Source organism: Micropterus salmoides, unplaced genomic scaffold (genome assembly GCF_014851395.1).
Source record: "Micropterus salmoides isolate LMB-PRFRI ecotype aquatic unplaced genomic scaffold, ASM1485139v1 Ms_hic_scaffold_12, whole genome shotgun sequence".
NCBI lineage: Eukaryota > Metazoa > Chordata > Actinopteri > Centrarchiformes > Centrarchidae > Micropterus > Micropterus salmoides.
This window is the reverse complement of record NW_024040263.1, coordinates 23,790,383-23,843,157: the sequence shown is the minus strand read 5'-3', so window position 1 is coordinate 23,843,157 and position 52,775 is coordinate 23,790,383. Positions and strand designations below refer to the sequence as shown.

Below are 52,775 nucleotides of genomic sequence, written 5' to 3'. Positions count from 1 at the left end.
AAAGGGCACATATGAGAGCTTCCAGTGTTTGTATGTGTTCATCAGTGGGAATGAGGTTGGAAACAACCATAAAACGTGGGTTAGCTCAGACTAATGGGAACCCAGTTGCTGTTGGATTTTTTTTTTTAGATACATTTGAAATCTGCTGAGGGAAGCAATGGAGTCTACATGCTGCTGGGATCAAACTTTCAAACTGCCTGATCAGCTATCAAGGAGTAACTTGTCATTTTGTCTGCGCCCAGGACAGTTAAAATCAAGGGAAACTGGACTTGGTTTCATTTAGTTATTTATCTTTTATAATAAGATTATAACAGTATGAAAAATATTATCCATCTAGTCAGATCAATAAGGGAATCTCTTTCAGCAAGTTAGCAGATTCCACAAACGTTCTGCAGAAACTTTAACATTAACTTTTACCTTTGAACTACGTTAGAAAACTCTGCAGTCAAATAACCATGCCTCAAATAACCATACAGTTTGTCAATTTGACATTTATTCTTTAACTACCATTATGAAGTACTGTTAAAGGCGCAATACTGTGGTACAAAACCAGATCTCATCTGATGTTTATGATGTTAAACAGGTATAAAACAAACAAATTGAAATACTTATCATAATAAAATTAACAAAACAAAACACAGCCACACAGGGACAAGATTCAACTCAAAAGTACATTAAAATTCTGCATAAATTCTGCATAAATTAGACCTAAAGCACAATATTCCAGAGAGGTAATATAAAACTGTACATGACAATACATTTGCAATACATTACAATATTTATTCAAATATGGCAAAATAGCACCATGAAGTAAAAAATTCTCATCCAAAACCCACACAGTTGTAACAGGAAATACTGCATTCGTAATATGAAAGCACGGGAAGCATTTACAGAGTGTTGTAGACAGTCTGTTACCTGGGTTGATCTTATCTGGACGGCAGCCTGATGATGTACTGTGAAAGAAAGGTTGTTCTTATGCGGCTTCATGTCATTACTCTCTTAACTGTGGTTATGTTTTGATCAAGGTAATTAAATTTGTTGCAAAATTCAAGACAAATCTTTAAAATTGTAAACTACTCTGTTTTATCATGGTGACATGATGCTTGTGACGGCCTCCTTTTAGCTCTTTGACTTTCTAACAGGAACAGTCATTGCTGATGACAGATCAGTCACAGGATTCTAATTAGTCATTTTTTGCATGAAGTCCCTCCCATAGTCCCACCCTCCTCTCTCTGACCCTCATCTTTCTGTTTACTGGCATGTCATTGTCATTCATCCTCCTTCCCCTGACATGTTGAGGTGTTGTGAGGAGTTGTACAGTTTTTCTGTCCTAATCTGCGTGTTCCTTAATTCACAGGAAGTTGTTGGAGATCTGACGTTGGTGGTCAAACAAGTCCTCAACCTCGGCACTGTAAGCATCACCTGAAGAAAACAGACAGAGAGTGAAGACGAATACATGGCAACATATAGGGGAAGTGCTGAGGATTTGTGTGCACTGAAAAAGTCCCTGTACCTGCATGGCATCCAAACATGTAAACTCGGGCTCCATCGTATTTGCACCGGCAGCGCATAACGTTGTTCTGGAAATCAGACTCAGCCATGTCTAAGGAAGGGTTGACCTCCACCTGTAAATATAAAATAGATGAGATATAAGATGCTGCAGTCAGTCATTCTCCTCACAGTTGAGTACAGTTTTCAGTTCAGATTTATTAACGTGAAACTTGGTATTTTTCAACCTGCACCCTATTTTCCTATGTTTTTGTGTCTAAATGACTAATGGGGACAACTATTTTTGAAATTGGTCCAGTATTGAGCGAGACCACTGCAGTCGACAGCAGCAAAACAGGGCTGTTATTCTTCTGCACTCTCAATGTCCATCCAGTAAAGGTGCTTGTTTTTGCTACTGACAGGCTGACATTATAAGTGTCTGACAGCATTGTGGAAAAGGACCCTTTATAAGACCTTTTTATTAAAGAGTAAGATCATTTTTGTTTAACTGGAAATAGTCTTTAAATACACCAGAATATAACCTCCCTGCTGCCTCTCTCACGCCCGACCCTCCTCTCACTCGTCTCCCGATATTTTTACATCTAATTCTGTGAATTAAGTGTTTATTTAGACCAAACCAGAATTGTTGATTGTTGGAACAGTGTAAAGACAAGACAGTTTTATTTTATTTCTGTCGAGTTTGAATGAAGTACGATGATCTGTGAGGTCAAATGACTTTATTTGTAAATATGCAAAGACTGATGGAAATGTATTCCCACACTAATGCTGTTCTTTTGCTTTACTTGGAAAAGTGCTTGTGTCCTGTCAGGCACTTTTCCAACATATACTTAGGATATTCACCTTCCACCTGCATTGACTGTCAATGACTCCTTTCCCTGTCTGGGAATAAAGATTCATAGTTTAAGGAGAAGCAGAACAAATCTAAATGCAAGCAGGGGCTGTTTGAGTGCGAGGGCAGGGCTTTGAGGGAAAGCTTTACAAAATCTGAATGTGAAATCCATAAATAATACTTTCAAATTGAAAGACCAAGATAGGAAAGAAAAGATAGGAAAATTAGCCCATAATACAAACACTATAAAATCAGTTTGACCTCTGATTATGACTGCTGACGAAATATCTCGACAACATTCTTGCAAATGTTTGTCCTATGGGGGAGCCTGAGGTTGCCTGACAAAGTACCATGAACACTGCCAGGAGTGTCTTTTTCATCAAGTAAGGGAACAAATGAGATAGTAACAGTTTACTTCAGACAGTTAGGAAACAACTGGTATTCTGTGGGGCCAACCACAGGATTACTGTCTTCTGCATTTCTATATGGCTCATGATGTATAAATTGGGGGTTCAAGCACGGCATGACATCAGTTTCCACTGTTATCTCCATGCAGGGGGAAAAAGGACCAGAGATGCAGATGACAGTTTTGGGTTCGGATTCAAGTTGCAGCCTGTCATTAGGCTGTAGCCATGGTTGGTTGCCATGGCTTGTTGTTTTCCACCCTGTCTGTCTGCCTGCCTGCCATATATAAGAAAAAACACACAAATGAATTTTCCTGATGCACACATCAAACAGATAACCTGACCACATATTCAACAAAGCAACCCAGTTTAATTTTTATTTTTACATACAGTATAAATGTTGTGGTTCCAATTATATTTACGGACAAAAATTCTAGATGTAAAATATTCATAGTTATGATACTTTCTCATTACGTTTTCAGACAAGTTCGGTTCATATATTTTTAATTTAGTATGTTGAGAGCAGCCAATGATTTCAGCACATATGTTATAGTACCGGTGTAAAACACCATATTAACTTGGTGGCAGTTGATGCCCTTTTAAAGGCTCTTGTAATAATGTGAAACAAAGGGCCCACAGCCTGTTTTACAGAACAATGAAAGGTCGTCACTGTCATGTAAAAGACGTTGAGGTTGTGCAGCTGATTTTTAAATGACGGAGCAATCAGGAGCAATCAAGCTGAAGTGGACGTGACTCATCGGCTTAAATGTATAGTCCTAAAAATGGCTGCCACCCTGTGTCTCTTAGTAAAGACCCAAAGAAACGCCCAGCTGCATGAAAGACGGGAGATCATCCGTGCCCTCCTTCCATCTCTCACTTCTTACACAAATTTACGAGCAGCTCAACTACTGTTGAACCACGATCCCAACCGCACAGTGCTGCTGTATCTCGTCGCCGTGGCAACAGAGGATCCCTGCTTTACGGCATGTATGTGGTTTTATCTCTCAACACGAGGCTCGTCACATGTATACAGGCTCTCTCTCTCTCACACGCACACACGCTCAAGTTAAACTTCTTCTCATCTTGATTTTATGTAAACACTCAGAAAATAACTGAACTGTAAACATAATCATTTTGCTGCCACTAAGCTGTCAGGAAAAAAAATAGAACAAATGACATGGAGGGAGGATGGATGAGTAGTCCCCACGGCAGATTGCATGTCTAGAAATAGAAGAGACATGCGACATTGAACCAACAAACTTTCAAACATGAAACTCAGTAGAAATGAAAAGTGCTGACAGAGCTGTTCCACAGCAAAAAGGCCTGTACTTTCTGAAAGAGTAGACTAATAGCAGGTCTACTTTCTATATAAATCCAGACTAAATTCACTTTCCTTAAATACGCACACACCCCTAAAACTACATACATACTGTACACCTGAAACAGCCAAGAGCCATTTATCTGAAATTATAGTCTTTAATCACAGCTTTTATCTCTTGTGTGCCTTCAGATGTTGAAACACCAAGCCCTGTGTTTGCTCTGTTTTTTCTTTTTCTCCACCCTACCAAAGAAGTTGTGTAAGCTACTAAAATGATTTAATTTCACCATGAAGATTTGAGTGTGGATAATTTTTTCCCGTTGCATTTTTATTGAACTAACAATTTCACAATGAACTCTACAGACTGCTGAGCAGTCTGCTTAATAGAATCAGGAGTTAGAAACAAAGCCTCCAAACCTGGAAGATGTATTCGCCGGGTCGTATGTCTGTGATGTCGATCCACTGGCAGTCAATGTCGTGGCGGTAGGTGTCCCAGCAGCCGACTGAGATCCCTTGCTCTCCCATGTTATAGCAGGCATACCGTTTATGGATACCTTGTAGGAGAAAATAAAACAGTTGTGAGGAGAGGTAAAAAGAGAAGACCATGTTGTGTAAATCTTCTTTGCCGTCAGTCACTGTGGATGTGAATTTCTACCAAAAGCCTGAAATTATAAGAACATGATTTAAAACCTAGATCTTTTTTGGGGGGCCGTCAAATGAATAGAAAGGATCTAAGCTGCATAAAGCTGTCTGGGTTTTGTGAAGCCAAGATGAATTTAGGCTTGGCCTCCGATCTTACAGCCAGTCTTTGAATGCTCATTATGGGATTTCAGCATTGCACTTTTATGTATTCTTGAATCCCTTGTTTGTCACGATTCTGCTCTCGTTTCCAGATTTCCCTCAAAAAGCAGATTTGTGTAACATTAATATGCCATTTGTCGTACCGTCAGGGCAATAGGTGTCCTCCAGACAGAAGCTGGCCTTGTGACCTTCAGCCACCTTGGTCCCATTGATGGTCAGTAGATCATAGTGAGTGAACACCTCAATGCTGTGGTAGTGCCTGAGAATTGGATCAGAGTGGCAAAATTAAGAAGGAAGTAAAGAAAAAGTTATCAGAGTAACAAGGAAAGATCTCCATTGCTGCTGTTTTTACAGTTCATCATTATCCTGTGAAAAAAAATATAGCAGCTATAAATCCTGTCACGTTGTTGCGAAGGCGTCAAACAGACACAGACAACAATTGTAAAAACACAAGTGGGCAGATAGATATCAGTTTGGTGTCGCACTTTCTCTCATTACAGAGACATTCCCGAAAAAGACTGTACCAGAAGCTGAAAGTCAAACCATGTGTTTGCTGGTTGGGGAGGTAGTGATTGGGTTGTGGCTGGGAGAGACACCGAGCTGTGCCTCTCCTTTTGGGACGCAAAACCACAACCACTGAGATAAGAAGCCAGGCGGCTCTGAGTGCAGTCATGCCTCTGACTGTAACAACGGGTTGACCAGTGAGGAGGATGTTTATTGTAAACATCATTTTGGAGGATAAAAGATTGTGTTTATTGCTTTAAATAACATACTTTATTTATGTGTTTGATTATTTATAGTCTAGATCTCAAAAATCTCACTGCACTTTCCATTCACATTTTGCTGCAGACATGATATATCTTTACCTCCGGTAGCAACTGTGTCCTTTGCAAAATTCTTGTTTTTCTTTTGCCACCCCATAATGATGCTCACTCCTCTGCCATGGAGGAGGTTATGCAGCTTTTCTTTTTTAACCAAACTCTGAAGCAGCTTAAATCACCACATAGTTACTTCCTATCTGGTTGAAGGCGTAAAAAAATGAGCAGCTGTTGGTTCAAATGAAATCCTGAAAGCAGCTTGGAGCAAACACTTGTAAATTTCTGGTTCAGGTTATGGAGCCTTCCTCCTCCCAGTCTCACCTGTGACACTGGTGCCACGTCCAGCTTTCTCTGCTGGCTCGGGGTCGGAAGTCGGCGCGGCCCACGTTCATGATGCGGGAGGAGAAGCGCAGCAGGCGGCGGTGTCCATAGGGCCAGTTCATCCGGGCGGCAGAGGAGGATAGGCAGTTCTCCTCATTAGCGCATGTCAGCAGGTGGAGGGGTCGGTCCTCCAGGTATGCCGTCTCTTGGACGAGCTGGGCATCCACGACAAGGTCCGGAGCAGCTACAGGGGTCAAGACACAAGACTTAATTTCCCTGTCTTTGCACTAAAAATACGTTTTTGTTCATGTGTTTGCTGTTTTTTGACTCACTTTCTACACACGTGACGCCTGCAGCCCTGCCATCTCCTCCTCTGGGACAGTAGACATTTGTGTTTCTGCGACACTGCTGGATGGACATCTCAGTGCCGACGCAGTGAGTTCCACTCAGAACCACCTCACCAGCACCAGAAGAGCCAGGCCAGTACCAGGTCTCCTGCACAGAGACACAAGAAGAATTAAACACTGCAGCCTCTGCAATAAAGAAAAAAACTTTTTTATTAGGAACTATCAGTGCACATGATCACATTTTCCACTCCTACTCACAATTTGAAAACTGCGCGTTAAATGTCCCCCCCCCCAAAACACATTCATGCTGCCCTTTCCATGCACAGTTCTATTTTCAGCTTGTTTGCTCTGTAAATTTCTCCTTTTATTTTCGGTTTGCTGGAAGTGGACGTTTGAGAAGCCTGTAATTACCTCAGGCCTCGGTAATAACACAGCACAGGCACACAAACAGCAAGACAGAGAGGGAGAAAGAGAGAAGAAAATACTGGAGCACACAGAACAAAAGCAGAAGCAGAAGAGGAGCCAGAAACTTGCAGAAAACATCAACATATTCTATTCTCTTGTTTACCTGATGAGCTCTTGAGGCAAAGCCCAAGCCCAGCTGTCGACAGACCACCATGGCCTCGTTGATGCCCCAGTTCTCACTACAGACGGAGCCCCAACGCTTCACCCCTCCAACCTCCATCAGCACCTCCACACGGCCCTCTGCCGGCTCTCGCCCTCCTGCCAGACGCACCTGAGGGTTAAGAGAAGGGAAAGTGTTTCCTTGCTAGTCCGTAAATACTGCTAAATGCCTGTCAGTGAATATGTAGGCATGTCTCCTCTTGTTTCCTACCGTGGTCTGCAAGCCAGTGCTGGGGACGTTGCAGCGGACCGCCACGTCCTGGCTGTGTTTGCAGGTGTAAAGCGGCACCTGTCTGTAGGTACACTCTGTAATTGACTTCTCCCTGCCTGTACACTGCACGCTGTTCATGTGGATGAGACCAGTACCTGCATAAGAAAAAGGGCGTGGAGTGACAGTTCATTGATTCACATGTGTCTTACCACACACACACACACACACACACACACACACACACACTCTAAAACCTGATGGCTCTGCACCGCACATGTCCACAGAGAGGTATTAAGACCCCAGACAAGATCCGGGCCTCTGATGTGGTTCTGAAAGTGAGCTTAGCCAGAAATCTTTCTGTCTAAATTATTGTACACTCGACTGCACACCAGGGCTGTGCTTTATAAACTAAAATAGAAAACCAAATTGGCAAAATGGAAATCTTTCAACACATCTATGTTTGTGTAGGTGTGTGAGGCCCAGGCTAAAGCCCTATAAAGCCCTATAATTTGGATTTAAATAGCTAATGATGTCATTAAGTGTAGCTTCAAGTTGCTCTTCTCTTACTGCACTACCCATTAGCCTTCTCATCGCTCCTGTGGCACACAGAGTCATCTCTTATATCTTATTTGTTCACATAACTCCGGTAAACTATCCTGAGACATTAAAAGCCACAGTGCTCCATTTAACTGTGTTCATTATTCAGACATAATTGCGCCATAGCACCTACTTTAATAGAGCCCTAAAAGTAACACTCGAGTGGTTTCCATGAGTTCCTTCATTAAGTAAAGACAAGGGAATGCACCCACCATTATAAGAGATGCTATGTGCTCATTTGGGCGGAAAGATAATGTGAGGAAATGAACGTGATTACAGAGTTACTACAGAGGCACGGCAGGAAAGAAAAGACTATAACTGAGTATGTGAAAAGGGGGGGGGGTCTATATCTTAGGAAAATCTTTCAGTCCAGTGGCTATATTTTCGTGCCCACAACAAAAGCAGTGCCAAAGTAATCACAATGTGTCTGAACCTTTGGTCTTGCTCAGTGCTGATTGCCTGACATCCCGGTTTCAAAGCTCAGCTAACTTTTCACATACAACAGGTTTATTTTGACAACAACACAGGGCATTGTTTTAGTCGCTGGAACATTCCAGCATAGTTTACACTTGTATAATTGGTCATGGGGAGAGTTCCTCAACAATTGGCTTCACCGATAGAAGTAGAAGTCAGCCTGTAAACATTTCCTCAGGGTTTATTTGTCTGCTTGGGTCCATGGTTCTTGGAGTGCTGCGTTTAGCAACAGACATTTAGGCTGAAAAGTGTTTAGTCTAAAGGATCACTGAGCTAAACTAATCATGCTCAAAGTGCATGGCACTAATTCAAAGTCTGTACCATTTAACACGTATCAGGTCAGTAGCCGGGGGTCTTTTTACACTCTTAATGATTTTATGAATGACTTTATCTGTTCACTATAGGACAAGGGGACAAATAAAGACCCAATTATAGTTTTGTTTAGACATAGATGACTCCCACCTAGACCTCACTAGTAATGGTGAGTAAAGCTATGTAAATGAATCACTGGAAAGCACCAGAAAGACTTCAAGGTACAGTTTGACTTTGTGTATACTATGTGTGTGGCTATGTTTATGTGTCCTATCTCACCCTGTCCGAGCTCAGCCCTGGTGAGGGCCTCTTTGGCCGTCCCAAAGCCCAGCTCTCTGCAGACCACGCTGGCTGCAGTGATGCCCCACAGGTGGTCACATACAGTACCCCATTTCCCCTCCTTCAGCACCTCAACACGGCCCTCCCCGACCCGGGGCCCGGCCTTCAGACGCACGACTGCCTGAAGAAAAATGGAAGAGTTTAGGTGAGTAATGGAAGTTTGTGAAATGATCTGGAAATCTTATTAAAGTCTGTCTGGATCTGGATAATTCAGGTTCAACAGAAAACTGCCAAATAAACTATATTTCAGTCTTATAACATTTGTTTTATATATGAGTGTTAACTGTTCAACAGCTGCACCAGGTGACATTTCTTGAAGCTCATACACAAAAGTGTTCAAATCTGAATCTGAGATCCTCATCTCTACACAATGCAACAGACTGATTGAGGCTAGCAATTATTATTTTTAAAGGAATAGTTTGACATTTTCACTCTCTTGCTTAAAGTTAGTTGAGAAGTTTAATACCAAAGCCTGGAGATGATTACATTAGCTTAACACAACGACTGGAAACAGAGAGAAACAGCTAGCCAATATCTATCTGAAGACCCAATAAAACTGCAATGTGTGTGTTTTGGTAAGTATTAAACAAACAAGATATAATGTGATGTAATTGTTGAGCTAAAGGTGCCAGAAGGCAAATTTTGCAAAGACAGACAGTTTCCCTTTTCTGGTATTTCTTAGCATGTGCTTTAGCATTCTCGCTAGTTTAATATATAGACTTCAAATGTAGGAACTAGAGTCATAACCATAATATTATTACAGTATTACGATAACATGTTTTGTAATTTATCTATTTCACTGGAATAGTTGACATTTTTGGAAATAACTTGTTTAATTTCTTGCCGAGAGTTTGATGGGAAGATTGATCTTCCGTCTGGTTAGCTTAGCTCAGCCTATACATTGGTGGCAGGGTGCAACACCTAGCCTGACATTGTCTGAAGATAACAGAATCCACCTTCAAGCATATCTAAATATTAGAAATTGTTAACACATATCGTGTTTAATTCGTGCACAAACAGACGTGAAAAAGACAAGTTGTGTTTGTAAGGAGTTGATGTGCTGATACAGGAAAAATAAAACAGCACAACCCTGTAAACCACAACCTGTGGTTTTTACATTTGTGTTTGTGTAACATTACAGAATAAACAAAATTTAGAGGTGCTGGCAACTTAACTGTTATATGCTTTTACAGTATTAAACACTGGGCAGAGTCAGGCTTGCTTTTTCCCACTACTTTCAGTCTTTACGTTAAGCTGAGCTAAGCTGCCTTCTGACTGTAGCTTCAACTATTTAGCTAACACACAGATTTGAGAGTGGTATTGTCTTATCTAACGCTCTGCAAGAAAACGAAAAAGCATATTTCTTAAAATATCAAGCTATTTCCTTAATTTTTTACACATTTGTTCACAATCTATATGGTTTTACTTCCCCCTCCACACTCACTGGCACAGCAGGTGGAGCAGGTGCTCTACCATAGCGTGCAAACTGGGATCCAGGGACACAACGGACCACAGCGTGCATGCCACCACGGCACGGGATATCACTCCTGGCGAGTGATGGCTGTGCCTGGCACTGCGATAGAGAGGCCTCCACTCCCTGACACTGCACCTTCTCCACCCAGTAGGCCTTCTTACTGATCTGTGTCCTCAACCTGGGTGTGGAAACAAGTGGAGGAGGAAGACAAAGCATTGAGAGACACAAGAGATATATTATAATTTGTCACATGACTTTAAGTTATAAAGGTACACCCTTCAAAGAGCAGTGGTTGATTTTACCTGGAAGACGGATCGGCTAACTTGGAGTCCCACAGTTTCCTGAAAGAAAGAGACACTTTTACAATTGTGGATCTATACATCCCGTAGACTAAACAACCGGCAGTCCTATGCACTCCCACAGTCTGCTCCTGTGCTCCTCCTCAATCATCCTTTCTTCTCTTCAATGACATCTTCCAGTCTGTCTATCAAACCTTAAATAAACAAACTTCAAGCTACAGACACAACGTGCTGGAAAGGGTGTGTGTCTCTTTGGATAAACATAGCCCCTATTTAGGAGACAGGAGGTGAGGAGGAGAGAGGGATATTTACAATAACGGATCACATAACTCTATCTATCTTACTTTCTTTGTCCTCAGACCACCACCTTATTGTCATGACAATTTTTAGATCTTCCGATTCTACATTCATGGGTATTTCTGTTTCTGCGTTTGTCTATGTGTCTACATTGGATGTCTGGTTTGGGACATCCATGTGGGGAAAAAAATTTATACGCCACTACATTAATCTCTGCGAGAAGCCAACACCTTAAACTAGATTCGAATCCTGAAGGGAAACAGTGTGTATACACAAAATGAGCCCCCCACGCCAGAGGCACACGCACACGCACGCACACACACACACACACACACACACACACACACACACACACACTTTGCTAAAATCTAAAAAAGAGAATTAAATAAAAGAATGATTCACAACCCAGTCAAAGTCTGGGAAATGTCCCTCTGTGACACACACACACACACACACACACACACACACACACATACACACACTAGAGCAGACCACTAGGCCAGTGTGACCACAGACAGGTGCAGTGTGACTGATGCCTTTCATGAATGTACTGGAATTAAATGAGTCAGAACACCAAGTATAGACAGGAGGAGATTTTACCGTACATACCGCAGATTCATGATGCAATTAAATATTTGGCAACCTTAAACGTGGAACGTTTCTTCTCCAGGAGAACCCTTAGAATCCTTGTATTCCACAGGTTATTATGCACAATCCCAACATTAGATGAGAAATGTGTTGAACGCTGGAAGGGCCTAAAAGGAAGCCCACAATCAGAAGACTGTAGACCATATGGAACATGTGCACCACAAATCATCTACAATCAGGCCAGAAAGTGAAGGGCAAACTGTGCATTTATCTTTCACAGTGAAAGGAAATTTCCACCCTCAAGTTTCCACAGTCACATTATTTTATGATTGTGTGTGCAGCAGTCCATCAGTGGAGAAATGTAATTTAGACAACTGGCCTCCTCTGGTGGATACATTTCTTTTAAAAAAATATTTTATATTTTTATATCTGTCTCTTCAGCAGCTAAATGCTCCGCTGTGTTCACCAGCCAGCTGCTAATTTTGTCTGTCTGCTGTTTGGTGCTGGGGAGGTAGTGTACAGTGGGTTTATCAGAGCTTTTGTGTTGAACAGCTGCCTGCTGCTGCTGGAGAGCAGTGAGAGTGAACCTCAACACTAAAGATGTTTAAAAAGCCCGTAGAGCTGGGGGAACTGCAGAGTTATGTGAAAAATTCTCGGTAGGTTCATTATGAGCGACCACAATTTACATAAAAAATATATTGTATATTGATATAAAATTATGACAGTTACAGTTATTACAGAACAATTTCAGACACTTTCGTGAACCTTTATACTTCTATTTCTCTACATTTTAGAGGAAAATATTGTACTTTTTTATTCTCACTATTTAGTTGCAACATTTTTTTACATGTGATCAGTCTATGCACGTGATAAAACATTACAGTATCTATCTTTCTCTGTTCTTTATTTCCTTCCCATCTGTCCTTTCTTCTTTCTTCCTTTTTTCTTTTACTTCTTCTTTCATTCATCCCTTTGCTTCTTTATTTCTTTCATTCATAACCCCTTCTTTTCTCTCTCATTTCTTTCTTCATCCTTCCCTCCTTCCTCCCCTTTACCTTGGTTAGCTGGTCTGAAAGCACGAACATCCCTAAAACTAGAGATACCACCTCTGCAAGGGAATGTGACACATAAAATGGTATATCTTAAGGAAATGTAGAAATGTAGCCAGTGTTTCAGGGTAGATTTTTCTTCTTGTTCATGAGAAGTGACAGATTCCTATGGTTTTGTGTGATGTAAATAAGTATATGTGTATGGTTGAGTTGGGTATTCCTTGTGTCTATCTGCTTATGCGTGTGAGCCTATGTGTGTGCGTTTGCACAGCTTAAACTGTTTCCTAACTCAATGGTAAATCAAAATGAAAGAGAAAGACTCTGAGGGGGTGTTAGTTCATGGTTTGGAAGAGGGGGAGGAAGAGGGAGAGAGTGCTACCCATATAATTGCCTGCTCTGCTTGGCAGTGTCTAGTGTGCGGTCGAGCAGTAGCATGTCGGTTCACACACACCAGACGTGGAAATATGCACGTACATATCAACTTTCCCTGCCTTGCCTCTGTAAAAACAGAGCTCTTTAAACCCCCAGCATCGTTACCCAACGTTATGACTGCATGCTGGGAAAGCGAGTGATGTAAGACAGAAGTCTCTAGGGCCACTTTTATGAGCACTTCTCAGGAAGAGGAAAAACAAGTTCTTTTGGTTTTCAGACACATTTCAGCCATCCCAGTGAGAGTTAAAAGCAAGCTGGATGTTGCTTTTTGTCAGGTCGCAAACAGGCTGGAGCTGAGTTAAGGCTTGCTCGGTCTTATGAGGAAATTTAAATGCAGGGATGTGAACACACAGTAGCAATCCTCAGGCACAACAGACAGGTTCTGACCACACCACTGTTGAATCTTCTTAACCAGGAGAGGATTTTCTTACTTCTCAGGATCTTCAGCTCAATGTCGTGATGCAACTCTGACCACACCATAAGCCACACTGGAGAGAGGAACTGACAGGAAAGCCAGATAACCTGTTATTACACAGCATAAGGCAAACTGTCTGACTGGAACAATCGGCTCACTCAGGAGACAGTAGGTTGCCACACTGACTCCACAACAGCCTCTAGACGGTCCCATCAACCTCCATGGAATGAAAACTCAAAGGGGTCATAATGATGTACTTTCCATGAAATGTGGGTTTTAGCATAATTGCCACAAAGGCATAAAAGGTCTTTAAAAAAGTCACTACTGAGGAGGGGAGAAGGGGCAGGGAGTTAAAGTAAATTAGAAGAACTGAAGAAGTTACTGTCAGCTATAAAGAGAGTGTGGATGTGATGGAACAAGGGAGCTGGAAAATGGCTTTAGCGCTTGCCTTTTGTAAGCACAGCAAAGTGGGGGAGTATTTTAAACATCTGTAAAAATGCACTGAGCAACTTAACAACGCCAGTCACACCAAAAAACAACCACATGGTCAGAGAGGGAAGTGCTGACACAGCAAAAGCCATGCAGCAGGTTCAGTTGAACCTGGATCCCTCAGACCATAATTACAGCTGTTCCAGCGGACACAAACCCCAAAGAAGAGCATGGATCTCTGCCCGCACAGTGGGTGCCACCAGGAATATATTACTCCATGTATGGATCAATAACAAAAATCTATGGCCACTCATGCAGCTCTGTGAGGCTTAAAAGCACAACAGTGGTGTGAGCAAAATGCTAGTATTAGCATGCTAACATGCAACAATGACAACATGCTGATGCTTAGCAGGTATTATGTTTACCATGTTCGATCTCTTATCACAAAGTAGACCTGAGGCTGATGGGAATGCCAGCAGATTTGCAGGTATTTTGTCATAATTTCAAATCAAAATGTTGACCTGATGATGGCTCTAGATGAAGAGTTAAGGGCTCATTAAAGTTCTTACATTTCATCCCGATGAGGGCATGAAAGTTTGAGCCCGGTCTCATCTCAGGGCATCAAATACCCAAGCTTTGAGAAAGCCTGACAAAACATCGGTATTTGATGCTCATGGTCCCCTTCAGCTTTCATACGAGACACCCTAGTCTCTCAAGTAACTCCAATGTAACCCATCTGCCACATAATGTACTTCTTTCAACACAAAACACGATGTTTTCCTAAACCTAACAAAGTAGTTTTTCGTGCTTAAACTTAACCAAAACTGCATATATACTGCATATATACCACATATTATAAAGGCGTTTCATTCAGAAGGGTACCTCACACACCATAGCTTTGTCAGGCTTACTCAAAGCATCCGTATTTGATGCGCTAAGACGAGAACATGTTGAAAGTTGTATCAGATTTCAAGGTAATCTATCTGATATAGTCAAGACATTTCTCTCAAAAAGCACAAATGTGACACTCACAGTGGTGCTAGAGTATAGGCCAGAGGATCACCAAAGTCATTACATTTTCTGTGGAACATAAATGTCCTATTCATCCTGGAGATGTAGTAAAAATTTTGATAAGCTGGCGGGAATTATGGAAAAGTCAGGACATCACCAAAGCTATTAGGATTCATCCTGTGGGGACCATGAATGTCTGTAAATTTCATAGCGAGACATCCAATACGTTCTGAGACATTTCACTAAAATCTAAAATTTCACCCTAATGGTGGCGCTAGAAGAAATGTCATCAGGAATCATCAGGTAGGCTTCCTCCTCTGGGAACAATGAATGTCTGTACAAGATGTCATGGCAATCCATGTTTGTGGAGATGCATCTGACTGCATTGCTATAAATGGCACTTGTTGTTAAGTGGATAAGATACGTCACAATTTCTACCTCAGGGAACATTTTCAAAAGGACAGTCACCAACATAAAAATCTTGTTTAAAACATGTGAACAAATGTGGCACCAGATGCCAAAGGTCCACCTCATGTTGCTTGTTCTCCTCTCCTCAGCTGTTTACTGTCGGACGAAAATGGCTGCTCCATTCATCTCCCACAAAGCTGGGGGGAGGTTTACAAAATACAAACAACATTCTCTGGCCTGGTTCAGTCTTTACACAAGCTGCTGGTGGGGCTCTTGGCACAGAAACAGGATGTTTCTCCAGACAACTCTGAGGTGTTTTTCAGTGTTGTCCAACATTCTGAGATTAGATATAGAGAGTTAGTCTGATGGACAACCAAGCCACAGTCTTGATTACGTTTTTGCTCCATCTTTGACTTGAAAGGGCTCCTAGCTTGACCAAAAAGATCCACTTAATTAAAAGTGAGGGTAGTGAAGTTTCTCACATCACTGTATCTAAACAACACAGCTCTAAAGAAGCCTTTATAGATAAGACACTTTCAGAGAGGGTTATTCATTGCTAGGCTGTGGCCGTGGTGGTGAAGAGGGCAGCTGAGGAGAAATAGCCTGTATCCTGCTGCCGAGCAGAGCAGACCAGAGCAGACCAGAGCAGGACACAAGGGGTAATTATTGGTGACATGGGGAGACAGATGGTGCAGGGCAGGCCAGCGGTCAGTACAGTTGTAATGTTAGCCAAGCCATAAAAAGACCTCTGTGGGCAGACAGACAGACACACAGAGGGTTGTGTTCGCGTGTGCACAAGTGTAGATGTGTGTTTTTGTGTTTATTTGTGTGTGCATGTGGATCTTGTACATGGTTTATGTAAGGTCTCGTATAAGGTGCTGTGCGATGAGGGTGGAGGGAGGGATGTATTAGTGTGTGTGTGTGTGTGTGTGTGTGTGTGTAAGTGAGGTATTAGGGTTTTGATGGTATGTGTGTAAGCGCTTTGAAGGTTTGTGTAGGGTGCTTCAGCTGGTATTCATGGCTAAAGTTAGACAGATGAGCTGGATTTATAGGGAAAAAAAATCAGCTCAACAGCCTGGGATTATTAGTTGAGCAAATGATTTATGTTTGCGTGACAATAAAAGTGTTATGAAAACATAAATCAAAAAGAAAGCTGAAGTTCAGTGTCTTTTCATACCTAGACTCTGCACTAGCTTTTGTAACTCAGTGGGTTTACTGTTTGTTTTCTGTCTACTAAATGTTCATCTATGACTGTATTTTACTACATACTTAAATATCAGCACGTTGTACTTTTAGCAAAGAACAAATAACTAACTAGCTAGTTACCAAACAAAAACGGAAACTAGCTAACGAACAAATCATCATTTTCTTTTTGTTAAAATGACAAAATGTTAAAATTTACTGTCCAGTTCAGTAAGATACTCAGTTTGATTTTACCATGCATTAAATTTTTTTGGCCACATGTGGGCAGCCAAAACAAGCTGTGAACACAACACCGACATGTACCTTCCTAGTTGATTTGGCTGTTAGCAAACAGTTTGTTATTTAAACATCCAGCAGTTATGGAGCAACTTAACCATCCATTTGGAGTCGTGTTTCGGCCACTTGATGAGTCCAATGTTCACTCTCTAGTTGTTTTTCTCTACCATCTCCTGAGGGAAATATCTGAAATGTCCACCAGCTAGCTGCTAACTTTGGTGTTTGATGCTGGGTAAGTAGTGTAAAGTGGGTTTAAGAGCTTTTTGTTATTATTTTAGACTAACGATATTGATAGAGAAAAAGAGATTCCTCAATAGTATATCTCCTTACTATAGGTTGACTAGAAGTGAGTACACAGATTTTCAGACACACTACTTTGCATTAGAAAGTGCCACTGTACACAGTTTTCACTGGGGGTTTCTTAATTATATGAGATTAGAAACCATGTAAAGGTTTCATGTAAAGACACACACCATAATGATGATCATATTCTTGTAGTCTGGATCTGACATTAATAACATACTCTCTGAGACTATTTTAAAAGTCTGCATTAAGGCCCACTCAGCCACTGGGGCAGACAGGCCTGCCGCTAATGGCTAATGCCACAGTGGACATGTCGTGCCAAGTGTGGTTGTACTAATGACAGCACTTGTGGTTAACCTCTACTACAGAGGGGTTGGAACTGCAATCCAGGCATGGGGCCGCCTAATCCATAAAGGGATGTGTAGTCAACCGCACTTTTTCATCCCTTTCATAACCACACACACTCTTTCTCTGTGTCCCTTCTCCTCTGTCACTTTGCTGTTTCCACTCTCACATACTCACCTGTAGGCGTTTTGGTCAAATGCTTCTGCAGCAGGGAATCCTAACATGCCACATACGACACGGCTGCTGCTGAGGTCCCAGCCATGGTTACACACATGACGCCACTTCCCAGCATGCTTCACTTCCAGCACTCCTTCCGTCACCAGACCGCCATGGTTACTGGACAGCACAGGCCTTAGACGAGCCTCCTCTAGATGAACAGATCCCTGTCCGGGTGAAAACATTAAAGATGATAAATAATTGAATACTGCTTCATCCTAAATAAAGACGTTGACTGAAATTTTGCCCGTCAAAATCTCTGTCACACTTTTTAAAGGCGTCAACCTCAACCCACATCAGCCAAGCCTTTGTCAAGCACACTAAAGGATTAATTTGAGTCAATAAACATGACTTTGTTGACTAATATATCCGCAGACAGCACGCAATGGAGAGAATAACATGATGATGAAGATGATCTGCAATGCCTCTAATCATCCACATTACATAGGCAACAGGAAGGAAGCTAACAGAAAACAGAGTTTGTTTAATGTTTAATGTGTCGGGATACGTGTCATGATGATTACACAATGGTAAAGAAAGTGTAAACTCAAGTTGCAAGTTGAAAAGAGGGAAAGTCAAACACAAGTGATAAATGTCTGGCAATTTCCTCTGGTCTGAGTTTCTTGCCCGTTTAAAGAGTCAGGACTTGATCCTAAACTTAAGGGAGGGGTGGCCCAAAGGTTAGAGAAGCGAGCTTGTGACTGGGAGGTAAATAATGGGTAAAATCTGGGTGTGGAAAGCAAACCAAGCAGTGCTTGCCCTCCCTCATTTGAGCAAGGCCCATAACCCCAACTGCTTAGTGGCCAGCTTCCACTGTTACTGGTGTAACAGTGTGAATGTGATCACGGCCTTCCTGCAAAAGAGAGACTTCCTCTCAGTGAAGCTCCCCTGAATAAATTAAGGTAAAAAAAAAAACAAAGGCTGCATAAGACCTAGATCTAGAACAGATCTGGGGGGCTGTGGCTTGACAGATGACATTTATGTATGGAAGTCGAATCAAGATTGGACTTCTTCTTTTGGTGTGTAGGCTACTAGAGGTTCACTGTCTACATGTATGTGTTTTTACCTGTGTGTAAGTCTCCGGTCCCGTGTCTGGATACACAGGCTCTGGTTCGACATGGTTTCCGCTGAGCTGCTGATGCCTGTCACTCCATTGCTGGGGTTGGGGCTGTCTGTCTACCTGTCCGTCTGTCTCTCGTCTCACTGCTTGTGGACTGGCCCTTGCTGTCTCCTGTCTCTGTCTGTAGGATGCTCCGTTTGCCAGATGTGAAGGCAGCTGATGCCCTTGTGGCAGAGCTGAGCTAACCTGCGGGCCTCGATTCCGTCGCAAGATCTGGATCTCGTGGCCATTTTCCTGCGGCGAGATGCTACTGCGTCGGGAAGAAGTTGGGTTGCGATGGAGGGCGATCTCATGGCCTCTTGCAGAAGAAGAGGAGATGTGGGACGAAGCTGAAGGGGACACAGACTGTGGTGGTGGGTTTCTCTGTCTTGGCTGGCTTGGTTGGCGCCTGGAGGATGAAGGGGCCTCCTCCAAGGCGACAGGGGGGGAGCCAGGTCTCCTTTCTGGGCTGCAAATGACCCCCAGGTCCTCAGCATGGGTGCAGTCATTGATTCCCCAACCATTGGAGCGACATTCTGCAATAGAGAGCTCTGTGCCCTTGCAGCGCACGTTGTCCAACCAGATCAAACCTAACAGCAAGAAAGGGTGGTAAGTCATTGAATCAGAAGATATAAGTGTTCAGAGCTAAACCTCATTGGCTTGACATACCTTGTCCCTCGCCAAACTTGGCACTGTGCGCCCAGGTAAAGCCGCGTTGGAAGCCAAGCTGTCGACACACCACATTGGCCAGGTTAAGATCCACCTCGTCATCACACACTGTGCCCCATGCGCCATTGTAGAACACCTCCACACGTCCCTCGTTTGCACCGCGCCGGCCTGCGCCTGCTAGACGCACAAGCACCTCCTGGGCAGGCAGCGGCGGGGGGGAGAGGAGAAGCAGGAGGAGTGTGGACAGGGAGCTAAGGCCCAGCATCCTGAAGAAAAGGGTGATGGGAATGAAATGGAACAGTGCAGAGAAGATGCACATGATGCAGGAGCCCCTAAATATATAAGCATGTTACCACAAAAATCCCCAAAAAGTCACGCAAAGCCATGAAACTCACATTCCATACTCTGACAAAACATATAATTAGAAAGTTCTCTTCTAACCCTAATGGGACATTCCACAGTAAAATGAAAGATTGATAGATGTTTTCATCCTTTAAAATAATCATCAGTCATTTACAGGACAGTCAGAGACTTGAGAGAGGTTGTGAAAATGTAGCCCTCGGTCTGAGCCAGTCAGGGCAGAGGGAGTAATAACCAGAGCTAAAAGTAGCCTCTCCATCCAGCCAACGGAAACTTTGGCTTTCCGCAAACCCTCAAGCTTAGCTGCATGTATTTAGCCAACAGACACAAGCAAATAAACATTGTCATAAAAACGTTCTCACACATAAATAAAGCAGCAGGTCTGAGCCTGTGAGAGACATTTTAGTTAATGAGTGATGATTAATTCTGCCAACCAATCCTAAAACCTTTTCTTCTAACAGACGGAAAGAAACTGGAGAGAAAAGGAGCGAGAGGAGACAAGATATGAAAGACACCTTATAGTAAATTCATCTTTCCAGGGGTCAATCAAATTCTGTTGTCCATTTACCTACATATATACATACATGCAACAGTACAAACAAACGTGTAAATAAAAGCAGTAACTCAGACTATTGAGGGCACAATTAAAGGTGTCAAAGGAGAGATGAGTGTGGATGAGTTCAGGCAGCTGCAGTGATGAAATCTTGAATTATGAAGGAAATATGGATTGGGACAAAATGTGAAGTCAAGAGATGAAAACGCTGATGAACTCACCTATCTGTTGATCTCAGCCTGGAGTCACCAGGAGAAAGAAGGAATAGAGCACTGGAGAAAAAGAAGGCAGTGAGTTTGGTCCTGCTGTCTCTCTATTCTCCTCTTTTCCCGCCCTCTTTCTTCATCTGTCACTCCCTCAGATCTGCTCCTTCATCCACACCTCCTATTTTCTTCATTTTTTAAAACCCCCTTTCCTTCTTTTCATCGTGTCCCATTTGTCCTTTTCCAGCATCTATCAGAGAAAATGTGGAAAAGGTAAATTGACCAATGAAAGCACAAAGGATAGACAATCCACACAGTATATGTATTTCTTTGTTCTGCAGCTGCCAAATCACACTATCAAGATTAAGATGATTTTGCAATAATTTGTGCATCAACACAGACTTGTTTGCACTTGTTTTGCCTCAACACAGTATGTTGCTTTTCTGCAGCAGGTATCAGTTAACGCAAACCAACCTCTTTCCTACAGGCTCCTCACATGGCCCGCATACACAGGACACATGAGCTCAAGCTTCTAAAAGACCATGTTTTTATAAAAGCCCCTTCTTTTCTCTCCTTTTGTTACAGTTTCATATTCATATTTGCTTTATTGTTTGTGTATAGGACGTTGTGTATCAAAATCTTGAAGATGAGACCCAATCTTCAGTCTCATCTCATTGAAAACCTTAATGTGAAAAAAGAAAAAGTAACTTTTCCCTCTGATGTCTGAAAGGGTGAGAGGGTGTGCGCTTTTATCCCACACAATGGTAAAATCATATGCACAAACTCGCACACACACACACACACACACACACGGCGTTGGCAACATTCCATGCTCACAGTTAGTGGTGTCATGAAATAAATACTGTGTAAGAGTGGAGCTGCCTGTATTTCTCTTTGCATAAAGTTCAGTTTCATAACATCCTCAGTCGTGGCACCTCCTTGCTTGAAGGAAGCTCTCTCTAAGAATAGAGACAGCCGGTGGCTCCATATTTCAGTAGAAGAGCAGATATTCCTAAAGATCAGACTATAGTGCTTTAACATTTAATGAAGTGAACCTAAAACGCAATACTTAATAAAACAAAACTGCTCAGTGATTTATATAATTAAGGGAAAAATGGCTTGAAAAGTTAAGCAGCTCTTTATTTTGATTATATAGGGCCGTGTTTCAATGTCCCTTTTGTTGAAATACTTGATTAATCTTCCTCCATATTGTGTAAGTTTGAGAGCAGCTCTTCGGAGAGAAAACATGACAGGTACTGTGCGTTTGGAAATTAAAAGGGATAGCTGGTCTTTAAATCTCATTTCATATCCATATCCAATATCTATACCAAACACATCAATCTTACTGTAACATTTTACATTTACATGTCAAACATCCCTACTCTATGCTGCTTTCATGGTGGAAGGCAGCTCACTGTAATGAGAGTTGACAGGAGAGGGAATATTGAGGCTCAAGAGCTCACTCTAGTGGAGAAAATCCATTGCCTCAAACATGGCAATATGGCGGCTTGAAAATACCTTTCACACCTCATTTGATGATTTTTCTGTATCCTAATCTATATTACTCCCACTTTACATACTTCTTTGGGAAGAAAGTGGTGTTTCTTGTCATGTTAATTATTATCTTTCTATGTGCCCCAAGATATGTTTACTCAGCACATGTCCTACTGTATGAAGAAAAAGCTATATTTTTGTAATTTGCATGCCAGACTTACTTTAAACAAACAGTAGACCATCATTTGTTTTATTTCATGTATTTGTTGAATTATTGATCTATTTAGTAAATTGTGTTGCCTTTGCTTCATTGTAATTTTGCTTATGATTATATGTGTATATACATACAGTGGGGGAAATAAGTATTTGACCCCTTGCTGATTTTGCAGGTTTGCCCACTTACAAAGAATGCAACAATCTACAATTTTAATCATATGTACATTCTAACAGTGAAAGACAGAATCCCAAAGAAAATTCCAGAAAATCACATCATATGAATTTATTAAAATTGATAACCATCTGATGAGGAAAAACAAGTATTTGACCCCCTGGACAAACAGTATGTTAATATTTTGTAGAAAAGCCATTATTGGCCAGCACAGATGTCAAACGGTTTTTATAGTTGGTGACAAGGTTTGTGCACATTTCGGCAGGGATGTTGGGCCACTCCTCCCTGCAGACAGCCTCCAAATCATTCAGGTTCCGAGGTTGTCGCCTGGCAACTCGAATTTTAAGCTCCCTCCAAAGATTTTCAATTGGATTCAGGTCTGGAGACTGGCTAGGCCACTCCAGAACCTTGATGTGCTTCTTCTTCAGCCACTCTTTTGTTGCTTTGGCGGTGTGCTTAGGGTCATTGTCGTGCTGAAACACCCATCCTCGACCCATCTTCAGCTCTCTCACTGAGGGAAGGAGATGTTGGTCCAGAATTCCACGATACATGGCCCCGTCCATCCTCCCCTCAATACGATGGAGTTGTCCCGTCCCCTTGGCTGAAAAGCACCCCCAAAGCATGATGTTGCCACCACCATGCTTGACGGTGGGGATGGTGTTCTTTGGGTTGTACTCGGTGTTCTTTGCCCTCCAAACACGACGAGTTGAGTTGAGGCCAAAAAATTCTATTTTGGTCTCATCTGACCACATCACCTTCTTCCAGGCCTCTTCTGAGTCGTCCAGGTGGTGAATGGCGAACTTCATGCGGGCCTGTACATGTTTCTTCTTGAGCAGGGGGACCTTGCGTGCGCTGCAGGATTTCAATCCATGACGGCGTAGTGTGTTACCAACCGTTTCTTTTGTAACTGTGGTCCCAGCTGCCTTCAGTTGATTCATCAGTTCCCCCCTTGTGGTTTTGGGATGATTCCTCACCGTTCGCATGATCAGGGACACCCCACGAGGCGACATCTTGTGTGGAGGCCCAGACTGAGGGAGGTTGGCGGTGGTGTGGTGCTTCTTCCATTTCCTGATAACTGCACCGACAGTTGATCTTTTCTCTCCAAGTTGCTTTCCGATTCTCTTGTAGCCCATCCAAGCCTTGTGCAGATCAACAATCTTGTCCCTGATGTCTGTAGAAAGCTCTTTGGTCTTGCCCATGGTGGTGATGTTGGATGCTGGTTGTTTGGGTGTTGACAGTGTCTTTTATACAGGTAACGAGGTGAGGCAGGTGTATTTGATGTAGATAATTGGTTGGGATTGGGACTGTGTCTTAAAGAAAGACTAACTGGCTTGTAGGAGCCAGAATACTTGCTGTTTGGTAGGGGGTCATATACTTGTTTTTCCTCATCAGATGGTTATCAATTTTTATAAATTCATATGATGTGATTTTTTGGAATTTTCTTTGGGATTCTGTCTTTCACTGTTAGAATGTACATATGATTAAAATTGTAGATTGTTGCATTCTTTGTAAGTGGGCAAACCTGCAAAATCAGCAAGGGGTCAAATACTTATTTCCCCCACTGTATGTACCTGCGTGTGTGTGTATGTGTATTTACTTTTTTTAAATCATGTTTTGTATGTCTGACAGATACAAACAGAATATTCATTTCGGCTACCTACCAACACTGTCTGAAGGTTTATGAGTTTCTGTGTACACAAAACATTAGCTGTTTATATGTTTCTTTTCAGTAACATGAAGATGTGGACCATTTCAACCCTGCTGTTCATCCTCTGCAGTAAGTTCTTTTGAATAATATGATAAACACATTTATTTAAGCAAATACAGGAGGAATTTTTGTAATTCTTTATTTGGATACATTTTTATGTACTATAATAACTGTAACGTGTTAAGTCAAACAAATTGAGCGGCATTACAGGAAGTTTCTTTGTAAGGGAGACAACCGCAGCAGCTGTACCGACATGGTGATGAGTCAAAGCTGCAAGATTGTGTTTCCAACTCTTTCTCACTTACTTTCACAGAACTGAAAGCAAATGATGTTGCGGCACACTGGTGTGGTTCAGACTCTACACCAAGATTCTACAAGGGGTGGAAATTACAAAAAATAATGGATGAAGGTGATGATTATGCATGTGAACTGAAAAACAGAGGGATAAAAATGGATGTGGTATGAAAATGAAGTGATAAATAATCAGGTGATTTGACTAATTTAAAGCTCATTTAATAAAAACAGATCGTTATATGATGAAAACAAAGCCACGTTTTATTATTATTCCAGTCTTACATTCATTACTCATCATTCACAACAAAATAATTGCCATTTATTATTTAAGGAAAGTGGCCTTGAGGTTGGGTGAAACAAAAAGTAATGTGATGAACATGCTTATGAATTAATAATGGAAGTGATTAAATGTATGTCAAATGAAAAAGTGATAAATTGTTGACTACTCACAATTTTGTTTACTGTATTGTAAAGTGTTACAGAATACGCTTTTGTTACTTTGTCTATTAGATAAATGGCTGCTTTTATCCAAAATGTTTCACAAGATTTTTTCCCGCTCATTCACCCTTTTACACACATACAACACACAGACTGATGGCAGCGAGCTATCACATAAGGTGCTGACAGAAGGAGGTGGGGATCGATCGCCAACTCTGTGATAAGTGGATGACCTCCTGAGCCACAGCTGCCACACATTGTCAGTGACCTGTCCATTTTTAACTATGATGAGTTAAAAATACAATTAAATAGGTTCTTTACTACAGAGTTTTCAGGTTTTCCTGATCACACAACACCTCATTGGTCATTAGAACACAGCACAACAAAAAGACAAAACAATCCAGGATTTTGAACTTAAAATAGCAAAACAAAGCAAATCCCACAGAAACATTCATCACCGTCGTCTTCAGTATCCTGACAGCGTGGAGATCGCTGGGTATCGTTTACGGTGAGTCATGCACTTGTCTCTGTCAATGAACAGCGAGTGGGTTTTACAGTTTATGTCCTTTTCAATGGTAACGCGGGACTCCTCCAGGTGGGACAGGGAGCCTCTGGCTTCACTCAGCTGCTGGTGCAGAGACGCCAGAGTGGCATTGATCTGCCTCACCTCCCCTTCCAAACTACAGACGCAGGAAGCGAACAAAATGAAGAGACAGAAAGAAGATAGAGTAAGTAAGATGAGACACGGGTGTGTACCTGAGTTGGGGTCCATCTCTGCAGAGCTCCATATTGGGTCTGAGCGAGCGGAGGTAAAGTCTGGACTGAGCTACTCTAAGGGGAGCCTCTTTGTAGTGGATGGCCTGCTGTAGAGCCACAATGTTCCTCTCCTGGGATGCAATCTGCTCCAAGATCTGCACATACGATCATACAATACTTAATGAATCAATCAATCAATCAGGCAAATCCTCTGTCTGCCAGTTTGTCTACCTGTGCCAGCTTCATCTCCAGCTGGGTCTTGGCCTCTGTCAGCTCCACACAGCGCTGACTGAAGGCTTGGTCCACAATGGAGCACTGGAATCTCAGATCCTCAGTGGTGTCCTGCAGCAGTCTCTCCACCAGCATTCTGACACACACAAACAGCATTATTATATTTAGTGGGTCTACCAGCAGAGTTTCAGGAACAGGACCACACATTAATGACGTCACTCCCGGCTTTCCATAAATACCCACACAACGCACTTCCTCTTCTTCACTCTCGTATTCTGCACCCCTCCCTATCGTAGCTTCCCCACAACGCTTTCGAATGTCTATTCAGCTACTGTAAGCATCATACATATTTTGTTTTTGTTTATCAATATATCATTTAATCATATCTGTTGATTGTGGTCCTTGCTAGTGAACTGAAAACTTTAAATAAAGTGTCGCAAAATCCTGTTCAGCATCCATCGCACAGAGCAAAACCTAATTCTGTAGCAGCTTAAACGCACTGACCTGAGATTGTTGGTGGTCTGCTCTTCCTGCAAGGCCTTGGACAGGTTGTCCTGTGTAAACTTTATCCACGATGGGCAGTTACACACCCTGCAGCAGACCAGGAGATACATTGTTTAAACATCATGTACACTGTTTTTCATTTTCTAATGGTGGTTTCTCCTATGTAGTTCTATCAGTAAGATATGAAAATGTCACACACACACACACACACACACACACACACACACACACACTTACTGGTCCTGCATGCTGGCCGAGCTGGGGTGGAGCTGTGTATCTGGGCTCATGTTACTGTATCTTCCACTGTGGTCATCAAAGTTGTAGGCCTGGTACTTATCAGACCAGTCTGACTCTAACGTCTGCTTGGCTTCGCTGTTCATCCTGACACACACACAAACCAAAGGATATTAATTCAGTTCCTTGACATAAAGGTTTCAATCTAAAGAGGACATTTTTTAAGTGGCTTTGCATGTCAGGTGGTTTAACTATTAGGAAAAGGTTCTAACACTCACTTGATCTGACTGACAACCTGAGCTGCAGTTCTCTTCAGAAGAGCCTGGACGCTCCTGATCAAGTCCACTTCCTACAAAACACATAGTTACACTTCTGTTTAGTGTGTGTTGCACTGAGCCCTGCTTTACTGCTCATATATAATTTCTAGACCCCAAGGCCTAATCATACTTAAATGCTAGAAGGACATGGTCACATTACATTTTGATGTTGGGCAGGTATGTGACATTGTGACCATCTTTAGCATACTGACATTTACAAATGAGCACTAAAACAGAGAGGCTGCACTGCAGTATTTCACTAGTGGTGGACTGACATTGCTATCACTCTGGCATGCCTGACAAATCGAAGTATCCAACCAGTATCATGGAGACTGTTCCTTGGCTACGGTTCGGATTTAAAGGGAACTTGAGGAGGTTTGAAGTCTAAGTGCTATGGAGTGGTTTATGAGCAGTTATCTTTTGTTTATCTCCTGCATGAGGACGCATGCGCAAGTGGGTAACATGATACACAGTCCTGCCACAGACTGTAAATAAAACATGTACATAGTGTCTATGGTCACCCATAGCCAGGTTTCTGAACTTATTGTGAAAAAATTTGTTCATTTCATTTGAAATATCAATGAAATATATCCTTTGCAACATGGTGGTCTGGAGGTAGTTTTGAATATGGAATATCTTCTCAAAAGATGTTTATTCCTTAAATGTGACTATAAAATTGATAAATTACCTGCAATGAATTTTCATATGCTCTACAGGCCTGGACACAGATTCACAAACACAACTGTTTACCAAGCAATTAGGCTACTACATTTAGAGTAAATTAATATTTATATTAAAGAAAATCACTGTTATGGGAAATTACACCGACATTGTATTAGTTAAACAACTTGTTAAGGCTGATGTACAATAACCAACGGGTAATAGGCTACTTCAAGGATTCACACTAAGTTTTAGTGAACAAATAATGTAAACAACACTTTTGCATGATTATGTTTACGAGAAAACAAACAAAAAAAGCCAATAGTCACCTTTAACAGTTCCACCTCCACAGTGTCTTTAATCAGGTCCGGTCCCAGTCTTCTGGTCCTGCAGTTGAGATTGTCGGTGGCAATGGCGTACGGAGTCTCGGTGGCGTCCAGCGCCTTCTCCAGCCGCGTCTTCAGCGCCCGCAGTGACTCCGTGTCGGCCAGCAGCTGGTCGATGTGCCGCTGCAGCTCAGACTTCCAGTAGTGGATCTCTTGCAGCCTCTCTCCCAGAAGACGTGTTGCGTCGGATTGGGTCTTCAAAGTGGCCGCCTGGGTGTGCTGGTACAGATTCTTGGACACTCGCTGGATACTCCGGGCTTCGTGGTGGTCCGTATCGGCCTGTCGAAGGATGGTGTGGTAGTTGGAGAACCACTCAGCCGGGGTGTATGTAGCGGAGCGGTACCCCGCTGTGGCTGAGCCTGCGGACGGCTGCGGGACCTCCACAGGAGGCTCTTCCTCCAGGACACCCTGAGCCACAGCTCTGCTGTCATAGTGTGGCCTTGACGCTAAAACCCCAGAGCTCATTTTAAAAAATTGTATTTGATTGTATTATATTTTACAATTAAATTACAGGTAGTTAAAGGAAACAGAAAATAGATCAGCTGATTTAGGCATCAGTGGTGAACAGTTCCTACAGTCCTGCAGGAGACCAAGTTTGTTTGGTGTTGCCAGGTAACACATGTAGGCAGGAGCAGCTCCAGCAGCAGCTCAGGGGCCTTATTACAGAAAGTTCCTATCTTAAGTCTTAAATTAAGATAGGAAGAGTCTAAGATGGGATTTCCCCCAATTTGGTAGCCTATTACAGAAGCAAATCCTAACTAACTTTAGGAATCTTATCTCAGGTTAGGAAATCCTAAATACTCATTTCAATATTGGTTATAAACTGTTAGCCTATGTCTGTTACCTAGCAACCGATGCCACTTTTCTCATCTCGCTGAGCTAAACGGCTTTTAATCGCTGTTTTTGGTCGTTTTTTTTTAATGAAACATACACTGAAAATGGAGCTGAAACAGCAACTATCATTGAATATCAATACCTAATGTTGGTAACCTGTGTAATGTGTTTGATGTGTTTGACAAAACCCTCCTTAGTAGAAAGACTATAGCCGATGTAACGCCAGATGATGTCTAAAATAGACTATGTAACATAATGTAGGCTAAAGGCTATATAACAAAAGGATACTAACTCAAGTCTTTGATAGGAGGAGATCGTTAAATTCAAGAAATAGCCTACATGAAATACATGATGACGTTAGCTAGCAGCCTATTTTTTTTTAACCGTCATAATTAGCCTAACTTTCCTGAGAAGAGTATCCTTCTGCCGGGGTCAGTGAGGGAGAAGAGACACCAGCGGTTTCATCTGCTCTTTGGACACAACAGCTGTGTCTTCATATCACCGTAAATTGACTTATTTTCTTTTTGACAGCATCAATGCTCCGCTGGATGCCGGATATGCGGCGGAGACTGTGTCCGCTATTTTATCCCACTCTCTCCCCATTTAAGCGTTAGGCCTATGTGGATTTTGATTTCTTACAAACACCTCTGTGTCATCTGACTTGAAGTTCAATGATAATTGTTGTTTCTGCTCCATTTTCCGTGTATGTTTCATTAAAAGTCGTTTAGCTCGGCGAAATGAGTAAAGTGGCATCGGTTGCTAACAGACAAAAGTTGATAACCGATCCCTACTTAGGATTTCCTAACCTGAGATAAGATGAAGTAAGATAAGATAGGATTCCTAATGTTAGTTAGGATTTGCTTCTGTAATACCAAATTGAGAAAAATCCTTTCTGTAATATGGCCCCAGGTGACTATTTATCATCAGCTGATGGAGATTAAAGGGCAGACATTAACACACACATAGAATAAACAATAATGAAATCATCAATAATAAAAACCTCTGGGGTCCACTTAAATTTGACCTGTATGTTATAATATAACAGAAAATAACTTTTACACTCAATTCAAATAGTTTAACCTCCACCACAACTTGTATATTAACTACCCAGCATGTGTGTTTGTGGCTGTTTCTGCCCTCTTCATTTATTTCATATCGTAGACTTAGAAGAAAACTATCCACTCACGATTAAGGTTTCTCAATAGAGAACATGGAGTTGTCTGTGCTACTACATTATCAGTTAGCAGCCATATGAGATTAATCAAACTCAAACTGGCAGACAGATGGTTAATTTTTCTACTCTGAACTGATTTTGAACAGGTCAAGACATGTAGAGGGATATTTTCAGTAGGCCTATGTGTGCACCACTGCAGTATGTATTGTCATTGACATAGATGTTTTTTGAGTTTATCTAAATACTTTTTTGTCATTTGTAAGAAACAACAGTCACCCAAACACACATGACAGGGAGCGCTATACTGTGAGATATAGGCCATTCCTATGGCATCATCAAAACAGTGCCAATATTTTACAGAATTCAGTGCTTGAAGTGGACCGGAACGCCCCCGGCACCTCGACATTTTACTCTTTGGCGTACTGGGACATTTTCTTGCGTACCGGGACTTCTCCCAAGCTGCCGGTACTTTCCTCTGCCCTCTCCATATCACGTTCTCTGGGCGCTACTGACGCTCACCTGCTCCCGTTCTCTCTGCCTGCTATCCGTCAGCGGAGAGATATGGGATTAATATCCTGCCTTGATTCAAAACTGAAAATAAAGAAACTTTGAAACTAAGTGTTTGAAAACTCAAAATAAAAAACAGACATTTCCACCGTAAATTGGAGCAGAAAATGTTTCCAGAATGCAGGAAATTACGAGTTTAATGATTAAAATCTTCTTGGGGAGTACCCAGACCTCCAGCATACAGTGCCTTGCGAAAGTATTCGGCCCCCTTGAACTTTTCGACCTTTTGCCACATTTCAGGCTTCAAACATAAAGATATAAAACTGTAATTTTTTGTGGGACACAATTATGAAGTGGAGCGAAATTTATTGGATACTTCAAACTTTTTTAACAAATAAAAAACTGAAAAATTGGGCGTGCAAAATTATTCAGCCCCTTTATTTTCAGTGCAGCAAACTCTCTCCAGAAGTTCAGTGAGGATCTCTGAATGATCCACTGTTGACCTAAATGACTAATGATGATAAATAGAATCCACCTGTGTGAAATCAAGTCTCCGTATAAATGCACCTGCTCTGCGATAGTCTCAGAGGTCCGTTTAAAGCGCAGAGAGCATCATGAAGAACAAGGAACACACCAGGCAGGTCCGAGATACTGTTGTGGAGAAGTTTAAAGCCGGATTTGGATACAAAAAGATTTCCCAAGCTTTAAACATCCCAAGGAGCACTGTGCAAGCGATAATATTGAAATGGAAGGAGTATCAGACCACTGCAAATCTACGAAGACCCGGCCGTCCCTCTAAACTTTCAGCTCATACAAGGAGAAGACTGATCAGAGATGCAGCCAAGAGGCCCATGATCACTCTGGATGAACTGCAGAGATCTACAGCTGAGGTGGGAGGACATAGGACAACAATCAGTCGTATACTGCACAAATCTGGCCTTTATGGAAGAGTGGCAAGAAGAAAGCCATTTCTTAAAGATATCCATAAAAAGTCTCGTTTAAAGTTTGCCACAAGCCACCTGGGAGACACACCAAACCTGTGGAAGAAGGTGCTCTGGTCAGATAAAACCAAAATCGAACTTTTTGGCAACAATGCAAAACGTTATGTTTGGTGTAAAGGCAACACAGCTCATCACCCTGAACACACCATCCCCACTGTCAAACATGGTGGTGGCAGCATCATGGTTTGGGCCTGCTTTTCTTCAGCAGGGACAGGGAAGATGGTTAAAATTGATGGGAAGATGGATGGAGCCAAATACAGGACCATTCTGGAAGAAAACCTGATGGAGTCTGCAAAAGACGGAGATTTGTCTTCCAACAAGACAATGATCCAAAACATAAAGCAAAATCTACACTGGAATGGTTCACAAATAAACATATCCAGGTGTTAGAATGGCCAAGTCAAAGTCCAGACCTGAATCCAATCGAGAATCTGTGGAAAGAACTGAAAACTGCTGTTCACAAACGCTCTCCATCCAACCTCACTGAGCTCGAGCTGTTTTGCAAGGAGGAATGGGCAAAAATTTCAGTCTCTCGATGTGCAAAACTGATAGAGACGTACCCCAAGCGACTTACAGCTGTAATCGCAGCAAAAGGTGGCGCTACAAAGTATTAACTTAAGGGGGCTGAATAATTTTGCACGCCCAATTTTTCAGTTTATTTGTTAAAAAAGTCTGAAATATCCAATAAATTTCGTCCCACTTGTTGTTGGTTCTTCACAAAAAATTTAAGTTTTATATCTTTATGTTTGAAGCCTGAAATGTGGCAAAAGGTCGAAAAGTTCAAGGGGGCCGAATACTTTCGCAAGGCACTGTATGTATTTCACCATCATAGTTTCATTTAAATAATGTTATATTTTTGTCTTGATCTCGTGCATCGTCACATCTTATAACCCAAATGTATCATCACGCCCCTAATCTGAGACCTTATGTCCCCACTTTACAACACAAAGTGACACCCTTGCTTATTAGTTACAGTGCTAGTAAACAGAGCTGAACGGTTTACAAGAAAGAATGACCTCCTTTAGCATCTATTAATTCATTAAGGTGTTTTTCTCAGTTGTGATGTGCTACCAAAATAATATACTAATGGACGGAATTCAATAAAAAATAAATGATTTGGTTGTCATAGCTTAACAAATTACAGTTAGTTATTTATACTATTTCTTACTCACCACTGGTTCAGTTACTGCATCTCCCGACACAACTCCATGGGTGACATCGATCTGATGAACAAATCTGAGCTACTACCCGTTGCAGATTTCTTTTCCACATCCATGCACCTCTTGGACGAAGACAGCCAGCCCGTCCAAGGATCCGTGCTTCCTGAACATGTATCCTGTCCGCGTCTGTCATTGGCGGACCAGTCTGTCAATCCAGACCTCTATCCAGTAAATATGACTTGTGATTGGATGTACTTCAGAGGACAGCCAAGCATTGGTCTTTTTTTTTTAAGTTGTGAGGTTGCAAAGCTTCATTTTAGCTCAGTCTGAGTTTCAGAGTTTCAGAGCAGAGCTGCGTGACAACGCTGCCACAAATCACGTGAGTCGCAAGCTCGCAACTGTGTGGGCGTGTCTCCGCAAAGTGGGTGCTTGAAACTCAGTTCTGAAAAAATAGTCTGCAATAAGAGTGTAAATGTAATGTAATTTAATAGAGTTTCGCCCTTTTGAAACTCAATTTTCAGAGTTTCAAAACTTTTTTTCACACATTTACATACCAGTTTTCAGATCACCATTTACAAGGTTTCAAACCTGTAAAACTCACAAACAACATAATGTTTGCAGAGATTTTATTTATTTTTTTTACATTTTGCAAGCTTGCAAATCTTAGTTTTCGATCTTCCAAAACTTTTTTTTGTAAGATTTTGAGTTTTCAAACACTTAGTTTCAACCTTTCAGAACTTTATTTTCAGTTTTGAATCAAGGCAGGATATTAATCCCATAGAGAGAGAGGAGGGAGAAGAGAAGCTGAATGTAGCTCGTCAATGTCACTTGTCGTGAACCTACCAATCACAGCCTGGATGGGGCGGGACATTTAAAAGCATTGACAAATAGGTGTCATTTACACTGGGGATGCTGGGGACAGGTCAGGATCAGAATGTGTCTATCACTTTCTGAAAAACAGCTACTAGAAATGTTAAATAACAAATGAAACAATGGACAAATGTAAAACATGTAATGCAATTGAAATATAGAAGAAACAAATTTGCATTGTCCAAAGGTTGATTACTGAATTATATTACATTATATTTTCAATTGTCAACATATAATTGGGGGGGGGGCACCTATTTTTTTCCACTTAAAGCACTGACTAATGGACTGAATTTCATAACCTTCAATATGTTATTGCTTTGTAATATATTGTTTTCTGTCTCATCCTGTGCCCTCGCATCATCTAGCGACAAGTCTAGGAAAAAGCATCATGGGGCCTAAACTCTCTCGCTGACACCCAAACATCAGCAGTATGACTGTGTGAACAGAGAGTGCAGGAGGAAACAGAACAGAAGAGACATGAGGAGATAAATTTAACATGTGTTAACCATATTCACATGCAGCTTTATTTTAGAGTGTAATAAACATTGCAGCTTGTTGGTCTGTAGACTTTTTGTTTTCTTACATCAATGAAACCCATCATTTCTTCAGCTTCACCTGACTTCCACAGGTTCCTGTTCATGTTGACTCCAACCTCTGCAACAGCACAAGTTTACAAAAGTAAAAAAGGGGGCAGGAAGGGAAGGAGAGAGAACCGAGGATTAACGAGCTAATGTGGTAGTCTTCGGGGTGAACTTCGACCTGGGGACAAGGGATAACTACAAGCTCCGTGAGTGAAGTGCTGCCATCCTGCTCCTGTACTGAGGTTGTCGCCTGGACTGTTTCCGACCTGGAGACGAGGGATAACTACCAAGCTCCGTGAGTGTGCTTAATAGTGGGTGCAAAGAGTTATGACCACTGATGTTATTTATAGTGGTGCTTGTGTTGTGTTAAAGGGTCAGTACACTTAACTTTTTAGTAAACAGTATTCTCCTAATTGGTGGTTATAACTGAAATGTGTAAAAGCTGTGCTGTGTAAAGTGTGACCCAAGAAAAAATAATATTACGTTAGGATCGGGAAGGATCTTTAACCCGGGACTAAGCTGCCTGATGGTTTTGTGTGAATGTAAAGAAGCCTTAACTGGATTAAATGTTCCTACTGAAGTACCTCTTCCTGAGGGTGGAGAACCCTGGACTTTAGTCACCAGGCAATGCCCCAGCTGCTGATGAGGATTTCAATAGCAAATTGAAAGTGCTGTTGCAAGGTGAGGGAAGGACTATGGAGGACCTTAAAGCTCTCCTGCCCGCTGCACAACTCTCAACTAACCATACTGAGTCCATTCTACAGGCAGTATTTTTTGGAGAAGACCAATAAACCTCCACCTAAAGCTGGTTATCGTCGCCTACGCATCTTCTCTGGAGCCCAGCCTGTTCCAACCAGTGAAGAGCAGTTTGATCCTTGGCTCGAGCAAGTAAGGCTCTTAGTTGAAGAAAGTGAACGCTCTGATAGAGAGAAGAAGCGAAGGCTAATGGAAAGTCTTAAAGGGCCACCGACCCGGATGCAACCCCTGCAGAATACTTGGAAGCCCTGGAGAGTGCTTTTGGAACCCAGAGATGACCTATATTTTGCTTTCCGACTGTTGCAGCAGCAACTGGGAGAGAAACTGTCAGATTTTCTGAGACGCCTGGAGTGCTCTCTCTAAAGTTATTCCGAGAGGCAGCCTTCCTCTGAGCTGTAAGGACAGACCTCGAGTGGAGCAACTGTTGAGAGGTGCAGTTGCCTCTGACTTAATGCTCATGCAGTTATGCTTAAGAGAACGCAAGACTGACACTCCGACCTTTTTACAGCTCCTGGGGGAGATCTGAGAGCTGAACAAGAATATGAGGCTTCAAGGATGAAGCTCAAAACTTCAGTGCACCAGGTGCAAACAAAACAGGCAGTTGATGTGAAACAGGCAGAGATTCAAACCCTAAAAGCGGAAATTAAAGAGCTCAAGTCTATTGTTGCTTCTGTGGTGACTAAGCCATCTGAAACTAAAGAATATCACAATACTGTACCTGCAACCACATCACACCCCTGTGAAAATCGTCAAGACTCTGAGCTGGCAGCTTTAAAGAAACAAGTAATGAGATTGCAGAAAAAACTAGATCATGGAGTGACTACATCTCCCGATGCATACTCCCGACAACCCAACCACAGTCTCGACAGCGGAGGCTACCACCAGAACTGCCAACTCCCCCACCAGACCCATGAGACATTTTGAGGAACAGTTCTGTTACCGTTGCGGGGAGAAGGGACACTTTGCAAGCGAAGTGCCATAATCAAGAAAATCAGAGTAAAGTCATTAAAAAACTGATCCAAGCTCCGAAGCTGGAGAACCAGTCTCCCCCCAGTTTCACAGGAGCTGCAGTTAACTGTGATGTCAAGAGAAGTCTTGTGATTACACCACAGAGTATGGGAATACCTGAAGGTTTGATTGGCCCACCTAGAATAGTGCAGTTACGAGTCAATGGACACTCCTGTGACGCTCTGTTCGACAGTGGCTCCCAGGTGACCATTATATTTAACTCCTGGTATCAAAAGTACCTACCAGATACCAGACCTGTTTCTGGTCTTGCTCTCTGGGGTTTGAGTGATTCTGAAGCTAGCTATCCTTACCTTGGCTATGTTGTGGTGGATTTAGAATACCCAGCTGAACTCACTGGAACCTGCCAGGCAGTAACGGTCCTTGCCCTTATTTGCCCAAGCCCCAGTACTGCAGAGCAGACCCCTGTCATTGTAGGGACAAACACTAGTCATGTCAGAAGTCTGTTGAGCAATGTAGGGAGAGAGGGGTTGATATCACACCAACCCTGGGGATAAAAGCAGACTGTATGGATGAGTTTGCCATTACTGACTCTGCGAAGTCTTCACCTCCAAGTGGTCTCCAGGGTTGACTTCACGCAGCCCATTGGGAAAGAAATCCTGATGGTTGACTCCTCCCCCTCCTCTTTACTCCCAGCCAGTGTGCTATTACAGACTATGGTAGTGCCAGGCCATGCAGTGAACATTAACAGTTTCAGAATCTTGGTCCAGAATCAGTCACTGAAAGAGACAGTTATACTAGTCTGAATGGTGATGGGACACATGTATCTCACTGGAAGCGTCACTGCTGTTCCTCTTGACAAATCAGCCTCATCAGACTTTGATGCTAACCTGATAAACTTTGGAGACTCACCTGTTCCACAAGAGTTGAAGGAGCGGCTGAGGCAAAAGCTGTCCCAGCAATCCAAAGTCTTCTCTCTGACAGAATGGGATGCTGGATTAGCTAAAGGCGTAGAGCACACAATCCGCCTGTCTGACCCTATACCTTTCCGATAGCGTTCCCGCCGTCTAACTCTTGCAGACATTGATGATGTGATAAAACACCTTCAAGAGCTCTTGTGTGCAGGCATCATTAAAGAGTCTCACAGCCCCTACACATCACCAATTGTGATCGTTAGGAAGAAAAATGGAAACATATGGATGTGTATTAATTACAGGCTACTGAACAGCCAGACAGTTCCTGATCAGTACACCACGCCTTGCATTGATGATGTTCTGGACTCCTTATCTGGAAGCTGTTGGTTCTTGGTACTTTACCTGAGGAGTGGCTATTACCAGATAGCTATGGCAGAGTAACCCAAGGAAAAAACAGCATTCATTTGCCCTCTGGGATTCTTCCAGTTTGAAAGGATTCCCCAGGGAATAACTGGAGCACCGGCAACTTTCCAAAGATTAATGGAAAAAACTGTTGGCAACATGAACCTGCTCCAAGTCCTTGTTAACCTTGACGATTTGATTGTCTTCGGAAAGTCATTAATAGAACACGAGGAGAGACTTCTCAAAGCCCTGGACCGACTTGAAGAGGCTGGGCTAAAGATCTCTCTAGACAAATGTCAGTCTTGCCAGCCCAAAGTGAAATATCTGGGACACATTGTATCAGCTGATGGTGTCTCACCGGATCCAGAGAAAATTGAGGCAGTCACCACCTGGCAGCAGCCTACTGATTTGAAAACCCTGAAATTCTTTTTGGGTTTCTATGGGTATTACCGCAGGTTTGTGGCCAACTACACTGCCATTGTCAAGCCACTGACAGAGCTAACAAAAGGTTATGCTCCCACACAGAACAGTAGGAAGCACAACAAAGACCCTATTAAGAACTACTTGAGAGAGTCAGAACCCTTTTGAGAAAGATGGAACCAATCCTGCACAGATGCCTTTCAGCAGATCATCCACTGCCTGACACGTACCAGTGCTAGCATTTGCTAACCCTGAAAAGCCATACATCCTGCATGTGGACGCAAGCTTAAAGGGAATAGGGGCTGTTCTCTATCAGAAGTACTTGGAAGGCTTAAGGCCAGTAGCATTTGCCAGCAGAAAGTTGAGCCAGTCAGCGAAGCGGTACCCGATACACCAGTTGGAGTTTCTGGCACTCAAGTTTTCCATGGTGGGGAAGTTCCATGATTACCTCGGTTCACTGTGCGTACTGACAATAACCCTTTGACATACGTGCTGACGACAGCCAAGCTCAGTGCTGTCGTACACAGATGGCTTGCTGCCCTATCCACGTATGATTTTGACATTCAATACAGGCACAACATAGATGCTGACCTGTTGTCAAGGAATCAAGGAACAACAATACCAAATGGAAGATCATTCCCCAGGCTGGTGTAAAGTCCATCTGTCAGCACGTCTGCCTCACAAGATCGTCAGGCGTTCCACTACAGTATGTGGACCAGTTGAGAGCTTCTCCAGATTGTGTTCTGGACATCTACACAGTTCAGCAGCAAAAATGGCCTGAGGATACAGACAACAATCCAGAGCACTCTCAGCTGAAACAAAAGAAAGAACAAACTGATCCTGAAAGATGGATTACTTGATTGGTTGAGCAAGCGACCCTCAGGTGAAGAATGCACACAGCTTGTTTTGCCCAAAGAGTTTCGTGAAGCTGTGCTAAAGTCATTGCATGATGAGATTTTTTTGGCCTAAAATGTCTAAAGATGCAGAGCAACATGTGAAGAACTGTGGAGAGTGCATCACCCGCAAGTCACCTGCTCGTGCGGCTCCATTACACCAGATCACGAGTAAAGGACCCATAGATCAGGTGTGTATTGATTTTCTGTCAATGGAACCGGACTCTAAAGGCATGAGCAATGTGTTAGTGGTCACGGATCTTTTTACACGGTATGCCCAAGCTTTCCCTGCAAAGAACCAGACTGCTCAGATGGTGGCAAAGATCTTGGTCGACAAGTATTTTGTGCATTATGGCCTTCCCGCTCAAATCCATGATGATGATGGGAGTCCGGAAGGAACTACTCCGTATCACCCCCAGGGAGATCCGGTTCAACCGAACCTTGCTGTCCATGCTTGGCACTCTGAGCTATGAGAAGAAACGCCATTGGAGCCAGCATGTAGGATATCTGGTTCATGCATACAATAGCACGAAGTGTGATGCAACAGGGTATTCACCTTACCCCTTGATGTTTGGGTGAGAGGCCATACTTTCTGTAGACTTGTGCTTTGGTACGTCTCCTGATGGGTGTGATGGAAATTTGATATTTTACTGTGTTTACTGTTTCACCCTGCATGCTTCATCAGAATAGACCAGTGTTTCACTGTGTGGTATTTGATTATTTTATCATGTTTCAGCTAGGTGAAGTTTCCCATGGGAAAGATGCTCGTTAGAGAGTTTTCTTATCAGACTGTCCTTGAGAGGCCTTCATCTCAGGACAGCTGGTCCCTACTCCCTTCCTCCCTTGGATAGCTGCGTAATACCCTTACAGTATAAAGTCACCTGCTTCTTCACTGGCTCTTTGTCTTACACTCTGCAGATTGTTTGCACTCTGTATGTTTGTCTGACCCTTTGCAAAGAATAAAACCCTTAAAAGACATCTGGATTGGACTCTTTATTTCAGAAGACTCACTAAGGGACAAATTTCCATTACATGGGAAAAGAAAGAGCCATTCACACTATGTGGAGAAGTTAAAGGAAGATTTGTGGGGAAGATTTGTGGCGAGCTTGAAGTCTCACTAAAGAAATAAGAAGGCATATGAAAAAAGGGTTGGCTTTCAGTCTTTGGCAGTTGGTGACTGTGTGTTGCTCAAGAACATGGGGCTAAAAGGCAAACACAAGCTGGAAACCCGATGGAGCCCTATTCCCTACATTTTAGTAGGAAGGATGCCCAATCTACCGGTTTATAAAGATAGACCCAAGACCAGAGCTGCAACTTCTTAGAGTCTGAAGAAAACCACACCTGAGGTCCAGAAAATTATACAGGAGGCATCAGATTCAGATTCGTACTCTGATTTTGATTATTACAGACCTCCAAGGCCTAATCATACACGCTCCAAGAACCTGGACCAAAAGACCCAGGATACTGCAGGGCCATCAGTTGTCTTACAAGAGGAGGAGAGTGCTTCCCTGCAGTCAGAGGAGAGTCCTGAGGAGGATAGTGAGCTACTGGATGGAGGAGATCAAGATCTGAGGCCAGATTCTGATCCTGAAGCTGCAGTTGGTCCTGAACAAGAGGATTTAAGACAAGATGAAGACCAAAATACTATTGCTGCAAGGTCTACAATAGAGATAGAAAGTGATAGTGTTTCTGAAAGCAGACTAAATAGGAAACCTGAGACCCGCCCTAAGAGATCTGTGAAGCCAGTGGTCAGGTTAACCTATGACGAGCCAGGTAAAGCCAGCAACCAGCCAATCACTATTATACATAGAGGCATGGTCATAAAGATAGGAAAGGGCTAGATAGCTAGCTACACATAGCCACACTTCCCACTTGTAGTGCTTAATTCCTAAAAAGTCTGCTGAGGACATCAGACATTTAGAAGGGGGAGGGTGTAGCCCAGTTAAAAATGCATAAATACAATTAATTGTTATGTGTGTTGCATAAATAAATAAATTAGATTTGTTAAGAGAGTAAAAGGTTAAAAACATATTTCTCTTTGTGTGGTAAAATGTCAAGTTCATGTTTTAAAATATTGGTTTTAAAATATTGACTATTAAAGTGTTAAAATGCATTTCATATGTATTTTATTTCATCTATGTTGTTAAAGAACTGTTTAATTTGATAGTGGTGTTTTTTTAGAGAAGTGTATCTGGTTATATCGGCTGTGGGTTGTTAATTGGCTAGCGTTTGTGGAGGGGGGAAGAGTGAGTAGAGGAGATGTTAAAAAAGGGGGCAGGAAGGGAAGGATAGAGAACCGAAGGTTAACAAGCTAATATGGTAGTTTTCAGGTGAACTTTTGCAGTTTTGAAGAAGAGTTTGCGTTAGGTGTGCTGTCCTGCTCAGTTCGGTGGCCAGTGGATTGGTAGCTTCTTCTGAAAGACACCATTATCTCAAGGAAAAGGTACTCTCCTATTTAATTTACTTTTTGCTCCAGCGTGAATGAAGTTTTGGTTTCAACGAAAACAAGCATCGAATCAGCCCTGCAACGATTTTGTTTTATTATTTTGCTTTATTATTTTAACGTTATTTAATTTGGTCTGATAATAAGAACGTTACAAAAGGAACATTTTACTGATTTAAAATTGCAATATTAAGCTGAAACTTGTTGGAACAAAAGAACACAATACACTTTAAGTTGGAATTATATTTTATTTATTTGTCCTTTTAATTAAAAGAACACCTTTTTAATTGTGAAACTGCTTCTGAGTGTTTCATAATTTTAGTTTACATATATTGTACTGTGGTGCTTGTGTTGTGTTAAAGGGTCAGTACACTTAACTTTTTAGTAAACAGTATTCTCCTAATTGGTGGTTATAACTGAAATGTGTAAAAGCTGTGCTAAGTGTGACCCAAGAAAAAATAATATTACTTTAGATCGAGTTCACACATTACACATTCTACATCTACACCCGGGTCGAGAAGCTGTCATTGAACAGGGGAGGGGGTCTACGCCACCACTTATCCGCCACTTACAATGCTGTCCTTTCATCACTTCCCAGGAAACTCAACAAACGTAACCTCTTGCCCTCAGTGAAGATACCAACGATGGTCGTTCAGTTTTGGCCTACTAAAGACTGTAATGACTGTCGTTACAGCAACCAGGAACACTAACGAACCAGCAGTATCGACAATCCTGGCAAACGACCCCACTGAGGTTAAATAGCTGAGTTTCCCTGCCAGTCACTCAGAACTGAAGAAGTCCTTTGGATGAGGGACGAAACATCTCCAGTATCTTCAACCAAGTCCAGTTGCCCTTGACTTTAACCTTTGTTGGATATGGATGTCCTATATGTTCTGGAGGTCATCGCCTGCTGCACAGTCCTACACATCTGTCTCAGCAATGGGGACCTGTTGTAGCCAGATGATGATGATGATGTGGAGGGAGCAGCAGGAGACAACCCAGAACCAGCACCTCCAGATGCCAACTGTGGAGCAAAGAACTAGCACAGGATGGCAATGCTGTGTTATGCACCAGATCATGATTATGCCTGTTAATGTTGACTGAACATTTGCAGTACTGTTGTAGTTGTCAATTAATTCAAAATGTTCTTTTATATATTCTTGTTGTATTTAAATGTTCTTTCATGTATTTTCACATGTAATGTTTTACATTAAGCCCTTGGAAGTGCCTTGTTGTTGGAATGTGTCACACAAATAAACTTACCTTACCATGTGTAAACATTTGTGATTAACTAAATATCTAGAATAACAATAACAGCAGATCATGAGCTATTTTTTTTAAAATTATTATTTGTTGAGCAATTTCTCCAAGACTGCCAGGAAGCACTCCTCCCTAATAGCAGTCTCTCTATCTCTCCTCTCCTCTCTTCTCTTTCCCTCATCTCTCTAAAAAACCTCTCCTCCCTCTCTACTGCCTCACGGTGTCTTTGCTCCTCTCTCTCAGCTGCTTCTCTGGCTCTGGTCTCCTCTCTCTCTACTGCTTTTGCCTCCATCTGAGGCCTGAGCTCCAGGTCGTACTGCGCCTTTTTCTCCTGAAGATGCCTCAGAGCATCCAGAACATCCACCCGTCGCCATTTTGCGGTGGATGTTCTGGATGTGTCCCCTTCTGGGGTCACCGCAGTGGGGGGTTCGACCACCGCCACATCCTGGGAAGACGAGGCAATGAGGACAGGTGGTGTAACAGATGGCCTGCCCCCAATTGCCTCATCCATCAAACCATACCACTTCTGAGATGCAGCAGTGGTCTCACCCCACTCTGTGCTGACCCCAGTTCTGGGACACTTCAGGTCCTGTGGAGAAAGGACAGCAAAAAACAAACTAAAGCAGAAAAGCCCTCTAAATCAGATCAACAATTTGTAACGTCAGCAGCTGGGTTATGTGCTTAAAAAAATTATAAATATAAAATGATGATATAAATTTGTTAAATTAAACACTACACAGGGTGTGCACCAAACACCATAAACAATAAACTGAAGTTTCCATAGTGGTGCTCCTGTTGTGGTGGCAGCCCGGCTGACGGTGAGTGTCCTGTTTATTTTGCTTGTGATTCTGTTTTCCCCTGGTGTTTTCTTTTCCTGTACTTTGCCTGCTTCCCAGTGTCTCCTCCCCTGCGTGTGCTCTCCCTCTCCCTCTCCCTCCGCTCCTGAGCCCAGCCAACGACCCGAACCTGCACCTCGACAGTCACCTCCTCTGCCTGCCACACCTGCCAGCAATCAACCTCATCCCTGCCTGCATATCTACCCCGGTTCTCCACACCATCTCCGCTTGATTGTTGTTGCTCCTAACCTGGCGCTACCTCATCCCTCTTCGTTCTAGCCCCCCGAGTAATCTGCGTCATCACTGTTTCCTTGTGCACTGTTTTCCCTGCGTCTAACCCTGTCTGTCTGTCTGTCTCTCCTCCAGGTTCACTCACCTCTGTCCTCCATTCCGCCAGCTGGGCTTGCCACCCTGCCCTCTCCCATCGGACCTCTTCCACGGCTTCCTCCCGGCTCCTTTTTTTTTCATTCCCGGTACAAAATCATTACATACTGCTAAATTAACTGCTAAATTACAACATACACTAAGGTCTTATAACTGAAAATGGTTAAGTGGTAATAATATTTATAAAACCCTTGTATAGCTTCTTCAGCCGCCATTTTTACAAGTTTGAATGACCGTGGCACCAGAGGGCTCTGTGAGCGAACAGCTGGCTGGCTGCACTAGCTCCTTTCCACAGGTTGGCACGAGCTTCCCCCGGCTGCTACTTCTGGAGCTCCTCAACTCACATTCAAGCACATTTATGATCCGCTTCATAGAACTGTCAATATTCGACATCTACACAGTTGATTTCTTGCCTCAAAACTTCTCAGAAGTAGATTTAGTGATGAAATAGTGTACGAAACTTGTAAAAGACGTTCTGTTGTTGCCGTCTACCTCTGCTGCTTCCCACTTCTCCCGTGCTGTTGGTCCCGCCACTTCCGCTACGTAGCTAAAATGGTGGTTGTTGAGGGTGAGAAGTATCCACCGTTCCACACTCAACTTATCTATAGTGACGGTGTCTGCCCCCTGACCATCGAAATTATTTAAATCAAAGGTAAACAGAAGAGGAGCTGTGCATAAAAACCTCATAAAAATTAAAACCACAAGTGCAATAGTGCAAACTAATAGGAAAATTAAATGTGGACTCATCAGATCTCTCTCTTCTAAAGGTGTACTAGTAAATGAACTAATATCAGATTACGATATTGATTTATTTTGTCTTACTGAAACCTAGCTGGGTGATGGAGAATATGTTAGCCTAAATGAATCCACCCCTCCCAGTCATATTAATACTCACTTTCCTCGAGGCATAGGCCGAGGAGGTGGAGTTGCAGCTTCTTCGACTCTAGCCTACTAATCAGCTCTAAACCTAAACTAAATTATAACTCATTTAAAGCCTTTTTCTTAGTCTTTCGCACCCAAGTTGGAAATCACTGCAACAATCTTTTTGTTATAATGTACCGAGCACCTGGTCCGTACTCTGAATTCTTATCTGAATTTGCAGAGTTTTTGTCAACTTTAGTCCTTAAAACGGACAAAGTTATTATTGTAGGGGATTTTAATATTCATGTGGACGTTGAGAATGACAGCTTCAGTACTGCGTTTATCTCTCTGTTTGATTCAATTGGCTTCTCTCAGAGTGTTCATGAACTGACTCACTGTTTTAACCACACCCTCAACCTTGTTTTGGTATATGGTATTGAAATTGAACATTGAATAGTGTTCCCACAGAATCCCTCTTTATCCGACCACTGTTTGACTTTTGTTTGTACTGCTACTACACGCCATTGCAAAAACATCTATACAAGATGTCTGTCTGATATGTAGCTAAATTTAAGGATGCGATTCCATCAGCTCTAAATTCATTATCAAGTCACAAAGTAACGGAGGACTCCTATGCTAATTTCAGTCCCTCCCAAATCAATCATCTTGTTGATAGTGCTGCAGGCTCGTTGCGAATGACACTCGACTCTGTAGCCCCTCTAAAAAAGAAATAATAAAACAAAGACGGTTAGGAATTGGCGTTCCACCAAACTGGAAAATTCTCGTTTAATTTGGCAAGATAGTCTTAAAACTTATAGGAAGGCCCTCCGTAATGCCAGAGCAGCGTACTACTCATCATTAATAGAGGAAAATAGGAACAGCCACAGGTTTCTTTTCAGCACTGTAGCCAGGCTGACAGAGAGTCACAGCTCTATTGAGCCAAGTATTCCCATAGCTCTCAGTAGTTACGACTTTATGAGCTTCTTTAATGATAAATTTCTAACTATTAGAAACAAAATTCACCAAGACCTGCCCTCAACTGGCACCGACTTATCTCTTAACTCAGGAACCTTAGAAACAGCTGTAGAACCAGATACATGTTTAGACTGTTTTGCTTCCCTCAATCTTTACCAACTAACTTCAATAATTTCTTCATCTAAACCATCAACCTGCCTCTTAGACCCCATCCCGACTAGGCTGCTTAAAGATGTTTTACCCTTAGTCAGCACTTCTTTACTAGATATGATCAATCTATCTCTATCAACAGGCTATGTACCACAGTACTTTAAAGTAGCTGTAATTAATGTTTTAGCCAACTATAGACTTATATCTAACCTTCCATTTCTCTCTAAGGTCCTGGAGAAAGCAGTTGCTAAACAGCTGTGTGACTTTCTACAGAGCAATAGTTTATTTGAGGATTTTCATTCAGGATTTAGAGCTCATCATAGCACAGAGACAGCACTGGTGAAAATTACTAATGACCTCCTTATTGCATCAGACAAAGGACTTGTCTCTGTACTGGTTTTATTAAATCTTAGTGCTGCATTTGATACCATTGACCATCAGATCCTATTGCAGAGACTGGAACATTTCATTGGCATTAAAGGAACTGCTCTAAGCTGGTTTAAGTCCTATTTATCAGATCAATTTCAGTTTGTACATGTTAACGATGAGTCCTCCATGCACGCCAAAGTTAGTCATGGAGTTCCACAATGATCTGTTCTCGGACCAATCCTCTTCACTTTATATATGCTTCCTTTAGGCAATATTATCAGGAAATGATACTCAGTTATATCTATCGATCAAGCCAGATGAAACTCATCAGTTAGCTAAACTTCAAATGTGCCTTCAGGATGTTAAAACCTGGATGACCTGTAAATTTCTAATGTTAAACTCAGATAAAACTGAAGTTATTGTTCTGGGGCCTAAGCACCTCCATGACACATTATCTAAAGATATAGTTTCCCTTGATGGCATCGCCTTGGCCTCCAGCACCACTGTGAGGAATCTTGGAGTTATCTTTGATCAGGACATGTCGTTTAAGTCTCACATTAAGCAAATTTCAAGGACCGCCTTTTTTCACCGACGTAATATTGCGAAAATCAGGAACATCCTGTCTAAAAATGATGCAGAAAAACTAGTCCATGCATTTGTTACTTCTAGACTGGATTACTGCAGTTCCTTATTATCAGGCTGCTCAAAAAGTCCATTAAGACTCTTCAGCTGATCCAGAATGCTGCAGCACGTGTTCTGACAGGACCCAGGAAAAGAGATCACATTTCCTGTTTTAGCTTCTCTGCATTGGCTTCCTGTAAAATCCAGAATAGCTTCTTACCTACAAAGCTCTTAATGTCAGGCACCATCTTATCTTAAAGAGCTCATAGTACCTTACTACCCCACCAGAGCACTGCGCTCCCAGAATGCAGGGTTACTTGTGGTTCCTAGAGTCTCCAAAAGTAGACTAGGAGCCAGAGCGTTCAGCTATCAAGCTCCTCTCCTGTGGAACCAGGTTCCAGTTTGGGTTCAGGAGGCAGACACCATCTCCACATTTAAGAGTAGGCTTAAGACTTTCCTCTTTGATAAAGCTTATAGTCAGGGCTGGCTTAGGTGAGTCCTGAACCATCCCTTAGTTATGCTGCTATAGGCCTAGACTGCTCCTCTCTCCTCTACTTCCTCTCCCTCTGTATGCAACCTCATCCCATTATTGCATGTTACTAACACAACTTCTCCCCTTTCCGGTAGTCTTGTGCTTTCTCGTCCCTCTCCTCTCTCCTCCTATCACTTCCTGCAGGTTTTCTGGCTCTGGAGCTGTGGAGTCTGGATCTGTGGCTGCGGGTCGCCTGCTGCCCCCGTGTTCCTGCTCGACACCTCTGCTACAACAACTAATGTTACTAGTCCTATTTGTATTATAATCATTAACATTACGACTGTTATCATTAACATTACTATACATATCTATACCGTTTTTCATTTAGTCTATAGCAACATCACCTTTTCTGTCTGTACCTCTGTGTGTGTATATTGTGTAGGCTGCCTCCCTCCCCTCTCTCTCCTTCCATCCCTTTCTTTTTCTCTCTGTTCCTCTCCTGATCTCTCTCTCTTTCTGTTCCTCTCTGCAGAATATCCTACTGAATAGTTTCAAAATTTGTTTTCTGTAAGAGCCAAATGGTGTTTTATTAACAAACTGTTTAAAAATGTATAAAATAATTTAGGTATTTAACACTGTCCTTATGTCTGTGGTGTTTTATGTGTTGTTTCATGGCTTAGAACTCAAATCATGTTTGTCAAGTCAGGATAAAAATCTATGACTTAAACATTCTATGTGAGGCTCAGAAATACCTGCTGTGAAAAATAGAAAAAGATCAAAAAAGGGAAAAACATTCTTAGGATACCGAATGTTTGGCTTATTTTTATATAGTAAATATACTCATAAAACTATGTATTTCCAAATAACAAAAGTACTCAATCGGATGTAGAATGTGCAGGTTTAAAGTAAGCTCATTCTCATAGATGTGAAAATAATGGTTCACTGTAATATGATGAGGTACCACTGATCACTAACCTCTGACTTCTAGTTCAACAGCAGAGAAAACATCCAGGGCGGATCATTGTAGCTAATGTTAAGATAACTAGTGGAGTCTCTACATTGTGTTATGACCTGAGGCTGAGGCTTTGGTTGGTTGGGCTGTAGATGTGATGATGACTATATCATACAGAATCCTTTTGGGTCAAACCGTTGATGGTCACAGAAAATTTCCTCAAAGCCTTGTAGTCAGTGAGTCTCAACTTTCTGTTTTGTTGAAGATGCGTTTCTCTTTGTCATCATAGATTAAGTATTTGTTCTTATTCACTCTTGTAGTCATAATCAGAGCATCATCATCGAAGCAACATTCATTCCAACACAGGTACTTTTCATAAGACTCAGATCCATATGGATCACTTCACTGTAAGACATTTCAAGTCAGTTGAACTTGGAAATGCAAGTTTAACTGCTGCCTTGAAAATGCAAAGGATGAACAGTAAGTTACCATCTTATTTCCAAAGACAGTCACAGGTCAAAAATGCTCATAAAGGCAAGTGAAACCTAACTAATACTAATTAATTATCCTCTAAATTATTTGCATTGGTTCTTACCAATGTGCCTTATTTGGTGTCCTCCATCTTCTGACTCATCATTAGAGTAATTTTAAAATCATTAAAAAATACAGTTTTTCAATTAATACATATGAACTCAACAATATTTATGGACTGTTCAAACACGAATATCTTCATGCTTCATCAATATGCAATATATCCATTCTTCTGCAATATTTAAGCTTTAAGCTATTTAAGACAAAGAGAAAGGACAGTGTGTGTGTATGTGTGTGTGTGTGTCACCACCAGTGTCTAACCCTTTTTAATGCATGGTGTCCACATTTGCGGACAGTTATTTTAACTCTATTTTGGGTTAATATATGGTTATGTTCTCCAAGCCATTTGATGACATTGTCAGTTGACTGATAGCAACATTGTAACACGGGTTACTCTCTTGAATTCCAAACATTCATTGCTTGATGACCCCATCAATACAAGGTGGCCGATTGTGATGGCCATGTGCTAAATGCATCAGGCATATCTATGAAAATCTTTTATTCAAAGGTCAATCGAGGTAAAAAAATAATATGTACAGTAAAATATGATTAATTGTTTTTAATATATAGTGCAAAAAAACAATACTGATCAGATGTTTCTATAGAGACTGTCTGTAAAGATTGGGTTTGGTTATTTATTCACTTTTACTAAAGGTATATATTTTTACACATGCACACACATGTAGATAACTTCTAGCTGAAATGGTTACAGTTTCTTACAAGGAGTGCAGTTATGTTAACAGTTTGTTATATTAACAATAAGCAATCCAAATGAATATAAAAAAAAAAAAATCAAAGTTAAAGCAATGAATTTAGGAATTATTATATCTTATAGTAAAATTCTGTGCAAATAATCACTTTACATGTTTTGAGACAATGAAAGGTTGGTCACAGTGGTAGGTGTATGTTAATACAAAATACAAACAGACAATACAACAGGAGCATTTGGGTACAAACGTGACCCAAAAATGCAAGGTTTAATCACAAATGTGTATGCAGTTCATCTCCTATTGGCTTTAATGTACATTTTATTACAGTAGATATCCTCTGTTTTAGCAAAGTTTTGGTACACAGACTGGTCTTCATCAGCATCATCATTGTGGTCACAGGTGCTCTTTGGTTTGGAGGTCTCCTGCTTTGAGCGTGCTACAACATCTTCATTTTCATAAATCTACAAAAATAATCAAAAAACATACACAGATCTGATGGTGGTGTTATGCAGATGAGAATTAATGTTATTAAACATATCTTTGGAAATACACTTATTATTAATAATAAAAAATTACATTCTGCCACACTAGCAAGAGAACCCAAAATTACCTATTACAGTTACTATTTTTCTAAGTTGGTTGGAGAGGATGCTGGCATGGCTTGTTCGCCGCTTCTCTAACCGGAATCCTTTACAGTGCAACATTTGTTGTAACAGTATAGCCTACTGTACATTTATCGACCACTATTACGTCCAGTAAGTTATACTACTGTTGTTCCTCACTAGTAAATATTGTGGATTTGTATGTGTTCTGTATGGATTCAGCTGACTCTAGCCACTGTCTACTTATCAGTTTTCCATCACTTGGAGATTCCCGCTTTCACCCAAATGCAAGGATTATACTTTCCGTGTCATCAGAGGGGGTACTGACTAGCGCTACCAGGGCACCAGATCTATGGCTCTCATCACGGGCATTGCTAACAGACCACTCTCTCCACGACTGGCATGATGTTGAACTATTCCATCACCCAATTCAACAACTACACCACTCCATCGTGCATATCAGTCAACAACTTGGACTCCTTCGTTACATTCACAGAAGTTGCGGTCAAAAGTTTGTTTTCAACCGTGATATGACCATATTATGGATAAGTGTTTGGATTTGATGTGCCTTACAGCAACCTGCCATCAACTAGATGTTTTTTTCTGTCCTAAATGAGACCTGTCCTCCTGGCTACTGCTACCTATAAAGCCCACAGCACAGAGCGCGGTGGTGGTCTGGCTGTTATCCACCAAAGCGATCTGGGCTGGTCCCCTATAACCCTGTCTGAGCTGTCTTCTTTTGAATGCCTACGCCCCGGTCAAAACAAGAACAGCCACTTTCTCCCGATCAGCCCCCTGGTACACTGGTGAGCTACGGAAAATGAAGGCAGCTGGGCCTGCCATCGAGAGGAGATATAAAGCCACAGGTCTCACTGTGCACCAGCTAGCTTTTTGGGAAAAACAAAAGGACTACTCAAAGTCACTTATAGACGCACGGTCACAGTTCTACTCTAACGTCATCAGAAACAGTCCAAACAGCTGTTCTCCACCATAAACATCTTCTCAAACAACAAACCACCTCACTTACAGAAATTACAGAAGAGCACTGTAAAAATTTCCTGGCCTTTTACGAAATAAAAATAGACTCAGTCCACTCTTACTTTCCTGGGTCCTCAACACTACCCGCCCCGACTGTACACTCACAGCTTGCAATCTCCCAGCCCCTACACTGCTTTCCAGAAATCTCACAGCAAGGTTGAGAAAATAATCAAAAGGGATGAAACCCACTGTGCCCTCGACCCCTTTCCTACAGCTCTAGTGAAAGCAAACACCTCTGCCCTAAGCCCTGATTGCCCCTGTAATAAACCACTCCCTCCAGACTGGCAATGTTCCATCTGCCCTTAAAACGACCATAATCAAACCACTTCTCAAAAAACCCACCCTTGATCCAGATGTATTTGCAAATTACAGGCCCATTTCCAATCTCCCATTCCTCTCAAAAGTACTGGAAAAAGTTGTTGCCGTCCATCTCCAGGACCATCTCAAACACAACAACCTTTTCGAAAAATTTCAGTCTGGTTTCCGCTCTGCCCACAGCACAGAAACAGCCCTGGTTAGAGTGACAAATGACCTAGAAATGGCAGCTGATGCTGGATCACTTCCTCATACTCCTCGATCTCTCTGCTGCCTTTGACACTATGGATCATGACATACTTCTCAACCGGCTACACAAAACCACTGAACTCACTGACACTGCTCTTAACTGGTTTAAATTGTACCTTACTGACAGAACAGAGTACATTTCACTTGGAAGTGCAAGGTCCCGGCAACACACTGCGGTCACCTGCGGGGTCCCCATCCTCTTCATGATTACATCCTTCCTCTTGGCTATGTCATTAGCCGCTATGGAGTTTCATTTCACTGCTATGCTGATGACACACAACTATACATGAAATTGGACACAGACACCTCTGCAGCTTTACCAACATCATCATCATCTTCAACATTCACCGCCTGTCTGGAGGAGAGCATATCCCTCTGCTCAACAAACTCAAACCGCCTCCTTCTCCCCAGGAGAGCTCAGCACCATGGGTGATCGGGCTTCTGTTCTGCCACTCCTCGGATCTGGATATCATCCATAGGTGGTATGGTATAAACCCTTCTGATTGTGATCTCACTCACTTCCAGTAATGACAGTCTAAATAGAAACTTTACATATTCAGCACCGCTAATAATAAAATTTTGAGTATACTGTACTGAACATTTCAGTCTCTGGTTTCAACTAGCAAGGATTTGGAGTTTAATTTTCTTACATCTGCAACACTGATCACTTCCTCCGTTCTGCTGCCCTGGTTTGGTTTCTGTTCATGTTAACTCCAGCTCCTGGAAACACACAGCATAAAGAATAGTTACACATTGCATATGTTTGTCTGTGTATCTGTGCATTGCTCATACATTTAATTGAAAGTAAAACATACCATGCTCTTTGTAACTTTTGTATTTATAAACTACCAACAGGCAAATGTCAGTATGAGCAGCATAGCGAGCACAACAAAAACCACAGGGTGTAAGAGCGCTGCATCTATGAAGAAAAAAAAGAAGTAAGAACATACACTTCCTGCGTTTTTCCCTTTCCCATAGATAATTACGAGTGGGCTCTTCTGTAAAATGTTGTCACGCCTTCCGCTCTCTACAAAACTCTGACATGTGTCTTCATTGTAAACATTTTTTTCTAGAAATACCTACAACTGAGAATATGACTGCCACATATACTGATAAAAGCAAATTTGGAAGTAAAAATTTGTTATTATATGTATTAAATATTTAAGTATGTCTTATTATATCCTGCTGTTTGTATATTGCGTAAATTAACACATTAGCCTTTTCACTAAATTATGGTTTAATATGATCAATATAATTTTCTTCAATCAAGTTATTATTAGATCTCTTAAAATACGTTTCTTGTAAAAAAATGTTTTCTTGAGCTAGTTGAAGACACGTAGCGTGTCTTCAACTACCTCAAGCAAAATTACCCCATCAGTTTTTGATCCTTAGCTAATATAAACCATCCCCACCAAGCCAATTATGTCAAAATAGTACACAAAATAGTCTAATAGCAGTCTGAGCTGAAGATGGTTAACATATTCATCGGCTTATGACTGTGATTGGTCCAGTAGTGCAACCCTAAA

The 52,775-nt window shown here is 41.9% G+C and overlaps 2 protein-coding genes across 2 annotated transcripts; both read right to left on the bottom strand.

Annotated features, from left to right (window-relative positions):
* Positions 1-465: 465 nt before the first annotated feature.
* On the bottom strand, positions 466-20,700 carry LOC119899494 (lysyl oxidase homolog 4-like). The gene is made up of 15 exons (XM_038714064.1): positions 20,552-20,700; positions 19,418-19,683; positions 18,716-19,338; positions 17,611-17,816; positions 10,681-10,719; positions 10,349-10,556; positions 8,845-9,025; positions 7,183-7,337; positions 6,916-7,083; positions 6,333-6,495; positions 6,001-6,244; positions 5,005-5,120; positions 4,478-4,614; positions 1,514-1,625; positions 466-1,422 (listed from the first exon to the last, which is right to left on the bottom strand). Exons 2-15 carry the CDS (start codon positions 19,680-19,682, stop codon positions 1,352-1,354), a joined length of 2,688 nt encoding a protein of 895 aa, XP_038569992.1. The 5' UTR covers position 19,683; positions 20,552-20,700; the 3' UTR covers positions 466-1,351.
* Positions 20,701-24,655: 3,955 nt separating this feature from the next.
* On the bottom strand, positions 24,656-28,526 carry tekt4 (tektin 4). Its single transcript, XM_038714091.1, has 7 exons — positions 27,887-28,526; positions 26,859-26,929; positions 26,584-26,727; positions 26,347-26,433; positions 25,843-25,978; positions 25,612-25,766; positions 24,656-25,535 (listed from the first exon to the last, which is right to left on the bottom strand). Exons 1-7 carry the CDS (start codon positions 28,406-28,408, stop codon positions 25,322-25,324), a joined length of 1,329 nt encoding a protein of 442 aa, XP_038570019.1. The 5' UTR covers positions 28,409-28,526; the 3' UTR covers positions 24,656-25,321.
* Between the last annotated feature and the right edge of the window lie 24,249 nt (positions 28,527-52,775).

What these genes read in the sequence shown, in the direction of transcription:
- LOC119899494 (XM_038714064.1), bottom strand. Translation starts at nt 19,682, where the DNA reads ATGCTGGGCCTTAGCTCCCTGTCCACACTCCTCCTGCTTCTCCTCTCC. An exon ending in ACGTGGCACCAGTGTCACAG is followed by an intron (nt 5,121 to 6,000) that starts GTGAGACTGGGA and finishes TCCAATTCTCAG; the next exon opens with GCACTACCACAGCATTGAGG. An exon ending in GGACACCTATTGCCCTGACG is followed by an intron (nt 4,615 to 5,004) that starts GTACGACAAATG and finishes TTCTCCTACAAG; the next exon opens with GTATCCATAAACGGTATGCC.
- tekt4 (XM_038714091.1), bottom strand. Translation starts at nt 28,408, where the DNA reads ATGAGCTCTGGGGTTTTAGCGTCAAGGCCACACTATGACAGCAGAGCT. An exon ending in CAGGTTGTCAGTCAGATCAA is followed by an intron (nt 26,728 to 26,858) that starts GTGAGTGTTAGA and finishes TGTGTGTGTCAG; the next exon opens with GATGAACAGCGAAGCCAAGC. An exon ending in CAGACCACCAACAATCTCAG is followed by an intron (nt 25,979 to 26,346) that starts GTCAGTGCGTTT and finishes TGTGTGTGTCAG; the next exon opens with AATGCTGGTGGAGAGACTGC.